The sequence below is a fragment of the Ammospiza nelsoni genome, chromosome 9 (assembly GCF_027579445.1).
Source record: "Ammospiza nelsoni isolate bAmmNel1 chromosome 9, bAmmNel1.pri, whole genome shotgun sequence".
NCBI lineage: Eukaryota > Metazoa > Chordata > Aves > Passeriformes > Passerellidae > Ammospiza > Ammospiza nelsoni.
The window spans coordinates 5,615,568-5,678,184 of record NC_080641.1 but is presented as its reverse complement, the minus strand read 5'-3'; the positions used below and the strand labels follow the sequence as shown (position 1 = coordinate 5,678,184).

At 40.7% G+C, this 62,617-nt stretch overlaps 2 protein-coding genes across 7 annotated transcripts; both read left to right on the top strand.

Annotated features, from left to right (window-relative positions):
• Positions 1-9,884: 9,884 nt before the first annotated feature.
• Positions 9,885-19,408, top strand: RGS18 (regulator of G protein signaling 18). Of its 3 annotated transcripts, none has more exons than XM_059478692.1 (5): positions 9,885-10,191; positions 10,871-10,972; positions 13,979-14,043; positions 15,062-15,228; positions 17,461-19,408. In XM_059478692.1, exons 1-5 carry the CDS (start codon positions 10,073-10,075, stop codon positions 17,713-17,715), a joined length of 708 nt encoding a protein of 235 aa, XP_059334675.1. In that variant the 5' UTR covers positions 9,885-10,072; the 3' UTR covers positions 17,716-19,408. The 3 variants fall into 3 exon arrangements, with proteins under 3 accessions (XP_059334675.1, XP_059334677.1, XP_059334676.1); XM_059478693.1 differs by having other exon boundaries at positions 9,886-10,191; positions 13,982-14,043; XM_059478694.1 differs by lacking the exon at positions 10,871-10,972 and having other exon boundaries at positions 13,982-14,043.
• Positions 19,409-23,483: 4,075 nt separating this feature from the next.
• On the top strand, positions 23,484-31,448 carry RGS21 (regulator of G protein signaling 21). Of its 4 annotated transcripts, XM_059478254.1 has the most exons (6): positions 23,553-23,709; positions 24,457-24,561; positions 27,011-27,102; positions 28,499-28,575; positions 29,843-30,009; positions 31,004-31,448. In XM_059478254.1, the coding sequence occupies exons 3-6, from the start codon at positions 27,092-27,094 to the stop codon at positions 31,205-31,207; spliced, it is 459 nt and encodes a 152-aa protein (XP_059334237.1). In that variant the 5' UTR covers positions 23,553-23,709; positions 24,457-24,561; positions 27,011-27,091; the 3' UTR covers positions 31,208-31,448. The 4 variants fall into 4 exon arrangements, with proteins under 4 accessions (XP_059334235.1, XP_059334237.1, XP_059334238.1 ...); XM_059478255.1 differs by lacking the exon at positions 24,457-24,561 and having other exon boundaries at positions 23,584-23,709; positions 28,514-28,575; XM_059478253.1 differs by lacking the exon at positions 24,457-24,561 and having other exon boundaries at positions 23,584-23,709.
• Positions 31,449-62,617: the final 31,169 nt, after the last annotated feature.

Below are 62,617 nucleotides of genomic sequence, written 5' to 3'. Positions count from 1 at the left end.
TACTTTCTCCTGGCTGTGGGGGACACCCCTCCAGACCCCCACCCCCGAGGGGTGGGGTGAGCACTGGGTAGACACTGGGACGGACTTTGACTGCCCACTGCTGGTGTGCACAGCACAGCCCTGCCTGCGGCAACACAGCTGATCTGGCAGAGGATTTATTGTTTGATTCTGCCGTAACTTCAGCTAAATGGCCTCCCTGATTTCTCTTCAACAGCTGCTCCCTGGAACACAAGCCTCTGCCCATTACTCAGGCACAGCAGCAGCATCTGTAGCACCTGGCTCAGCCAGAGCCAGGGAAGCTGCAGCCCCTGGAATATGCTCCCCAGAGCAAACTGGTGGAGAGCCCAAGGTACAGCTCCTCAGTTCCTATGCTGAGTTGAAACAAAGATCAAGGGGGTTTGGGTTGGTCTACAATTTTCTTGTTTACTGGGGCAATTTGTTGGCTTGTCTGTTTTCAGGAAGACTCTCAAGTCTTATTGACAGAGTAACTGAGGTCTGGAAGGGAGTCAGAACCCATCTGGTCCAACACTCACAAAAAGCAAAGAGAGATAGGACATCCTATATCCTTTCTGTAGATCAGGTGGCACCTGGTCCCACCAAAAGGAAACTTCAATCAGGAATGTTAGGAAGGATCCACAGGCAGATCAAGTTCAATCAAGAAGGCTTCCTCCCTGTATATATGAGCAAAACAGATGTACCAGCACCACACCCAGCCTTGTCCAATTAGCCATGCTATCATCCTGGCTAATTAGCCTTCTCAGAGCTTTGCAGGGCCAAAGGAACCTTGCTTATTCTTTCAGTATCAGTTCAGATCACACTGGAGACTTCACCTTATATTTTGTCTCAGTGTTTATGACTAAGGCCAGAGTCAGAAGCTGTGTGTGTCCATCACCCACACCTCTGTTGCCAAAACTCACACCTGGTAATGCAGGGGGAGGAAAAACTCAGGAGAAAAATTCCAATAGTATCGTATGGAAGGCAAAGGGACGCCACAGGTGCTACCAAGGCTGCCAGAAGGGCAGCAAGGAGGCAAGGAGGCAGCAGTCAGCTGTGCCTGCTGTAGAGTAGATAAACACCACTGAGCATCACTTTGGTGCAGACTGGTTTTCACCACACACCTTGTGGGATTTGAAGGCTCATGGCCCTACACACATCTTGGCCTTCCCTCTTGGACCCTGGATCCCTCTCTTTGGAAAGCTCCAGTGCACATTTCTCATGTGCCAACACACACCCTACACAGTGTCCATACAAAGCCACTGAATCACTCAGACCAGGAATGAGAGATAGGAAATTTCCATGCTGTCCAAGAAACTGATTTTGGCTGGACTTACTCAGCCTCCTGTCACTGCTGTGGCATTCACGTGTAGTTACACACTGAGAGATGGACACTGGTCACTGGACCACAATTTTTTCTGTATGACTAACATGGTTTGCTAGCAAATTCTGTCCAAGAATTCTAGCCCTGCACAGGCCAGACTGTGTCAAGAAATGCCGCAGGATAATCTCACACGTAGCATTTTTTATCTTAGGGGGCACCAGGCAATCTACTGAAGCAGGCTGTATTCAAGCAAAGGGAGAGCATCCTCTCCCACCCAGGAAGATGGTGATTAACAGCTACAGTTTCCCTGGCACAACCTGGACACAGTCAGACCCAAAGCAATGACTTTTTCCTTGGCTTTGCTGGGTTTTACTTTAACAGCTAAGATGCTAACATTTGATCAAATCACACTTGGCTAGAGCAAGACCTGTCATGAGCTTTACTGCCTTCAAGTGATGATAAGCAGAAAGTGCAGATAAATAAGGCACCTGAAGAGGAGCACGTTTTGCAGCAGCCAGAGTGAGACTTCAGAGAGGCTCACTTGTGCAAGGAGGCTTTTCCTCACATGTCCCAGGCACAAGCCCGGGGTTTTGCTTTGAAGTATCTGCTCTGACTCTGCCCCTAGGGCTTGGTGGGGTTCCCTGTTTTCAGCTCTGCTCAGATAACCATCACACCAGTTAAATGAGTACAGCATGGCAAGCACTGGGGGCAAAGCAGTGCCAAATGATCCTTCAGAAGCCAGACAAGGACCCCAGGTCACAGCCCACCTGGTTTTTTACAGCTAAGATGATGTGGGTTCCCACATGCACTCAGCTGCCAGATGCAGCTACAGGGGCAAACATAAAGAGAACAGTTGTGTCTCTGGCCATGTCTGCAGAGCCCTGCCACAAAAGTAACAGAAAGAAACAGGGCCTGTGCCATCAACACAAATGGAGATTTGTCATTGATGGGTCTGTCATTGGAAGAGGGTGACCAGGACAGCAGTGCATGATCACTCAGCTCTGGATACTGGAGATCCATCAGAAGCGAGAAGGTGATAAGAGCATCTGCAGGTCCTTCTCAGTAGGAACAGAAGGATTCTCTGATACAGATGATCTTTAAACTGAGAGTTGATGGTCTGACCTTGCACAGTCATGAGGGCCAACTCTTCTGCCCCCCAGGCAGCCGACAAGGATCTTCACATCATGGCACATGTCTGGGATGAGTTGGTGTGAACCAGGCAGCAAAACTGCAAGTACAAGGGAAGTCTGAAAGGAGGTTGGAGCCAGGTGGGGTCCAGCCTCTCCTCCCAGGCTACTTGTGATCTGACCAAAGTTTTAAGCTTTGCCAGGGGAGGTTTAGGTTGTATATTAGGAAGAATGTTTTTCACAGGAAAGATGATTAGACACTGGAATGGGCTGCCTTGGGAGGTGGTGGAGTCACCACCCCTGGAGGGTTTAAGGACTGGACATGGCCCTCAGTGCCCATGGTCTGGGTGACAACGTGTGGTTGGGTCAGAGCTTGGACTCGCTGATCTCAGAAGTCTTTTCCAACCAAACTGATTCTGTGATTCTGTGTGACTCAGCAAGATCTGCTGGAGGTGTGGGATGGACATATGGGGGTACCAAAGGTGCTCTTTCTGCTGGCTGCAGGTCTGACCCTGCTCATGGAGAGCTGGGAACCTCGGGGAAAACCAGAGGCAAACTGTAGCTAAACTACCTCTAGAGAAGAAATAGAATGAAAGGGAGGAGGGTAGGAGGGCTGGGAGGAGCTGTACCCAGGGCGACATCGGGAGCTGTAGTCCTGTACCCTCCATGGCTGCGCCTCAGCCTGTGCCCTGTGCTGGAAATCAGGCTCTGTGTTTCCTGGAAAACCCCAAACAACTGACTCCTTTCACCAGGGAAGCACCTGGGAAGAAAATTTCCAAAAGATCAGACTACTGCACTGATTATTTCTTAGTCCTTAAGAAAGGCTGCTCTGTTCATTGCTGAGGAGCCAAGCCCCCCTCCCCAGCATGAGCTGGGGGGCATGGAAGGTACCAGCAGCAAAGGGACACAGCACACAGCTCTTTTGGGTTTGACTGGAGAACGTGTGGGATGTTGATTCCTAGGCAGAGGTGTTCATGTCCCCTTTTTGCGAGGGAGAAAGGACATGTCAGAACTTTTCCTACAGAGGGAGCACCGGGACAGCCGTGGCTACTGTCAGCCACCAGCTGAGGTGCCTTATTTTGGCGCTGGAAGGTCTGGGTGCCCATATACCCATCCTCTGGGCAACATGTGTCTATACTACAACGTGTAACATCGGTCAGGATGAGATGGAATTTGATAATCAGAAAGCAAACACTTTAAACTTGGAGATCATTCTGGGTTGAAAAAAAAAAAAATACTTAGCCTCAGTGAAAATCTCTAAATTAGGATTTGAAAGGCGCTTGTGGATCAAGTAAAGCAAAGGGTCTCCTGATCTGCAGACCTTCCCTAGGAATTGCAAAAAATGGCTGTGGTCACTGCAAACTGGAATGGAAATCGTTTCATACATGCCACAAGGACATATTTCAGATCAATGGTCTGTCCTCAGGCAATCTAGGCTGATCAGCAATAGACGAAGTGCAACATTTGTATTAGATTTGGTGACCACAGCAATATCAAACTTCTTAAAGATTCATGTTTATCAAGTTGACAACAGAAGCTGATAAATGATCACCTGTTTTCACTCAACAGAGAGACTAGAATACCTCCCTTCCTAGTGTGCATACTGAAACTGCAAATATCATGCTTCCTCTGTTTTGAGGAAGCACTTTTGGCAAGCTTTGCAAAACTTATTTTTGTGATTCCAATTATTCTAGCTGTGGCAGAAAAACACAGAGGAGAAAGACAGGAGCAGCAGATTGGGCCTGATGAGAATCTGGTGTGAAAACCAGAGGTCACCAAGGACAACTCATGCAAAAGTTAAGAAGTGTATCATCAAACCCACAATAATCATGCAGTATGCCATGACTCAGGCTAAAAGCCTGAAAAATTCGAGGAATGGATAGTGCCCAAATGGCAAGGTCTTTTGTCATGGTAATAACAGCACAGGGTGACAGTGAGGAATTCATAAAATCCATCCTGCTGCCTAGCAGAATGAAGGATGGGTTCAATTGTTTCTGCTGCTGCTGCTCACATCTGCTGGGTCCCAAATGTCTCAGATCACACAGTCTCCAACACAACACTGCAATCGAATCAGATAAGATTTCTTGCATGACTGGAATTAAACACTCACACAAGTAAAGTCAAGGACTTTACTAGAGCAAAGCCTTGTCTCTGCTATGCCTGAAGTTTCCCTGAAGGCTCTGTAGGATTCACAGCCCTCAGCCTCTCACTGTGTTAGGTAACCAGTAAGTTTTCTTGAGGGTTCCTGCAAATCTGAAAAAACTGGATAGCAGTTTTGGGAAAGCTGGTACCCTGATGCCTGGTGACAGAAGGCTTTTGTTAGAAATTCTGGTATTAGCAAAGAAGAAGAGAGACTATGACTGACTGGTAAAGGCTGACAAGGAGCATCCCTGCCTCAAAGCCAAACTCCTCATTAGATTTCTAAGTTTAGGAGGAGGAAAAAAAAACTACAACTGCAAAACGTCCATAATCTAGGAAATAAAACTATTCCAGCTTCCATTTTAGAATACAACTTTTTTCAATCATCAAAAATTAGTTGAACCTTCCTGGAAAATTTCTCAGTCATTCTGAAGATTGCACTGAAATGTGATGTAACATTATTATTTTTACCTAATTTTCGTGATGAATGTCTTTGGGTAATTACTGAAGATAAAGATCAGACTGACATGTAGCTTTTATATCTTCAGATGCTTTTGACAGACTTTGAAGATAATATATTTACATATTCATATGGAAATTTAGCTATATATTTTTTGGGTACCAATTTTTTTTACTGTTCTGATGGGAAATCCACCATACCACTTTGTAAGCCCTTGGACTATTCACCTCAGCTAAATTCAGGATGCAAGAACAAAATGTTATCAGGAAGAAGTAGCAATAAAATATAATAACATATAAGCTGAAAAAAAATATTGCAGAATCACTGTGGAGGTTTGACAATGCCTGCCCTGGTAGCTCAGCCTGGGCTGCAGCATCCTGAGATGTTCCTGATAGTCTGACTGGAAGAGCAGAGATGCCTGGCATTAAGCATGTTGGCTCTGCTTAAACCACCCAGTGGTTCAGTGATATCAGACTCAGTCCTGATGCAACACAGATTTTATTCCCTTGTGCTCTGTAGGGAGTTTGATATTATGGTTATTACGGTTAATAGTCAGTGGATTAGGAGTCACAGCCCTCTTGTGCATGACCAAGCAACAGTCCCACATCTTTCCCAGAAGGACCAGAAAACTCTCAGCCCAAAACTTGCTGCTGTTTGCTCCATTGCCATGGGTCGATAATATCTGTCTTAAAAAACCAAACAAACAAACAAAAAATCCTTTAAGATCAGGCTGTCATGTGAGGAGTCATTCTGGCTTTCTGTAAGACAGAAATAAATCCAGTAGTGCAGAACTCCAGTAGGAAGGATATTTTGTGCAGGATTTAGAGAACATTCCCGCCTTCAGCATTTCCGGTGAACAGCACAATGGAAAAACCACATTTTAAAAGAGGCCTGTGAGTGTGGAAGGTGAGCCTTTCCGGAAGCTGGTCATTAACACGCCATTGTCTAATGAGCACTGATGTCAGAGCTGGCTGCGAACACCGCAGGGCTCAGCCGAGGAAACGACTGCCTGAAGATTAATGGTGACAGTGATGTATGTCACTTGTAAACAGCACTAATCAGAGATGCCGGCCGGGAACCGCGGGCCAGGCAGGAAATGAATACAGCTGAGGACTTTGCAGACTCACTTTCGTATTCTGACCTTTCAAAAGACCAAATAAATTAATTCAGTTTAGCACGGATGTAAACACTTTCCCCGGCAGAAAGTTCTGATGAAGCTACAAAGACTCCCAAGCCCGCGCCACTCTTCAGTTTTCATCACGGATGGCTTAAAAAATCCTTCAGCAATGCCTGGCTAGCAGACCCCAACAGCAAAGTGTTATGTTCCTGTTGTCAGTGCTTCATATCTGAAACAACGCAATTTTGTTTCCTTCCTTTTAAACAGCAGCAACAAGGGAGAAAAACACATTTTTCAACGTGACCCGTGTGCAGGCTTCTCAATGATTCTCCTTATCTAACTGAAGAACCCCACACGACAACCCCCACCCCTGGGACACATCTTTTAAGGGCACCACTAAACAAATTCCCTGAATTAGCAGACAGCAAGATCCTCTAGTTGACATTTCCAATAGAACTCCTTTCCTTCTGGATTTGCTTCATGGGGAAGAGATAAAAAAACCAACCATTGGTTGGATCATATTATTATTAAATTTTACGTCCAATTATTGTTTCCGATAAGGAATAAACAACATAAATATTGAGGAGTGATAAATTGGTCAGAAGTGACTGAAGAGCAGAATTATTAATTAAAACCAAATTAGTTCAAAACACATAATTTTAGTTTTCAAGTCTTCAAATGTCTTTACATGAAAAATAAATATGGGAATTCATGTTTTCAGCCCATACTCTTCAGTGACGTTTCTTTCCATGCTTATTTCTTCCTGTAAGAAAAAGCAGTAAAAACACTATTGGTTTGGATATTTTGTTTTTCTTCTCACAAATTTTGCTTCCCTTCAGCAGAAACATAACCCAACAAAAGCCATACTGGTAGGATTAGATTTGAAAAAAAACAGTGCTGGAGCTCGGCTGTGGAGGAGCCTGGGCAGAGCCAGAACATGAGAATGGAAATGGAGGAGGCAAAGTTTGCTTTTACCTGGGAAGTAAGGAAAACAGCTTTGGAGAGAGATGCTCTGGGACTACTGACAAAGGAGGATTTCTCATTGTGCTCCAGCTCTTTGTGCTGAGCTGAACTGCTCACTTGGGGCTGCACTTCTATTCAGCTGGACTGAAAGCCTGAATCTCTCAGAGACTCCCCGTAAAAAGGAAACATTACATTCTAAGTGTACAATACAATGCCCTTGTTGTTAACACTGTCAGTCAATATTTCTTTCACAGTGGGCAGCTACTGTGTCTATACAAATCAAGCATGACCTGATCATCAGCTGTGACAAGACCTTATCAAACACCAACAGAAGCCAGCACAGACACTTTTCAGCCAAAGAACAGGAAGGCCCAAAGGATCAGCACATGACCTCATCATCCTGCACTTTATGCTCTATTCAATTTTACTTTTGTGTCACATGAAGATTGCTATGAAAATACATTTAGTATTCATCCAGCAATTGAAAAAAGTATTTCTGCAAGTAACAGAACATTAACTCAATATTGTTCTCATATTTTAGAATCTTGATTTGAGGGTTTAAAAATCAGAGCCTCCTTCCCAACAGATTTGTGAATATATTTCAGTGGTTAGAGAAACAGCTGGGAAACAGGACATTTAGTTCTCATCACAATTTTTTTAGAGCTTTCTAGATCTCTAGTCATGTCATCAACATAATATTGTAGGTCTGCTTTATCTGGTTTTAAAATAACTTATTTGTTTTCCTGTATCGTCATCCTGCAGCACCCAAAATGGGCCAGAAGCATTTACAGAGTCATTAATACTGTTACTATAACCACTGTAGCTTACAATTCAAAACAGGGATGCTCATTAGCACCAGCAGCAGTGCTGACAAAACACAGACTGACTTGGATGTCATTTGGCTACTTCATGGCCTAGATTTAGTATAAGCTTTCTATTAATGGGGAGGGGGAAGTGTGGGTGAGTGGGGGAAAATTGTTTGTGATTATTCCCCCTTCTCCACACTCCAGATTTCTAAGTGAATTCTCAGGAGCTGCACAGCACACTGCTGCAGTCAGGACTGACACAATTGCTTGCACTGTAGTATAGGAATAATTCAATCTGAGTTGGACAGGCCCTTCAGACCATGGCTGGTGGGTGCTGAAAGAGGGGACACAGCTGCTCATCCCCATCTAGAAGCTGCCTGGCACAGCGGCCCCTTATAATTCACTTCTAAATTATATTCCATCTCCAAATCTTCCTTAAATCAGCTTAGATAGGATGTGGAGGCTAAATTACAAATATTTTCCAGGAGCTGAAATCAGCAGGTAAAAAAATTATGTCAGATGGGCACGGACAATATTTTATACATGTAACAGGTAAAAAAAGCTCATGTGACCACCACTATTGCAGAAAAGTGAAATAAAATAATGCAGTCTATCTTTATTTACTTATCTTTTAAAGGCAGAATAAATTATGAAACACAGTTGCGGTTAAAGCCAGTTTAAAATATGCATGATATAAGCCTTGTCTGAAATTGAAAATTAGGTTTAAACTGTAACCCTGCTTCCTAAAGTCCCTTGGGTTACAAAAGGCAGTTGTGCACTGTTCCCCATTCAGTCTGATTTTAAAATTTGTATCACACATGTGGCACAAGAGAGTTTTTCAGTTAACTCTTAAAAAAAAATCACGATAGATTACATCTTATTCTTCTTTTAATGTTTCACAAATTTGGATTCCTAGCAGAGTTGGGATTTTTTCATTTCTTTTGAATATTAGTGTCTTCCATTCCCATTCTCCTTAGCTCCACATGAAAAAGGCCACAGTGGGACTCTCACCAGAAGTACCCATGGAAGTAAAACACAACAAAATTACGGGGGGTAATGAGGTCATGTCTTCTCCTCGAAGCTCAGTGTCCTACCTGAGAAATCAAAATGAGACATTGCCATTAAAAACATGAGAACTATTAAATTCTTAATCAATTAACTGCAGTAATTTTAACCCTTTCCAGTTTTTCATTCAGCTAACACTGAAGATGTTTCTTTATTAGATGTATTGTTCTTATGACACCTCCAAGAGAAACTGAATTTAAACCCAAGAAAATTAACTGACATCAGACTTGTATGTGAAGAGATAACTTGCGCTGATGAACCTCAGAGATTAATCTATTTTTACTTTATGCAAACTGAAATGAGAAGTTTTGGGTTATTTAGTAACACAAAAAAAATTCAAAATGCAGAGGTTTTTTTTTCTGAGCTAAAGATTTTCTATCCTGGGTGGGAGATTGCAAGTAAACACAAATCCACAGACAGAGAAGTGAAAGAGGGAGCATTTCGTGGATGAACTAGAAATTAGCAGTGGGTGGTTGTAATTTCTGAAGAATGGTGCAAAAATTAAAATATCTGCTTGCAAAATGATTGATCAGCCAAAGCTTGGAGGAGACACTGAGAAACTCTGAGTTTGAAGTCAGGGTGCTGTGGATGGAGCTGTGTGCAGCACACAGCGCTGATGCTGCGGAGGGCAGCTTAAGGGCAGATGGGGTGCTTCTGGGGGCTGAAGAGAAGGCTGGATGTTATTTCATGTGACATTACTGTCATTAAGGTTAATTTTAGGAGCCTAGGGCATGTACAGGTGTTTGGGGCCAGGGGCTGGTGTCGCCCTACCCCGAACAGGAGCTGAGCTGCGCGGAGCAGCTGCTGCTCTGGGCTGCGGTTTGTAGCATGAGCCCTGCAGAGCTGCAGTGTCATTTCCCCAAGGGACGAGGGCACAGCCAGAGCTGCCCTCGGAGCCCGGAGTGGGCACAGCTGCAGAGGCCAGTACAGAGCCACCTCCTGCCACCAGCTCCTCTGGACACAGGGCTGGGGCTGGCCAGGGCAGTCCAGGCTGCTGCAGCATGTGAGAGCCCGAGCCAGCACGCAGCGGGGCCGAGGGAGCAAAGGGAACCTAGCTGGAAGCTTCTCTAGAGGAAGATGGAGAACCCACTTCTTTTATTCCCCCAACTCAACATTTCTGCTTCAAAGGATAAACCCTATTACAAAGTCATGAAACCAGAAATTAAGGAAGAGCCAAACAAGGCAAGCAAGCCTGGGTAAGTGTTCAGGTCATGCCAGCCTTCTGTGTGTTCTATTTACATGGAGGATTCTTCTAGCATAGTTTGTGGGGGTGAATTTAGGGCACAGCTAATTTCATTTTTGACATATATGTGAGAACTCATGAACTGCAATCCTAGAAATTGTATGTGTAAAATATTAACTCTTTAAGAATAGTTATCTCAAAGAACTCTCGGGGTTTTTTTGGGGGGGACAAGAAACATTCCAAATTAATGATCTAAAAATACTAAGAAAGAGAGATTGCAAGAAGTTCTGAGAAATGCTTCTCTAAAGCCTGAATATGATCCGGGAAAGCTTTTTTCAAAAATTTCAAATGACAGGAAGCAATACTTCCTTTTTTCTTTGTGAAACATTAAAAGTAGAAGACGCTGAGCCAACTGTTTACATTGTCTAATGGGAAGTTTGGCCCCTCATCGTTAAAATAAATTAAAAGCATGCTGAAAATTAAAGGATTTCCATTTTTCTTTGCCAGTGCAAAATATGTGCTAAGCTATGAATAAAAAACCATTAATGTGAATAATATACCTAGGAGAAGTAACACCAACATTACTATAAGTGAAAATAGGGAGCTCTATAATGCAGAAGCAGAGAATGCTTGAGAGGGAAAAACCAATTTTCTACGATGTTTCTTGAAAAGCCACTCCAATTCTGTCGTAGAGCTAAGCAGAAGAGAAATAGGCTGAGCCTGCTCCTGCAGAAACCTGAATTCCATGAAAGTGATCACCTTGGCAAACCTGGAAACTTGACAAAAGCAGCAAGGTAAACATTGTAAAAGACTGGGTTGGTTGGTGATTCCCTCCAAGAAGCACCTGTGTGACTTGGGATGTTTCCTGTACCCATGTGTGTGCATTCAGACTGGGCAGAGTAACACTTTGAAAATTTCTCTGTGTAACCCAAGCATGCAAACACTACAGAATTACCTGGTATGCATCGAGGTAATCAGCAGTGTTTTCACACCACTTGGCCCCCATACATTTGCAGAGAGGTTTAAACCTTGTGCCAGCAGCCTTGGTACGAGTCCACTGACTGTACAGAGCAATAATCCACTCAGAAATGCAGCTGGCAGGAAAATCATACAGCTCCTGGCAAAGCAGGTTTTCCAAATACTTCTGTGATGCACAAATGCCATAGCTGTGTTAAACAGTGAATGCAGAGTTCCTCAGTAACTGCAGTAATTGATTGAACACTTGTCTCCAAAATTTCTACACTTTGGTAGTATTGTCCCTAGTATTTACCATAACGATGCAGGGTACAGTCTTGGGTTTACTGACTTCCATAAGAGTTTAATTCCTCACTTCAGTGGGGTACCAAGACATTGCTATACTAAGAATTGCATTTGTAGGTCCTGACTGAGAAGAAATATGTAGAATGCTACAACACTGTGGCCGAAAGAATGTATCGGTCCTTTCTTTCCACCACAAATCATTCCAGAACACTTCAGTGCTTACCACAGCCTTTTCTCTTATTCCAGCAGTTCCCACTTTCTTGACAAGCTTTCTTCACAAGCTGCCTGCTTTGACCAGAGCTGCTTCTACAAGCCATTAATGTGCTAATTGATGAGCACGTGGTAGAGGTCACCTAAGGACCCAAACTCTGCTTCCAGGACCTGGGGAAAAGTGGCTGGGGAGGGGGTATCTAAACAATCCCACCGGTGCATCTGAGTCACCCGGCCGTGTTTATTGCTCACGTTTTGAGATGTCCTGGTTGCAGACGTGTCAAACCATTCTAAGATTGCATCTGTAAAGAGAAAATAGAGCCAGACAGTGCTGTGTGGCTCACATACCCCAGGTATTTAATGCAAAGTACAGCCATTCACTGCATTCTTACAATCTGCCAGACGGCACTTTCAGAGCAGTAACAATTCTCTGAAGAATTTCCCCCTTTTAACATCATTTCCTCATTCAGCCAGCTGTCTTTTACCATGTTACTCTCCGCTGGTGCCTGACTAACAGAGATTTGACTGTTCTTGTATGAAAGAGAAACTTGTAGATTTTTGCTGGTCTTATATTTGGATTAAAGTGACAATTATATTTGTCAAAAATGGGAAAAAACCAACCAAACAAATTTACTCTTTTTCAAATAAAAAAGTGAGATAATAGTTTGAAATTTATTAAGTGATTTACTTAGCTTTTATAATTTCCATTTTTCACACAGAATTACTAAAATAAATAGAAAGAAATTTAAATAAAACACTGCAGATGGAAATTGAGGTGATAGTAGAAAAGTTAATTTGTTCATTTAGAAGTTTGGTTTTAGTTTAAATGTCTATTCATTTGTTTAAATTAGTTTCTTCTCATATTTAGAAAGCAGCAAAGTTGAACAAATCTTGGTTTCTGCTTATTATTGCACAAGCTCACTGCTGCACTCAGGTGTTGGGGGTCTGTGAGGCTCCCAGGTTGTTGCAGATGCTGAAGGAAAACCAGAAGCTCAGGGGAGGAGTTTCCAAACCCACAAAGATCCTCTCCAGTATTTCATGCCTTTGTGAACTGAGTATGTGGTCTAAAGACATAAGGCTCTATCTTTTACTATGGCCAAAATAATTTCTGTAGGGACAGGAACCTGCAGCTGGCAAAGTTCATGGGACTTTCTGAAATTCTCATACCTAATAAACGCTGTAAGGGAGTAAGGTCTCATTTCCCTGACTCCAGAATTCCCCTGCTTTCCTGAATTTCTCCTCATGAACTCTTTTCTTCTCCCTAGTTAAAATTTACATTCCTGCAAGAAATTACTTCAGCTACGAAACATGTGATACCTATTAAAATTTTAAAAACCAAAACAAAACGCCTCCTTTCACGTTGTGCAAACCCAGAGTCATTATTGGCTTAAATTCCTTGCCAAAGAGATTGGAATTTCCTTTCATCTAAACTACACGTGCCTCCTCCCTGCCAAGGGAGCCCAAACTGTGTAAATCAGGAAACAGAACCGCAAGCCTTGATGAGGAAGTGGGATCATGTTTCAGAAACGTTTGGTCCATAAGTTGATTTGATCAACTAATCCCAGACCAGTCACTTACTGATACTTTCAGTGTCCTGTGATTTGTCCTGGAATGAAAATGGTTCCAAACATGCACATCCACAAAGCAACTGATAAAATTTGCTTCTTTTCCCCCTTTCTTTGCTGTTTCCTAGGGCAGATTTTTCAAAATTGACATGAAACACGTGCAACTTGACATACTTAATGAAGAACATGAGGAGTTTTATAAATGAGGCACAGTGTCTCAGAATAGCATGGCATTTGAAGTGTTTGTGGTAAACAAACCAGACTACACGTGGTATTGCCCTGTAAAACTGACACCTAAACCATATTGCTACAGTTTTTTCTTCAAGCTACAGAATTCTGTATATTTCATTAAAAAAGCAGACTGTCGTAACAGCCTCAGAGTGAGCATATTCAAAACTACATCTCTGCATGACTATCTCAAGTTTAAATAGCTGACAAGACCTGCTTCCCTTATGATTCACCATGCTACATGGTCTCAATTGCCTTAAAGATTAGTAGGACAACACAAATACCACAGTGAAAAGCCTCTGCTCTGATGTTTTTAGAAAAAGAGAAAAGAAATATACTCTGCAGGAAAAAATGTCAAGAGTGAGTTAAAGGAAATGTTCCTGATGCCCCTTAGAGAATGATCTCCCTTAGTGAGGTGATCTAATCAAAGGCTCTGTGGAACAGCCCTGAGCCACAATGGTGACAGATAATGTGTGTTACACAGCTTCCTAAATGCACAGTATGAACAATTATTCTAACTCCTTTCTGTTTCTTAAGCAGTGTGTCACCTGAAGAAGCAGTGAAATGGGGAGAGTCTTTCGACAAACTACTTTCTGAGAAAGGTCAGTAGTTTTTTGTCTCTCCATGCAGACTGTTAGGATGGAAAATTGATGGTAAAGGATGGAAAATCATAAAATCCAGTTATGCCCTTGAATAGACATGCCAGTTACCTAAACTAGGTATGATGGGTCATTTATGGCAGCATGTGTTTCCTGCTCTTCTTGTCTTCTTCAGCTATAGCTTGCTGTCAACTTGTGAAAATAGTTTAAAATAATTTTTGTGTTTGGTGTTTTATTGAACAAAGTAATACAGCAGACAGCAGACTCCCTTCAGTAAACAGGAACATTTAACCATAATATTGCTCAAATATTCCTAACTGCATATGCTCCATATACTTGAGACTTTGTCACTCCTGACAGTTTATTTCTAAGCCAGTGATTAGATCCAAGCTGGCCTTCATTGAGAGGCCCTGCTGCTCGCATAATTATCAAATGCACATATGTTCCTCCCTTCACTTTGGAGAGCCACATGTTTCAGCTACAGTGCTGGACACTGTGGGCTTTTCAAATCTGTTCCTTGAACAGTTCACATCCACACAATTGCATTACTTCCACAGATGAAGCACGCTTGGCAAAGAAAATATCCTCAGCATAACAACAGCAGGATAAAGCCAATTACAGAGATGCTGAAAGCCATCCATTTTAAATTGCTGCTGAAGAGTAGTTTACTTATGAGCAAAGATTCAAATAGAGTTTTGATCAAACTGAATTGATATTCAGCTGGAATAAAGTCCACCACTTCCACATACTCCCATATGTTTTGCTTAATGTTTTTTCTAAATTTATGAGATTTTGGTAGCATTTTTTACTGATGCTGAGAATTCTGTAAGGAGAGTTACAGGATCACAATGGAGAAACTGCACTTATTTACAGCCTTTATGTATTCTAGGATACTTATCTCTAATGTGGTATTGTTCCAAGGGAGCAAAACATATTTTACTACATTGCACAGACTCTTTGAAAGAGTAACTGTCTGATAAGGATAGATTTTTTTAATGCAATTCAACTTTCCCTTTTGTAGCTGGGCTGGATGCCTTCACAAAGTTTCTGAAAACTGAGTTCAGTGAGGAGAACATCGAATTCTGGATAGCCTGTGAGGATTACAAGAAAAGCAAAAGCGCACATGATCTTCTGACAAAAGCCAAGACCATTTTTGAAACATTCATACAGAAAGATGCTCCAAAAGAGGTAAAGACCTTTCTCATTATACATAGTGTTTGATTGACACAACTGCATCTGGTGAAACTTTCTTTTGAGAAGTGCATGCCCAGAAGCAGCTTCAAGAGCTAATCCTGCAGTCCCCTGATATAAGAAGACTTTCATAAAAGTCAAAACGCTGGAAGGAGCACGGACGTGTCTTGATTGACTCCCTCTCCCTTTTCCACCCCTCCACCTCCAATTGCATATCCCTGGTGTGTTACTGTCAGCACAAAATGATGTTGATATGACAATCCTCACCAATGCTAAGGCCTTTTCTTAATATCCTAAGAATGAAAAAAGTTTTCATATTTCCAACTTATTCATTTTACTGAAGTTTATGAAGGGTTCATAAATGAACAAAAGAAATAATTTTTTGCCTGCCCTAAAAAGGAGATGAACAGGTTGGGAGATCATCAAATTTCAGTGAAATCACAAGCAGCCTCTTGAAGAGGTCTTTTTGACTTACATTTTCCTTTAATTCTATCCCATTTGAGTAGATCAGTAGCTGTATTTTTTTATTTGCCAGAATAGGAGAAGTTAAACACTTACTTCTGCTTCCTTGTAATGAGGGTGAAAAAGGTGTAATTCTCATTTTAGTGAAAAGATTGCAAAGCGGTGCAGTTTCCATCTGCAATTCCCATAGATTGCATTAGGATTCTGATCTGCTTTTCCTAGGAAATGCCTACTTTTAAGGACTTATGTCCCTTTCCATTCCTTTCCCTGCTGTGTGCCTTTGGGGAGAAGCAGCCCTGGACAGGTAACAAGTGCTGACACTGTCAATGCTTGAGACTGATTGAAGCAAAGAGATGAGCAGGAGAAAGCTGAGGAGAGGACAAGGCAGGGAAGTCATAGTAACTTAACAATTTCTTTCTCTGCCATTCTTGAGTTTGGTGCAGGCAGGGTGGAAGCTGTGGTTCATCTTGGACACTTGGCTTTGGTGTGACTTCCTCCCTTGGGCTCAGCTGAGACCACATAGCTCTGCAGCTTGCACATCTCCTCTGATTCCTTGTCCAGCAGAACTCTTTTAAACAATTTCTAAGCCTACAGTTTGATGGGATCATAAAATTTTGGATGAGTGGACCCTTCTCTGATCACTAATTGCCCTTCGGCTCTTAGATCTACACTATTGAAGTCACTTTTTGATTGGGTCAACAAATTTTAAAATATATCCTACCTTATTTTTCAAAATAATGTGCTTGAACTAGTGCCTGTCACTTCATTAAAATTCTTATACTATTAAACATTTCCCAGGGTGAATACAGCAGCACATGGGGTAAATAGTAATTTTGATACACTTCATCAATCTAAGGCCTCCAGAGACCCATTTAAATGAAAAAAAAATTAGAATTTTTTCACCTTCCTACTACAGAAAGTACACAGAAACCAGAATTTTTAACTATTCAGTAATGTCATCTTATTAGAACCAGTTCTACTTTAATCCTACATGAGAGCAGGGGAGATCTGTAATAGTCTGGTATTGCAAAGCTGGGAACTTTTGACTATACAGTGTTCACTGTTAGAAAGTTACTTTTAGTCAAATATCAGAGTTTTTCTTCTGTTTCCCCAGTTTTCCATGGTACCAATGATACAATGGGATTTGTGGAGACTTTCTGAGAGCCACCACTGAAGGCAAACACGCTAATTCTGTGGTGTTAATATCCTGTTGTATGGGGGATTCAAGGTCCTCCTCATGCCTTGAGAGGCTACTAGAACAGAGGCTGGGCAGAGTTAAAGGAATAAAACAGAGATTTATTAAAGGCCTTCACAGGATACACCTTGGGCAGTACAAGAGCCTGGCCGTGGCTACACCCAATATGGACGACAAGTCACAAGTTTTCACACTTTTATGTTTTGGTCCTTTTCTGTCTTGGGGTTAATTTTCCAATTCCAGCTCCAGGTGATGCAGTCCCATCCTCCCAGTTTGCTCTCCTCCATTCCCTGTCGTTTGCACTTTTTGGGCCTGAAGATGCAGTGGTGCCCTTGGTTCTGGGGCTGGAAAAGGATAGTTTTGTCTAAGCTGTGGAGAGAACTTGCTAACACTTTATAAGAAGTTCAGAGTTATAAACTAATGCAGTACAGAATCTGGAAAATATGAAGGCTCAAACTTAAGGCTTCACTCTTATCAGAAAAGTCTTTTCCTGGTGTACTGTATCAGTGCTGTAGATAATAACACTGGATATACAAGAATGTACATTAAATACCCTTTTCCTCGTCCTCCAGGTGAATCTGGACTTTCACACCAAGGAAGTCACAAGCCAGAGCATGGGGCAGCCCCTGCGCAGCACCTTCGACGCGGCGCAGAGCACGGTGTACCGGCTGATGGAGCAGGACAGCTACCCGCGCTTCCTGCGCTCCGCCGCCTACCGGGGCCTGCTGCAGGGCCGGCCCGCGGCCCGCGCCCCGCTCCGCCGCCGCTCCCGCTCCTTCACCGTCAACGACTTCCAGGGCGTGCGGCCGGACCTCACCGTGTGGTGACAGCGCAGCTCAGCCCTCCTCACCCCGTGTGGTGACAGCCCAGCTCAGCCCTCCTCACCCCGTGTGGTGACAGCCCAGCTCAGCCCTCCTCACCCCGTGTGGTGACTGCCCAGCTCAGCCCTCCTCACACCGTGTGTTCCCGTGTGGTGACAGCCCAGCTCAGCCCTCCTCACCCCGTGTGGTGACAGCGCAGCTCAGCCCTCCTCACCCACTGTGTCCCTGTGTGGTGACAGCCCGGCTCAGCCCTCCTCACCCCCTGTGTCCCCATGTGTCCCTGTCCCAGCTCAACCCTCCTCACCCCGTGTGGTGACAGCCCGGCTCAGCCCTCCTCACCCCCTGTGTCCCTGTGTGGTGACAGCCCAGCTCAGCCCTCCTCACCCCTGTGTCCCCATGTGTCCCTGTCCCAGCTCGGCCCTCCTCACCCCCAGCTCCTGCAGCAACCCGGGTGTGTTTTAAACACCAAACCCTCAGCGGGTGTAACTAAGTGGTGAAGCAAAAGAAAATTCATTTATAGCAGGTCAAAGGTCTGGAGCAGAATCTCACTTTCACAGAAAAGTGGGTGATGTATTGGCAAGTCATAACATGTGGAGTTTTCATATAGGAATTTTTTTTTTAAACTCACAGCAAAGACTGTGATCAGATTTGGGGGAAAATTTTGATTTTCCTGCTTAAAAATGTCTCATATAGTGCCATTTGATATTACCAAACACGTATCCTGGGCCTGTACCTTTATGCCAGAGTTTCATCACAGTTAAAATATCTGTATCCAGTCTTTGCACACATTTATGTTTTTTTGCAATATTTCCTACACTAAGCACAGAGAATTTGTGGTATTTTCTGATACTGTAAAACACACAGGAACATTATTAGGTATAATGCCAATTTACATTTATTTTAACTAAAGACACTGCATAATTAAATCTATAATTAAAATGTGGCCATTGCCTATTTTAAGAGGAACGTAAAAATACCTATTTAATTTTTTAAGTTACATTTTTCTTATTCCACATGTCTGTTGTCTACTTTTAAGTTATGATGTATATATTAGCTTTGGCATCAAATGCATGTATTCTAATTTTTTGCAACTAAATGAGCAGCAGCAAGGGGACAAGAATGCTATTTTAACACAATGTGTATTCTTAAATACCAGCTGATGTCTATGTATATAAATATAAAATATTTCTACTTTTATTTATAAACAGTCATGGTATACCAACTTTGTTACTACAGCTCTTGGACTCAGGCAGGACAACTTTCAGTTCCATTGGACATTAATACCCTCTCTATAGGTTATAGAAGAGGGAGGAGAAATCTTTTTTATTTCTTTACTATCAAAGACAGACATATTTATTTATAGTCAGCACACACATTCATTCTGTCCTTTTCTTTCACAGTTGATGCAGACATACCTTGAAGCTTGGGGCAGTTCTTAAAATCTTAAACATTGGTTCAGTTTAGGAAGGGGCTGCAGGATTTATCTGTAACTATGACTTGTATATTACATTGTTTCTTGTGGAATTTAAGCTTTCTCCCTTTCCCTCCCCTTTCTGTAAATGGTGAAGGAGAAGAGATGCAGTTCCTGAGGATGGGACTTTGTGTTCATTATTAATTTGGGGTGTATAAGAGCTTCTGGATCTGTAGGTTTCCCTGTCTGCTTTATTAACTTCCAATAAATCAGATCTACTTAAAGAGTTGCCAGGATTTGATTTATCATCAGTACATTGATGAGGAAGATGTGAAGACTTCACCTAGGTTCAACTCTAGCTGTAATCACTGCCACAATAAACAAAATGTTACTGTGCACAGAGATCCAAACTCATGTGGAAATGCTGCTGAGCCACAGTGACCCAGGAGCCATCGCCAAGCTCTTACCTTTACCTGGGGAACAGAGAGGAAACACATTTGTAATGATTATCTGTGCTGGTTTATTCATCACCCTCCCCTGATCTCAAAACACCAGGCATAGGCTCTTTCTGACAGTGAAAGCAGTCTGGACCTGGCTGAAGGGGTTTTTTCACTAAAGAATAGTCAGGCATTGGAACGAGCTGCCCAGGGAGGCGGTGGGGTCACAGTCTCTGGAAGAATTCAAGAGGCCTCTGGCTGTGGTGCTTGGGGCTACAGCTTAGGGCTGACTGTGGCTGGGGAAGGTTAATGTTTGGATTAGATCTCCAAGGTCTCTTCCAGCCTTGGGGATTCTGTGATGAGGGAGTGTCAGGATCCATCCTAGTGAACGGATGACCTGATGGTTCGTAGGGGTGATCTCAAAGTGCAAAAGAACCGACAGGGTACAAGGGGATTTGCAGTGATAATCAAAACAAATGCAGTTTTATTGAAATAACCACAGCAAAAATGCGACAGAGGGATTAAGGGAGAGAGAAAGAGAGAGAGAGAGAGAGAGAGGGGATATAGCTACCAAAGCAGAGACGAAGTCCTTTGGTCCAGTCCAGTCGAGGGTCCGCCTGTTACGCTGGGGAGATCTCAAAATCTCTAGCTAACTCAGAGGTTTATATTACTGAAAACTGTGAGGGGGAGGGGAAACATATACAATAAGGAATAGATGTAACAGGTAGTCCATGTTCTCAGGAGTAAACAAGAGCCATTGTTTTCTTGGTCCAGTGGTCACAACCTGCAGGCAAACATCTCGCTTTGGTCAGCTTGCCTCCCCAAACACCTCCCCCGGGCTGGGGGTTTCAGTCCTAGTCCTTGGAAGGAGCAGAGGGGCCTTTTCTCATGGGGGTTTCATGTCTCAGTCCTTGATGGAGAGGCTCCTTACATCTCAGTCTGTGGTTGTAAAACAGGTGAGGGTCTTCTGTGGGAGACCACCCAAAACTCAGGAGAAGTCCAGCCAGGCCAAGAGGTGGAAGAGCTTCCAAAGCCATTGTTGCAAAAAGGGCATGGTGCCCCCTTCTTAGCACACAGCGAACACACCTGTGAAAACAAATAGCTTAACACTGAGCTTTCAGGTCTCAGGGCCTTTGGCGTGTGACTTTCTCCTTCAGAGCCAGAGATTCTAGACAGGGGGGGTCTTCTCTTCAGTGGTCCTCCAATGACAATCGTGAGGCAGATGAGGGAAAATTGAGACAGACTCTCACAGGGAGTCTCTAGTATCACCAACAATGTCTGAATGCCTGTTCTCAGATATTTAAAATATCCGTGTTGGAGGAAGAGATTTGAGAACAGCCCCACCTGAGTGCTGGCACTGGCCTTGCTGCCACACAGACATAAAACCTACACACTTGCAGCTAAATTCTGCCCTAGTGTGATTATGTCCCTTCATATCAGTGGAGAATCCACATCTTGAATGGATTGCCATGAAGGAAACTAATGAAAAAAGTACACATATTTAATACTGTTCCAAAATCCAACCAAATTACAAATATAGTACCCTGAGTAAGACATTTTCATATTAGCAAAATCCCAGCTGCTAGTCAGAAGGGTCTGCAATGATAAATAGAAGTCAACAGGAGCCCTTTATTTCGTTTCACAGACACATGGAAAATTTTGCTTATCTCCAGGGAGGTCTTCCTCAAACCCATCAGTCTGCGGTACTGACAGTGCGAGGACCTCTTATGAGTTTTATAATGAAAACAAACAAATAAGATATTCCTGGTAGCTGTTTATGCATGTGTGTTTTCCAAAGATAATTATGAACCCTAGCTGAATTTACAGCAGACTAGTGCCATGGGAACTACTGTAAAAAGAAAGTCAAGATAAACTCAGAGAAAGGAAGGGAAAGGACACAAAGATAAACCAAAATGAAATAATTATCTGACAATGGGTTTTTTTCTAGAAGAGGCTCCTTTTCGTGGGGGAAAATGAGCACTCTATAATTTAGTGCTGTGCTGCAGTCCTGAAGATGAACTAGGTATGGATTTAGTACAAGTCTGTGATGCTGTTTCAGGATTGATCAGACTCAGGACTGGCCCTGCACAGATGTATTTACAGCACAAATCTCTGGGTAGTACCAGAGAACACAGTCAGGCTTCTGTAGTTTTGGCAGAATCCATGTCAGTATGTAAATCCTCTTGTTGAGCCGCCCTAATGCAAATAATACATATACTAAGCCTGTTGAGCAAGTACTACTATTGGAGATGGTTTTATATAGCAGCTTTTTATATTTATATGTGCCATTCAGGGTGCCATTCAGCAAGAGCTCCCAAAATATTCCTCCTGTCAACACGATAATTTACCCTACCTAAACACTACACTTTACTCCTTACATAGGTGAAGTCTCAAGACACAAAGCATGAGGGAAGCAATCTGCTGACTTGTGTGGCACCAAGGTTTTTCTCCTGTTTCAACACTTCAGTCTAATTAGATGCTTTAAATTGGCTGAAGGTGCAGCTCTTGTTTAATTTGAGGGAGGCAGAAATACACAGGACCAAATATCTTCTTCCAGTTGTGGATTTGTTACTGAACAAAAGACAACTTGACTGATTTTTCAACTGACAAAAACAAGAATGAAATCTAAGACAAAGAATCTCACAGAAGACAGATTTCCATTTCCCAGTGAAGCAGGCAATCAATAACACGGCTCTTACATGCTTTTACATGCTACAACTTTTAAGTGACTCACAAACAGCAGATCATTTTCCTCTCCTTTTGTCCCCAGCTGCTCAGCCTTCCTTAAATAGCTACTGCTTTGAATGCAGTTCCCTCTCCTTTCCACACATGCTGCCAAAGACATCAGCTGAGAAAAAAATTGCAGAAAATCATCTTCCTCTCATCAGTGATTCATATGCTCATGAACTTACACCTTGCTCAGTTGCTTATCCCAGATCCCACTCTGTTCTTTGCATTTTAGTCAAATGCCTCAATCAAATGCACTTTAAGCTCCTGTGTGGCTCTGTGCCAAAGAAAAAAATTATTTCCTCTATTCACCACCTGAGCTTGCTTCCATTTTTACTTTTCTCCTTGTTAATGTGTTGCTATCTTCCATTTGTTGTGCTCTTATCACTTAGGGCTGGTCTCATAAAGGCTCCTTCTGGTTTCATACCAAAGGAGTGAATTTCTCTCTTCTTTCCTAAATATAATCTGTTTGTGTAACCTCCTCCTAATTCTCCCTTATACTTTACAGGACATTATCTGGACTCCCAGATTTACAATCTAGCCTCTACCATTGCCTTCTCCATGAAGGGTAACTAAAATTAACTAGCAAGAAACACAATCCTACAGCAGTCATTTAAGAGTTTTCAAGTAGGACAGAAGATAAGGCTGAAGCCTAAAAAAAGGACAACTCTGAACTCTCATTTCTTCACCATAAAATTTGCTTGTAATGAAGACACTCTTGTTTCTTCACAGCTTAGTGGCCTCATTTTAAATTTCTGCAGCTAATGCTATTCCAGTTTTTCCTGGTTGTACATTTTCTTGAGAATTGTTTCCAGTTCTTTTCCAGTGGAGGTTTGTGGTTGTACAGCACTTGGAAATCATGAATATGAGGAGCCCAGAGCGCTGTAAAGTATTTTGACAGCTTGTTCTTGAAATCAAAACATTTCACCTGAAGGGCATAGTTTGCTTGGGTGGAAAATAACAGCTCATTTTCTTATGCAAAACAACTCTGTGACATACTGAAGGCACACAGAGTTATTCACATGGAAAAATATCAATTATTTTGTGAGTTGCCCATGCTGTGCAGTGCTGTGGGAAGGTGGGCATTTACATAGTATTCTGATTAAGGTGTATTTGCATCCCTGTGGGACAGGCATTTCCATGTTCTTAGGATGCCAGAAGTGCTTGGATCACGTTGGCTTCTCCCAACATAAGGGATGCACCCAAGTCCCCGTGGGCTTCGACTGCTTGGGGCAGCAGAACATTAATTTTTTTTTTTTTCTGCTGAGGTTACCTTGTACAAGCCAGCACTATCCGAGCAAATCTCTGCATGGAATGGAATGGAATTAACAGAGGCCAAGTGCTGAGGAGCATTAACACACTGAACTGCTGGGAAACATCAGCACATCCATTGGAGAGTGTGAGCTTTTCTCACTTTGTGCTCAGGTGAGTACAAGGCAGCCCTTTCAGGAACATATGTAAATGGAAATGGATTACTTAGGTTAATAAAGCAATGGTTTGAATATGTAACATTGATTTAGACTGTCTATTGTGATTAGTCAGATGAACAAAAATGACAGGTCTTATGGCCTGCAACAGCCAATAGCTTTTCATAAAGGAAGATAATTCAGCAAAACTAAAGACAGTTAAAGAACAAAAGGTGAGCATCAGTAAAAGTCAAGCTGTGAGCCTAAAAGTTCTAAGGATTTAAATATTTAATAGATGTGGGGTCCTTAGCAAGTAATATTGGCAAAGTTGGGAACATTAAATCAGATCCACATTCCCTTTTCTAGAGTTTCAGCTCTCCCATGTCATCAAAGGCAGAGGACTCAGAAATCCATAGCCCAGTCCTCAGAGTTACCAGAAGGTTAAGCGACAGGCTGACAGATAAAGAGAAAAATATCCTGCAATTAGCCAAGCAAGTAAGGGTCCGAGTGACTCTGGAGGTCCAGTCCCAGCTAGGACTGAACTGTAGCTGTAACTGTGTGTGTCAGCTGGGTCCAGCAGTGTCAGCTGAGTCTAGATTCACAAAAGGTATAGCACTAATTCCATGTGCAATTTCCAGCCCATCTCTACTACGTATTTCGTCTTGTTTGCTTGATGCTGTTTATTATGAATAGCCAACACATTTGCACAAGCAGCTGATGCATTTATATTAATACTAAGATCACTTTTTCTCCTATGACATTTCAGTGAAATATTAGAGTTTCCTTCCAGACACTAAGTTCCAAGCAGAGGAAGTACAGAGAAATACAACCAGCTGGTTTCTATGGGAAGAAGTGGCTGTGCCTAACTTTGGTTAGTGAACTTATTTTCATTGCCTCAGTACAAATATCATAACAATTCTATTAACCTGTTGCATACCTAAAATATTTTCAGCTTGCATAGACTGAGCAGTCACTGACTGCTCAGAATGTTGTACAGTGATGAGAGTTCCTCACAGCTTCTTTGTGGTTTTGTGGATTTGAGCAGTACCCCATTAGATGCAAAAGCAATCTGACTGCATCCATCCATTTATTGTGTGTGTAAAATATTCCTGAGTTTTAGCATGGTTCTGTGGCTGCTAAGACTGACTTCAAAAATATCCATCAGTCCTGAAAAATCTTGAAGAGATGTTCATCTGCTTCATTCAGATAACAGGCTATCAGGTAGAAATTTTAAAAATGCATGTGTGGCACTATCTGGAATTTTGTTTTGAAATAAATGTAAATTATCTGATGATTTTAATTAAAAATAGGCATAGGTCCTCAACCTTCCCTCTCATAGTTTCACAGGAGTTAATGGAATAATGATATAACAATGTTAATACCGCTTTTAAAAAAGCAAAAATAAATCAATTTATCGTCACAGTCCTGAGGTGGGTAAATAGAAGAACCACTGGGATTAGACACAGGTAAATGCTGAGAAATTAACAGAGCCAGCCATAAATTATGAATTGCCTAATTTAGTATCACCTCTGTCCTCACAACTGGACTGGACTGATTCTTCTGGCATGACACTGTTAAAAAATTCAAATTGTAGCTGTTTATGCTCTGCCTGGCCAGAAGCTCCACAGATAAATATCAGCTGGATTTTGTATGATGTTTATTTCCTTTTGCCAAAGCTAAAACCAGGGACTGAATCAGGCACAAAGGACTTGATGTCAGTGCAGATGCTGAAAGTTTTCTCCCCTGTTGTAAGATGCTGAAGTTAGTCTCATGAGCACAATGTATGAAAGGCTTTTGGTCCTCTCTGGCACACAAGATATTCTCTAAATAACAAAAAATGACCAATTAATATTTCTGTTCTTCTGCTATAATGTTTAGAAGCAAGCAGATGCAAAGCTAAGGGATTACAGAAAGTATTAGTATTTTGCTGCCAAGAATATTTTTAGTAATATGTGGGACTAAAGGGCATCTTAGGTCATAATTTCTAGTGTTCTATTAATGAAGACAAGAATTGAAAATGATCTTATAATTATATGAAGCTTTATCTTCAAAGTACAGAAGAGTAGAAAGGGAGACTGCAAAAAACAACAGTTTGTGAAGCCTTATTCTGGTTTTCAGTCTGAATTTGTTCACTAGCTGCTTCTATACATTTTTTATTTTGTCAATATAACCATTGTGCTAAAATAAATTTTTTTTCTCACCAGGCTACCTCTCTGTAGAGGGCAATCATAGCTCCTCTCTTCTTTCATCTTAAGAGACAAACTGGTCTTTCATTCTTCTCCTGCAAGACAGTTCAATTCTCCTGCTTGTCCCACCTCTCCATATCTGTTTCCACCTGATTTCGTCTTCCTGGAGCACAATTGACCAGATTCACTGGTTTTTGTCCCCTGTGAAGTTTGTAATATAGATTGGCCTGAAACTTCTTTTACAGATCTATAAAGGATAAGGATAAGGAATAACCTCTTAACATTGCTAAGGGTGAAACATGGCATGTGGTGCTTGTGTTTTTCTTTCTGCTCTTAGAAGATGAACATGGCTAAAATAAGAAAGATGTTCTCACGCAGGCAGGAGTCAGCTTTGCTCATGATTGTACCACAGAGGAAAATCAAATGAGACTTAAACTCCTAAGGCTGCTCTGGTGTAAAATATGTTTTAGGTGTTAAAAATATTTTAATTGAGAAGACAAAAATCCCTAAGTCTGCAAGTTGGGAGAGCTGGGATCCCAGTTCCTGAACCACTGGAAGTTTATGCTAAGTGGAGACATTGAGAACCAGGAATCTGGGTAATCTGAGTAAAGGATTTAGCCTCAGGACAAGATTTGGAGGGAGGCAAGAAATCAATCAGTAAGCCTGCTTGTTCAGGAGAGTGAAGGACAGCAAGGGTTATACAGAGGGAGCCAAGAGCTGGGGATGAAAGAATAATTATCAAGAGCAAGAGACAAATTACACAGATCAGCAGCCGGCTACAATCCCTTCTCAGCCAGTTCCAGGGAGCAATAAGGTCCCCTCTGGAGCTTTTCTCCAGGCTAAACACCCCAGGTCCCTCAGCTGCTCCTCATCAGACCTGTGCTCCAGCCCTTCAACACCTGCTGCCCCTGCTGCCCTTCTCTGGGCTTGCTCCACTGCCCTTGACCCTGGGCAGGAATGTGCTGCCATTGCCCCCATTCCTTTTGTATTATGGCCACTATCAGGTGAGAGTGGTGCTGCCTAAAAATAGGCTGCATTTCTGAAAGAAATAGTTTTAAAGAAAACGTTGAGAAGGTTTGTCAGGGTGCATTGTCCTGTTTGGTTATTCACATGCTAACTGTGTTGTTCCTGCAGTACCTTCAGCTTGAAGATCAGTCAGAAAACGAAACTCTGCCTTCCCTGAGACAGTCAGACAGACAAACAGTGGAACGAAAAATGCCAGTGAAGTGAGTTGCTGTTTATGGCTATTTTAACAGCAGGAGATTTATGTGATGGGATGACCAAGTTTGAATAATCTGTACAGCTTTATTTTCCTTCACCCTTTGAAGGGGATATGACTATTCTGATTCCTTGTGGTCAATTCTGCTTGCCATTTCCATTCAAGTAAATCCCACACAGTCAGTGAGATCATTCTGACTGGTGAGTAAATATTAAAACAACTAATATTACCCATAAGAACAAGAAGCAAAACTGTTTGGTTTATCCTGGTCTTTCATTTTGCTTTTTTGCTTGACAAGAAAGCTAGTAAACATTTAATAAAAATCCTGAAAATTTATCATAAATTTGATAAAAGTTTCTTATTGTTGCTAAAACAAATTCTCTGCTGATTAATGCCATCATCACATGATGTCTCACAAAATACAACATAATGCTATGTTTGGTTTTCATTTGTGTTTTCACAGACTTTCTATATTTGCACTTCCCTCATGTATGTCTTTATATATACTTATAAATATGCACTTTTTTTGCTTGCTTAAATATATTTTTTGCACTCTGGATACAAGTAAGTGGAGAGCTACAAAAAAGCTTGCTTGTTTAAGGTGTCACTGTCACCATCCCTTGTAATAATTATAACTACAGCCACATAATATCCTGACACTATTATATGATCTTTTTATAAATTTGCAATTAGAAAATACCATTACTGATGATGCTGAGAAGTGGCTGTGGAACACAGCTCTCCAACCAATCTCTATAATTCAGAGAGCAGGGGTTTGATAGCTGAGCTCTCAGAGCCCCCTTAGGAACATCAAATGTTTTTTACAGAACTTGAGAGTGCTTGTCATTGTTTTTAATGCTAAGTTGTTTTTTTTTTTTGATTGGTTGGGGTTTTTTGGTAGGGTTTGTTTGTTTTAAGAAAACTGGCAATATTTTATACAGAAGAAAGTGTTTACCCTCATGTCTAGCAGAAGCCTACAGCAAGTTGCAGGGGAAGAGTCAAAGCTGTGAATTTACTCAATTATTTATGCCCCCTAGAAGCACATATGAGGCCCATGTTTCCTATTAGTGTTAGCTTGGTAATATTTTTAGATAATTCCTGTCATTATAAGCAAAAAATGCCATATAAATGAATTCCTAATCCTTTTGAACTCGAGAAGAAATTCAGTGCACTCTCTAGAACATTCCTTCCTCTCCTGTGCTTTGTTAGAGCTCCACCAGCTGCAAGCATTACGAGTATTTCCAGGGTGAATAGTCAAGTTATCAGTGCCAGTATCCCTGTTTTGCTGTGTGTAGGGTAGGAGGAGTGGCTGAGCCCCTCTCCCCAGCAGCCAGCCACACCATAGGCTCTCAGCCACCCCAGGCTGCACAGGGCAGAGACCACAATGCTATTTTCAAGGGCAGATGTTGTTTCCACAGGTCAAACGCTGGGGAAACCATGGCATGGTCTGAGTCTGTGGATACAGTACTATCTAATAAAGGTAAGAAGGGATGGAAAAACATATGTGTTTTTAAAACATTTGTAATCCCATTTACCCAACATTCCTGCCAGGTTTTCACTCTGCTCTCCATTCAGCTCCCCACATGCACTGAACTGACCAGAGCTGCTGATGCAGGTGGGGGACCTGCTGTCCTGAGAGGTTTGTCCAATCTGCAGACACAACATACCTTCTGTCCAGTGCTCAAGGGCAGGCAGAAATGCTATGAAATAGTTTTTATTAAAGTGACTGCTAAATTCCCCTTGCAGAGGTTTCATTTTTAATAATTTTTTTTCACAAAAACCCACAAACGTTTCCTTAGATATTCCTGAGAAATATGTGCATTGTGCAGTGACTTCCAGTCAAACAAAAAATGACATACCTAAAGTCACTTCTCCTAGAAATGCCATTTCTACAGACCTGACACCACAAACCACATGCAACTTGGAAATTTCCTTGCCCCTGCCCCATTTCCTCGCAATAATATTGTGGCCTGGACCTTGGGACGCCTCCACCCTGTTCCTGGATAGCATTAACTTGACTAATACAACTAAATTTGGGTACTGTCAGCTTTCTTTACTCAGAGGTTCTGATTTGGATTAATTTTAAAAACATTTATTCCAAACAAACCTTTATTTGTTTCATTTTTTCCCCTTCAAAGTGAAAAAAAGAAAAAAAAAAAAAAAAAAGAAAAAAAGAGGAACAAAGAAGTAACAAAAGTAACAAGGAGTCCATCTTTTATCCAGGTCTTAATCTTTCCTTGCAAGGAGATGGAAGCCCCATTTGGGCAGGGAACCTCAGCTGTGGGGGAAGCATACTACCACAGTGTGACCTACATTTCTATTTGCTTCTCAGCCGAGGAGTCAGCCTCAAATCTCTGATTTCCAAGCCACTACAAAGCCTTTTGAAACCAAAAACCTCTAGGATCCCCTTTTAACAAATGTACCAGTGCTAAAGAGATCAAACCACAACAGGCAGCTGTTGGGAGCAATCCTTGGTTGGCAGCTCACTGAAAAACTCTCTTAGTAGTCCCCTTATCAGCACTGTAATTTAATCTCCTATTTATTTCCCCTGCAGCGGCTTCTCAAACCTGATTGCTGGCTGACATGTAAAAGAGTGGCAGATACATAGGTTACACTATACACATTCTGTAAAAATAAATATATATATATATATATATATGTACACACACACACATGAGTATGCACACACATAAATTGCACTGGCCTTTCAGTTTTCCTCCATCCACTATCTGATGCATTTCCCCCAGAGGGCCTGGCAGCTTTTCGGACATTTTTGAAGTCTGAGTTCAGTGAGGAGAATGTGGAGTTCTGGCTAGCCTGTGAAGACTTCAAGAAAACCAAATCCTCCTCTAAGATTGCATTGAAAGCCCAGAAGATTTATTCTGACTTTATACAAGCTGATGCTCCAAAGGAGGTAAAGAGGTTTTTGTGTGTGTGCTTTGGGTACTGAGGATAGGGATGAAGTAGAAAGTTCAGATCCAGACCTCAAAGAATGACCAAAACCACAATTCATCCTGATTGTAACTCCCATTTTAATGTCCATTATTTACCAGGTAAACACCTTGTGCAACGCTGTGAAGCAAAGATGTTATGGTTTACACTTCACATTCTTTACATTCTTCACACTGGGAATAAGTTTACCTCATCTTCTGAAATTTCTGCCAGAAGTTTTAAGGACGTTTTTGCTTAATATAATTTGTTTTCTCTAATAATTTTTTGTAATGCAGTAAGCACCATCTCTTCTGTATTCAATGTACCAGAACATTAGTAGGTTTATGATTGCATTTTTTCTTTTGTGTAGGTACTTTTGACATGAAGAGAATGCAAAAATTTCCATCACAGAATTCAATTTTATAATTATTTCAAAAAGGCTTACTGTGAAAGATTTGCTTATTAATCATTATTCACTTTCTGCACCTTAAACATTTACACTGATGTTTTTGCATTTGCTAGAAAGAGTGCTTTAAACATTCCCATGTATTACATATGATTGAAATGTAATCATATCCATCAATAATAAGATGATTGATTGATATTATTGTTAAAAACAAAAAATCCTTTAAAAATACATAGGGCCAAAGTCTAAAATGATGCTGAGTACCTTCATTTTTAATTTTCTCTTTGGTAATCAGTACTTCATACTGATTACCTGATACTGATTTACTTGGCAGAAAGATGAGAAGGAAAAGCAAGTTTTTCCCTTATTTTTTTCAGTGATGCCATCTTTTTAAGAGTCAAATAAAATGAAGAATTCAGTCTGCTAGAAAAGGAAGGGATGAGCTTCCTGTTTATTTGCATCAGTCAGGTTATTTGGGAGGAAATTCAAATGCAGCTTGTGTCCTGGACACAAACAGACCTCAGCTTTCTGAGCAAACTGACACTGCTTTCATGCTTCTTTCTTCCTACAGATTAATATTGACTTCCATACCAAAAATGACATCTCCCAGAACATCTCTGAGCCCACCCTCTGCTGCTTTGATGCTGCTCAGAGCTCAATCTACTGTCTCATGGCAAAGGACTCTTTTCCCAGGTTTCTGAGGTCAGAAGTGTACAAGGAACTGGTGAAGAAGCACCAGGACAGAAATCAGAAGAGATGGCTCCCGTTTCTGTGAGGAAAAACACTGGGCCTTTAGGAATTTATAATGTCTCCCATTGCAATTCAGTACAGATAATTATTCATTATTAAAGGGATTGCAGAAGCCACTTTCAAGAATCACCTGTGCCAACTTGTTTTTAAGTACAAATTGCACATGATGCTTTCTAATAACAGTAGAGAAATATTCAAGAAGCAGGATGGAATATGCTAGACACTTGAGCTACCTTCCTAATAAAAAACTTTGCCATTGTTGTTTTTTTCCTGTGTTTGCTTCATTTTTGAAAGCAATATGAGATTTTTAAGCATAATGTTTTGCTTTCCTTGTTTGCTGTTGATTCCTCTTTAGAAGTACAGCCTCCAAAATAAATCCCTTTCAGTAGACTTGAATACATTTACTCCTTCATTTGTCACCTTTTCTGAAGCTTGCAAAATATTTATATCCTCTTTTAAACTTGTTTTATGCTAATTCAAAATAGGAGATGTAGAAATGTTATCGTTGATAACACACTATGATAATATTTAATAAATAGGCAGCTGCTTTATAACAAATGTTCTTGGCATTCAGAGCAAATTAACGTTACACAATACAGCTGTCTTCAAGAAGAAGGTCATCAAGTTTCTTTGTGTTAATTTAATTTTTTACTGAAATGTCTATTTTATTAATTGCATAGGCATCTGGGAAAAAAACTACAACTGAGCAAATCTTCCTTTGTGCGTTTTCAATTAATTAATTTTCTTTGCTTTTTCAAACATATTGGTGGTACCGTCCCCCCACATACGATGAAATAATTTCATTAATTGCTACCAATGAAATTCATTTACTAATTTCATTTCAATAAAATACAGATAAACAGAAAAGTAGGCATAAGAAACAGTTTTAGGTTGTAAAGTAAACATGTAAATCAGGATTTAGTAATGGAGTTATCTTTCAAACCAGCAAGGTATGATTGGAACCTGCAATCTTCAGGTGTTTACAGATGTACACACTGATCAAATTCACTGCTCGGAGGATTTATTACACATATTTAGATGAAAGGAGGAGGGTTGTGTCATGGTATTGAAGAAAAAATATTTTAAAGAAATAATCTTTGCAATGGAAAAAAATTTCTAAATACAAGAGACAGCAATAAGAGTTTTCAAGAAGAAAAAAAATCTTTAATTTTAATTAGATGCTTTTGAGTGCTATAAATCTCCAGGAATCTTGCCCTGCTTGGAGCTCTGCTCATACCTTCTACACACCACCACATCCTTGTCCTAGGTTGACTATATGATGCTTTTATCCCCCATCATCTTGTTCTGTTTATGCTGAATAATAAGTTTTGCACCTTTAAGACTCGTTGCAGAGAGTGAAGAGGGAGAGAAGAAGCAGCAGTTTGTTTCAGACACTGCACTCACTCCTCCACACTCCTGCTCCTGGGCTGTGCAGTCTGCAGATGAACAGACAGCGGGACAGAGCTCTTCTTTTGCTTTAGTTAGTTTTAGCTAGCTGAGGCAAAGAAGTTCCCTGCACTGTGTTTTTATTTATTTTTTCCCTTTTCTTTGGCCCTGTTCAAACATGCTCTGGCCTGAACACCAGCAGAGCTCTGGCAGCTGCCCCTGTGGCCACCGGGCCAGACCTGGCCTGTGGCATTTCCAGCACCAGAGGGACTGATCAGAGACTGAGTGAGCCGAGCTACAGCCCGGGGAGGGACTTTCTCAATTTGTCATCTCTTTTGGAGCAACAAGGGGTTTTATTGTTTACTGTTGTTCAGGTTTTATTGTTTAATAAACAGTATTTTCCACTTTTCTACAAAGAAGTATTTTTCCTGAACCAGCTGGGAGAGAGGCCAATTAAATCTGCTTTTCTAGAGAAATCCCTTTGGAAGTTCTCTCCCAAATTTGCCCTGAACCAGAACAGTCCTGTATGCAAAATAACCCACTTTATCAAACTACATTAAGGAACCAAGTCATTTAGACCGTAAAGGGTATTAAGTAGCCTGAAGGCCTGAATAGACTTCTCAAGTTAAGAACTAAGGTTAAAATCCTGACACATCTTAAGCAGACAGGGTGAAAAATATCTATTCTTTGATACCCAACTTCTAGTCTATCACTTAGTTTTAATTTTTGCTGTCTGCATTTCCTTTTCTCTTCTTTTCTTTCTTCCCCAGTGCTGGTGGTTAGTAGAGACACGAATAGGAAGGCTGAGGTTAAGCTGCAAGGAGGATGTGGGCTCCTCTGGCCGTGCCACAGCTGCCTCTGATCTCACAGTGACATTTCTGGGGACAATCGCCCCTCCTGCCTGCAGCCAGGAGGGCCCAAATTATGGCATTTACTCAAAAGTGTAGCAAGTCATCTTCTCTTCCTACAACTCCCATTTGCGTTTTCAGAACAGAAAATTCCCACAGAAAGGAAGAGGTGGGATCACACCACTTTTCATAGTAGGTCAAGCAAGTAAAAGCCCAAAATTTCTGTGCTCCCAATCTTTTGGAACCTGAGGATAAAAAAGTGCTTGAAAACAAGTGGGTGGTAATGAAATCTCACAATTCCCTCTGTGCCCCTATAAATCCCCCCACTTCTGGCTCTACCCCAGCAGAGATAGAAAGTGCCAGAATGGTGGCTGCTAGGGAGCTCCAGCTCCTGGCCATTTGAAAACACAGCTTAAGGAGAAGTTACAAGCAAATATAAAACAGTCAAGCATCTTCAAAATGACCATTATTCTGATAACTGCATGAAAACAGTATCACAAAACATGATGTCCACGTTATGTCTGGCTGATCCTCTGTTATCGACAGCACCATTATTGTCAAAAGAGGTGACAATTCTTGACATTTTCACATATGACATGAATTTTAATAATTACACTGTGAAGAACCATTAATGATTTTAACAAATTTTCCATTAATTTATAATGTTTTTATGAGAAATGTAAAGGAATGGCACTTCTAGGGGGTATATCCCTGACTCAAGGGTGAATTAACAGTACTAATCCTTTCATAACCTCTTAATGAAAACTTTGGTACTTCTAATTCACAAAGTTAATTAAACTTTTGCTGTTGATCAAGCCTCACAACATTTTTATTAATCTGTTTCAGATGCTAAACATGAGATGAAACTTGGAGAATTTAAAGAAATTATCACTATAAATTCATATATCTTTAAAGGCAATTTGATTGCCATTCACATGTAATTTTTCAAACTCTCAGAGAACTATCTGCCCATATCATATGCAATTACATAGAAGCATCTACAGCATATTGAAATGGTTTGGATTTTAGCAATCCAATTTATGAAAACTTCTGTAATGCAATTTATCATTTAAGCATTATAAAAGGTCTATTTCAGAAAGTGTTTGAAAACACCCACCTGTGAAAGATGGGAGGCAGTAATCTTTATTTCTCTTTATTTCCTAGGTTTAAAACTGCTGCTTCATACTCCTACATCACCAAAAAAAGGTCACAGCTTAGCATTCAAGCTCTGATAATTTGACTTAAGAAAGGCCAAGGACAGAAGTGTGATTTAGAGGATTTAGATTGAACTTTGCCAAAAAGACTCAATCTTGGTCAGCACAAAAAGGCGGGTTTACCAAAAAATCCTACCAAATATAAATGAGAGTAAAAAAGCAAAGTGAGTACCACACATTTTAAAAAATAAATCCCAATTTCTTCGCACAGTGCCAATCCTAAAGCTCCAACAGCATCTAGACTCAGAGATCCCACCATATTCATCATGCTTACAGCATGAAAGGACTGTTCCAGGTTTAATTTTAAAGGCATATAGTCTATGTTTTCATTCTATTAATATATTTTATATATATAAAATATGCATAGAAAAATAATAGGCATGTACATCAAGATAAAAAATGCAGATTTGCCCTCAACAGAGGATGGATATCAGGATTGTTCTGAAGTTCAGGACCACAAACTAAAGGCAGACAGGTATATTTTCAGTTGCAGACAGGATTATATAACATCCTTTGGTATGTCTTGTCAAAGGTTTGTTAAATTCAACACATTTCTGTACATTTTGGAGATGAAAACTCAGTATTTCGTCTTTTGCCAGAAAATTCTCTACTAACATTGTAATGCAAAAATGTACTTGAACAGACACACATAATTACAGGCTTTGCACAGGAACCTCTTAGGCATTTGTTTGTTCAGATCTTGACCCAAACAAAAAAGATCAGGAGGTGGAATTCCCGAAGCAGTGTCTCCTGCTTAAGCAAGACAACCATCACTCTAGGAACCTAAGCTCCTAGCCTTTGAGGAGGATTTTCAGTGAGCCATTTTCAGTAGGCTTCTGCTCCTGAGGCGTTTGGATTGATGCCAGAGCCCAGGGCCCTGTCCCCATGGCTCATCCTATTCCTCCCTGAGCTCTCCACTGGGAAAACAGTGCCCTTCTCACATTGCCCGTACTTTCTGTATACAAAGCTCTCTCTTGGTGAGATGTCTGCAGCTGATTCTTGACCCAGTCCAGCTCTTCTGAAGGATCCATCTTTTGAAATGAACCTCAGTCACAGAAAGAGCAGAGACAGCTTGAGCAATGTCTGCAATTTATCCAAACACGAATGACACCAGTGTGGTCAAAGCATTCCAGTGAGCAGCAGTCACAAAATGTTCCATTTGACAACTTCCCTACATGTGCATGCCAAAGTGGGCAAGTGACTTCCTGTTTTTTATCTTCTCTCTGCACCACACACCTTTAGAGATGCTCCAGCTTGTGAGAAATCGTGTGAATGATGCCCATGAGCCAGGGGAAGGGCCCCTGCTCACCTCTGTGGGGGTTAGATCAGACACAAGACAAGAAAATCCAACCTGAACTAGGCATATAAAAGTTCCAGGAATTTTGAAGACTACATGCCAAAATTAACCATTTTTGATTAAAAAACTCCCTGGATTTTGGGGAGAGCAGGTGCTACATCTAGACTTTACTGCTATGTCTTAGAAAGGGAAACCTACCATTTGTAATATGACTCCTGCAAAGGCAATACAGGGGAATTAACTTAATGAAATCACTTTAATATCTTTATTTCTGGAGGATAATTACACTCTGCAGTGCTGGTGGAATTTTAAAGCACATTATGTATCTGAAATTGAAGCATGTTTTCTGCCTTTTGGTTTACTGAAAAGCGAGGCAGGGAGAAAACCATAAAGAGAGGCATTGTCACAGTTGTTGACACCAATTAAAGGTCTCATGTAACTCAAGAAGCAGCCTGTGCTCGTTAAAACAAAATGAAATGGAGTAATGAAAAAGAGATCCTCATGCATATTCACCTTCATTCAGTAAATAGTGTGCTGCCTAAGAGCGGTAATTGTTTGATATGGTAATTTTGAATTTTATTTGAAATACTTATCTAGTAACAGAAAGTGTTTTGGCTAACTGACAAGTGGCACTAAAATTATCACTGAAAGTTCTACTTTAAGTATTCTTAAGCTGTTCATTTTGAGAAAAAAACACCTCCCAGCAAAGTTTCTTTTCCATTTTTTTCCCAGCTTTTCAACTTCTACAATATTAGGCCCTGGAAATTAGACTCAATATATTATTATATATTTCAAAGAAGGCCCTGGATGCCTTGATCTTTAGTAAGAAAAATGAGTCAATACTAGATCAAATGCTTCCCTACTTTATTTTTTTATACTGTTGCTATGGTTTCTAGCTGCAATGTCATAATTTCTCTGTACTAAAAGAGACATTGCCTTTTAATTTTTTTTTCCTGTATTGCATGGGTTAGGTTATTTGCATATAAAATGAGTAGAGCTGGATTTGTCTCTCAATCCATATCTGTTTCCATTTAGATTTGCATGGAGGTTATTTTTACTTCTATGAATAGTTTCCCTACTATGCATAACAGTCCTGGAAAGACAAACAAAAGCAAGTACTCAGTAAAAACCGTAGGGAAAACATTTTTTTCCTAATACAGTTGTTACAACTTACAGGCTCATAAACCAGGGAAGAAGAGGAGCAGGGCAATCCATAAATAAATTGTTTCTTCAATAATTTCAAATATGCTGTGCTTCTAAATGTCATGTTTTCATGGAGAGAATAGAAGAAATAATGAAGTTAAATGATTTAGTATTTTGGACAAAAAAATGTTGAAGAAACCCCTCCATGACTCCAACTGCATGGGGAATACAGCAAGACAGGATACAGGGAGATTTCCCAGCCTAGTCTCCCACACTGGTTAATCACCCAAAGGCTGAGCTGCAGTCGATTCACCTTTCAATTCTTAACCAAATTCCAGGAGCAAAAAGACTTTTATTAAAATGCATTATGTTTTATCCTGCCAAATATAGAATACCTGCACTGCATTAACTACAGGCTACAGAGGCCTTGGTCTTTAAGCCCCCACCACTCATAAACAATGTTATTAACAGTTATTCTCGTCTGCTTGTAGATATTTCTGCCATCGACCTTGGGAAACACCCAGGGTTCCAGGGGCAATTACTTCTAGATTGATTATCTAAAGTAGAAAGAACACGAAGAAGTGGAAATATCACAAATTCAAGAAAGCTCATTCTTCACATCACAGAACAGGGGAAGCTCCTTTGAAAGGCTGAACTAGTTTGTTATGTAAAACATATTCAAGAGAAAAGGTGCATAGGCAAATGCAGGCTGAATGGGCGGACAAGAGAGAGCCTAAGAAATGCTCTTGACACTGTAAAGTGACATCACATGAATGAGGAGATGTCAGCCCATGGCATTTTACCCGGTAGTAGGACACTGCTGCTCATAACACCAGCATTTTCCTAAGTTCTGCATTTTGTTTTCCTGGTCTCTTACCCAGGCTCCTCACCATGAAGGGACTGATCTCACTACAAGCCGGTTTTGAATTTAGACAGTGCTACCAATTTATCTTGAAGTGTCATCAGCAACTGTATGATGGGAATAGCTTCAAATTGATTAGAATTTAATTTCCAGAACTAATGGACTGGATTTTGATCTCTGTGCAGTCATTTTGCCTGTTGTCATAGGATAAAATGGCCCCAGCAAAAAGCTCTTGTACTTCTTGAATTTCTTGCCAGAGCTGAGATTTTTAGGGGAATAAAATGAAAATTGCAGCTTGATAAATGGCATAAAAGGGTTTTTTTTTTTGTGACATGGTATCTTTTCATGTCAAATGGCAAGTACAACATATTCCAAACTAGACAGACTCATTAATGCTGACACCTTTTACAGCCCCAAATGTTTTTCACTGTTGATAGTGACTCAGTATTGGAAATTATATCTTCTGAGACAGGAATTACCAGAACAAACTGTACTTGGATCATACTTCATAATTCTGATATTTATCCCTTTTTACAGCTTTTCTCACCCTTTATGAGGATCCCTCTGCAGTGACAATGCTTCTTTTGTCACAAAGACATTGGTTTTCATTGCAATATTGCATTTTGGCATAAATTTTAAATAGAGAATAATTTGATGTTTTTAAAATATCCTTGATGGTTGAAATTGCCTGTTAATGGTAATCCTCCAAGCTTGTTCCCATATTTTTATTAGGACTAACACTGGGTTTTGTTTGCCATGCATGGTGAGGTAATAAATCTGTATACTGGACCAAAACTAGAAGTAGAGGAATGGTAAAGGAAGGTACAAATGGAAGATCCTGGTTCTTAAAAAAAGGTCATAAAAATCTCCCCAGGTTTCTGTGAAGCAAATTAATAAAAACACATGCCCACCACCATTATTACTTTATAACCTAAAAATGCATTTTACAGGGCAACGGTACGTATGGGTTTAATAATTACAAAAATAAACCCTTTTGCTTCTTTCTAAAGGGAGCAATGTGGTTTGTTTCCTTTTAGAATGGGTGGAAATATTAATTAACTCACACTTTGCTATTCTCTGTATAAGGAGGGTTTTATACATAGGAATTGTCTGATGAACTTTAATTTCCAAAGGGCGGTTTCTAACCAAAGTGTTTACAGAGCAAAAGTGTTCACAAAGTGTTACAAAACATTGCAGTCTGTGCTACAAAATTGTCTGGTTTTATTGTACAAGAAAATTGTATCTCATGTTTTATTTTTGTAATGCATTTTAATATTATTTTGTGTTACTACTCATTTTTTAAAAAAATCGTGTATTTAAAATCAACTGAGGGATTGATTTTTTGTTGGCAGACCGTATGAACAAAAGAGAAATGACAACAGGAATTACAGGCCACTAGAGATCTCTTAAATTCTTCAATTATATAAAAGCGAGGGAAATTCATATGCAAATTGAATTTGCTGGCGTTAAAAAGGGAGATGGGTACAATGTAATTGCAGAGAAACTGCACAGTGGCAGCAGGATAATGACAGAGACATATAAGTGCTTTATAATGCTTTATAAATATTAAGCCAATACAACTGAGGAAAGAGCTTGGAATGCAGCCCCTTGGGCAGAGTGATAGCTCACAGAGCTGGAGTGCAGCCCCTTGGGCAGGTGTCAGCTCACAGCAATGTTCTTGAAAGACATTTTGTGCCTTGGTGTAGGAACTTGTTTATTCACGTGTTTGTATTAACTCCCACCAAAGCCATCAATCTGAGCCCATAGATAACATTTATGTAATGCCCCTTTAGGTTTCAATGAGAGCACAGACTCCAGAAATCCAATTACAGGGACATGGCCTTGCATTAAGAACAACCCACTGAGCTTCTCTTCAAGGATTGAAAGCAGTTCAGATGGATCTGCACATACAGACCCACAGAGTCCCAGAATTAAATACACATCTAGAATGCTGCAGTTTGGAACTATTTAGGGCTCATTTCTTTTTCAAAATCCTATCAGCATGCAACAGACAGAGAACTGTTGCTATCTAAAATTTCCATACCATTGGCATTTTTAAATCGGAGGCACCTCAGTTATCTGAGAGATGCAGGAAGTCAGTGACTGGGTAATTAGGGCTACAGAGGTTTGATTTATGAAGAAACATTAAAGAGAAGAGCATAAATATGGTGTGTCAGTCAAGGAGATGTGAAGCATGGATTTTAAAGTAGCTTAAAACCAAACTACAGGATGTGTGTTGTCACATGGAAGGTGATTCAAGGGACTGGAGGAATGGGCTCACAGCTACACAATACATTCTGAAGCTTTGTAAAGATTGTCAGTGTTGGTTCTAAGGGAAAGGACAGAATTCCCATGAGTCTGGATACTCAGTTATGGACCAGAGGAGTAATCTTCACTGGCACAGCTGCTGGACTTCCACCACGAAAGAATTCCCTTTTGCCTGTACTCCAGTGGACACTGACCCCACCTGACAGGGACACCAAGCTGGTGTTTTATTCCCAGACAGCGGAATTATTTAGGTTTCTCGTTCCCTTGGCACTTAAACATCCTGGGCATTTTCAGGAATATGTCTTTGCTCAATCCAGGCACAGCTGTCCTTAACTGAAAAACCGGAGAACCTCAGAGTGGCTAACATGTGGGAGAAGGAAGGGGAAAAATCAGGACAGACATCATAATTTACTTATTTAGGCAGATATCATTGTTAGGAAAACATTAATCTGCTTAAATTTCAACACCTAAACAATCCATCTTGCATAATTATGGCAGGAGAGCACGCTGCAAACATTGCTGCCCAGTTAAATTGGTGCTATCAGACAGACCCAATTGCTGTTGCCTCTGCAGTGCCAAGTTCTGCAGACAACCCCTCTGCAGCACTAAAGGGATATTATCTTCAAAGAAAAGGCATCTTTTTGCATCCTCATCTCTTCTACATTGTACCTCTACTAAGCAAATAGCTGTTTTAAGACAAAAATGTCAAAATCTTATTAAATACTGTGGTACCACCTTGTGGCAGCTTTACAGATAGCTCTGTTGGCATTAAAACTGAATGACTTTTTAAAATTAAATTAGAACGTTAGCATTTGGTCTCATTAGAGTTTTGAGCTGTGTTCTGAACCATCTGCATCCTTCTATTAATTGGAACACCTGACATTTGAAGAAAAATTTAAATGCATTCCAGTGAACACTGGATATCAATTTTCCAACACTATGTAAAAACATTTATAGAGACACAGAAGCTGCTTTCTGAGGCACCACGGTGGGAGAAGACACCAGGCTTGTCTGTCAGGTAGGACTGGCAGCTCAGGAAGCTGCTGAGAGACTGCAGGTATCAGCAAGACAAGAGGCAACCAACAGAGGAGCCCACGTTGCCCCTGCATTCTCACAGATTTGCAAGGAGAAGGAAGCCAGTATGAGGTACAGAGGGAGGACACAAACAAGACAGCAGCTTCTGCCCTCATGATGAAAATTAGAGGATGGCATGGAAAGCTCTGGAAGGTGAACAGATGTGTAATGGAGCTTCCATGGTAAATATGATCTTTTGGAAAGCAAAACACAGAAATCCAGATACTGCTAAGCTAACTGGAGGCACCAGACTGAAAAAGCATTTGTTTTAGCTGGCCTGGCTGAGCCAGCAGCTAATTAGCTCATCTGTACTCTCCTGCTTTTGCATCCTTTTAGAGACTCCAAAGTGTGACAAACAATAGTTTTCAGGACCTTTTGGGTTGCCCCTCCCACAGCCATCTTTTGCCTTCTTTTACACAGCACTGCAGGAAATTATATTTCTTCCCTTAAACAAGATGAACCATCTGTTTACACTTTGTGCTTTGGTTGAAGGCTGTCTCAGGGTATTGAAGCTTAGGGACAAATTAATCTCTTACAGCTTTGACTGATTTGAAAACACAGAGCAGGAAGGACAACTTCTTGTGCTTGAAAACAGGAATTCACAGGAAAGTGAATTAACAGGAAAGTTGTTTATTATGTGTACAGGGAAGCTCTGTGTCTTTTCAAATTAATGCTTTAAATATGAAACAGATTGCCACATCCCAGCTTAAACTCAGGTGTGCTTCTGTTTCATTCACACCAGTAAGCACAAGTTTAGTGTAAAAAACCCCTAAAACTGGCACAGAAACCAGGCATGAATGACCAAATTTGAAGCAAAGGTTTTTGTCTCTGTGAGAGCTGGTTCTCCAGCATCCTGCTTTTCCATTCCCAGCTGAAGTTCCAAGGGAGAAGCACTGGGATTGTGCATTGCAGCTATTGATTAAGGTTAGCGATGAAATATGAAAATACCAAATGGTTGAGGGTTTGGTACAGCATGAGACTAAAATACAAAGTAAGAGAAGAAGTGAACAAAAGCTCTTACATCCTCTCAAGAACATTCTCCGTGTAGGTACCTTCCTGTCACACTTTCTAATCTCTCCAACCCCGTGCCTGTGTTACCCCTCTGCCTCAGATTTAAAGAGATCACAAAAGAGTGCCAAGGTGGTCACTAGAGGAGTAAACCTCCTTTCTCCTGAAGCACCCAGATGGATGCTGGCTCCTGCCAGACTAATCAGATGTGTACTTTTGGACTATTTCTCTCACTTTTAGAAGCTGCCCTTTGAAGGCTCACACCACTGTGTTCCCAGTGTCCCAGGCTGTTACAGCAGTAAAACATTTTTCCGCTAAGGAGGCACTCACGTACCTGGGACTCGTGGTTTTCAAACTCTCCTGCGTACTCTATAAGGCAATGTTGATTGTGACCTGTCAAATAATCTCCCAAAATATCCATCATTTATGGGAGCTATAAGCCTGTGCCTTGATGCTACATTAAATAACTCGTAACTCATGGCAAGAGAGGCAGCAGAAAGGGAAGATGTATCGAGCAAATTAAAGGAAACTTTCTTAAACAGTTTCCTTAACCTCTACACACTAAGCACCCATTTATCACTCTGTGCTTGCAGCAGACCACGTCACACGTCCTCTCCTCAGGAAAGAAGGCCAATTCAGAAAGTGTTTAAACATGTGCTCACCTCCCAGCTGCTGAGCAGAAAGTCAGTCCTCACTGAAAAAGCCTGAGGAAGAACATTTTGAGAAAATACTGCATTTTTGGGTTGTTTTTTTCCCATGCTACAGACTGGGCTGAATGCTGTCTCAGTAGGCTGAATAAGGAAGCTGTAAAACACTGTGCACAAACCGTCTGCAAAGTGGGCGGTAGAAAGGTGGCAGGGACGCAGAAATATTTAATCAGATATTGCTGTAATAGAGAATATTTTTGGCTCTCAACTTATTTGTACCTCATTTGTCAGCAAGAGCCTGATAAGTTCAGATCCTGGAATACAAATGAACAGTCTGAAAAAATTTCTGTTCCTGAATGTCAAGGCCAGGATTTTTCAACAAAAGCTTTTTGATGGGAAAATGATGAGTGAAACCCCAGATTCCCTAAAAAAAAAAAAATATTTAAAAATGTATGTTACAAAAGGACTATCTTGAGATTTTTTCAGGTTAAGGTTGGAGAGGAAAGAACAAGAATAAAAATAATTTTCATCATGACTGCAATATTTCCTCCCTCTTTTGGAAATAACCAGAGATAACAAACTAAGCTGGGATGTGTGGAGGTGCAACAGAGCCCAGGACAGCTATCTCAAGTCTCCCTCACTCCAGCTACTGCTTATCTTGTGACTAAGGGGCACCTGTCTGCGTGGTGTGGGTTCCTCTGTGAACACACTTTCATTTCTGGCTTGGGTTTTTCTTTTTACACCAAACCCTTTGTCCCCCAACTTCCCATTGCCCCCTCTTGCTTTTTTCCTTGATTTGGAGAACTTTGGTTTTTGAGGTCCTGGTGATGCGATCCCACGCCTGGCTCTGCCCACAGAGGCTGAATGTTACTCAGCCTGGGGGTGGACTTGTGACCTCGTGCTTTTTTTGGTTTGTCTGCCTTGGGGGAGGGTGATGGAGATAGCACTCTGGCCCACACTTGAGCCTCTCCATCTATATATAGATGTATACTTGTGATATTTACACAACTGTAGGGTTTAAGGGCCATGTCACAAAACCAGAAAGAAAGTGGTGACTTGCATGGAAAGTTTCTGCCAACGTGCCTAGCTGTTCTGCAGGCCTGAGTCACCCTGGAGTGTACTCCTCCTCACCACTCCTCCCTGCCCATCCTGGCCCAGGCAGGGACACAATCCACTTTGCTGCTCAAAGACATCTCCTTCCCAGTCTAGGAGAAAATATCTAACTACAGCATTTGCAACACCCTTTTTAACAAGCGGATGTGAGAGCCCAGAGGTCAGGGCAGCCTCTTTTCTCTATGGAAATTGGTGCCTTCTATTCTTAGCATGACAAAGTCTCACCCTGCTTCCACCCACCACCTCACCCTTACATAAGGTTCCATTCCTTGCACCCACAACCCTTCTCCTTCACACCTTCTCTCCCTGCTGCCTGCAGACCTCTGGTAAGGCAATGGCAGCAGGGGAGTCAGAGACACCAGGGCCTCATTGACCTAAGTCACTCAAGCACAGGCACAAAAATAAAACCAACACCAAATTTGCCAAGGTTTAAAGGGACACAACAAACACTGGGCTCAGACAAGCCTAAAGGTTTTTTCAAAAACTTAAAGGTTTGTTTTAGTTGCCAGCAGAGGACAGCAAGGCTTTATACATGCAGAGAGACTGATTTGCTTCTCTGCTCTGGGAGAAGTGACTGGTCAGTGTTCAGATATACCCTTAGGCAAAGGCTTCCAAAGAGAACGAATCAAGAGTGTACATAAAAGTGCTGCAGAAGCAAAAACCTCCTGAGAAACAATGGAGCCATCCACTTGGCACAGCTATTACATCATCCGGATACTGAAAGCCTCAGTTCTTAATCCTGTTTGCCTTCAGTGCCAGGCTCAAATTCAGCCAGAACTGTGGGATAACAACAATAAACACCTGGAGTACAGATCACAAGGCCCAATCTTGGATTAGAAACACAACAACCTATTTTACATCACCAAAAGTATCGAGGAGGAGACTTAATTTTTATTTACTAAAGCTAATTTAGTGCTATTTTACATTCTGAATGCGTTCCTACTTGCCCTTAGTTGCTATTTCAGAAGGGCAGAAACTGCAAGTTCAATGTCACAGCTGACAACCCTGTACCTTCAAAATTTTAGGGCACTTGGCAGTGACAGTATGAACTTATTTAGGCAGCTGCCTCACACTCTCTGGCTCTTGAAATGAGGAAGAAATTTTGAAATGCACGCTGTAATTTTTGATCATAGCTCTCCTTTACCATGACTTCATATTCCACAAGACTTCATGACACTTTATCACCAAGGAATGACAACATTTACATAGTCCCCCATCACAAATTAACAAAAACCTCTATTGTGTCTTTAAAAATCAGGACAAGAGATTTCTTCTTTAAAAGACATGGGGAGATCAAGGGCTCTTCTTTTCTACCTTGGCAAATAAGGAGCATCCTTTTGGAAACATTCTCAATAAGACATTTTAACTTTGTTAAAAATATTTTCCAAAAACATGAACTACTCTGTAAAAATCTCAAAATATGGAAAAATGAATGAGAACATCCCCAAATGCAATACAGCATATGTATGTGCACTCCAAATGTGATTATGGAATTCATTTTTGTACTTTGATTATTCATGCAGAGAAGCATTCACATCCTTGCATATCAAGTGGGACATAAATACCATCCTTAGTTTTGATCTCCATGTGTTAAAACCATCACTTCCAAATTTAAAAGGCTTACAAAAAGAACCAGAATTGGGGCCCAGTAATCTCCTTACCAATAAAGAAACAAAGAAATTAAATCAATTTAATTTGTCATGGAACAGATCAACGAATGATGTGATCATAGCCTATAACAGAAATACAAAAAGCAAGACCAGTTCAAACTAGAATGAGACACTGTTTAATGACAAGACCATGTTAAGACACAGTAGACTGGTACTAAGCTTTAAATCCAAATTGGATAGCATTCTAAAGAAAGTTTTACTTGCACACAGTTGTAAAGCTTTTATTTTGCAGCATGTCAAACTAGGTCATCAAGGTCTTTTAGGGGTTTAAAAACCTTTGAATCTGCTGTATGAATTTATTTTGTAGGTATTTTTTAGCCCTTTAATCTTCTCAACACTTCTGTTGAGAATCTGACATCTAGTCTCACTGTACTATAAATGCCATGGATCTCAGCTTCTCACATGGACTTCAGCACTAGCAGGAGCAGTTGCTAGTTTATTGCTATTCACAAGGTACATTAAGTTGCAGCATTGTGCCTATCATCTGTTTTTCCCTGAGTACCTCTTTCTTCATGCAAGCTGAATGTACCAAAATTAATCAAATAGTGCTCAAAAAGATAGAACACAGAACACCCTGGCTGTTGGACATTCATTCTATGATATGTACTGGTTGCTATTAACAGCCAGAAACAGTCTTAAGCTTCTGGCAGCTGTGTTGTTTCATTGTCAGCAGGATTTGTAAGACCATGAAAATCATGCCAATGATTCATAGCCTTGCTTAGGGAGCATTTCTTGGGAGCATTTTTGCAGCTCCCAGTGAAGTCAGTTGAAGGTCTGAGGGCTGAACAACTACAGACACCGAACCAGGGGATTTTATTTCTGAGAGACTTCATCTTATCTTGCCCTTATTATCAGGAGTGTGAAATTAAACTACAGCATTAATAGAAAAGTTCAGAAAGATGACCAGGTTATGATGCATTTAAAATGGAAGGGAACACATATGGATGCATATAAATTTTACAAGTTCACTTACAATTGGAGTCATAGCTCTCCGAACCAGGACAGTCTGTCCCCGTTGTGTCTAATTTAAAAACTCCAAGTCATAAATATCAAAAATGACTAGAATTTCCTTTAAACTTTTACATAGTCTTGTCCAAGGCAAAATTTAATAAATCTGATTGTGTCTACGCATATTTATAAGACTAAAACCTGTGTCAGTTTAGTGTGCTGAGCACCTTTTCTCTTTTCTCAGCCACTGGTATTACCAGAGGCAGGTGTTTCACAGGTACTTCTGCAAGTCTGCCCATAGCAAATGCTTTTTCCCTTCCCTGGGGTTTGGTGCATGGTGAACATTACAGAAAGGGGAAGCAGAGAAATTCCAAGGCCTCTGTGACTTGGTGAATATGTATTTTTTAAACCTTTCCATACTTCTGTGGGGAGGGAGATGCAAGAAACTTAGGAGGGAAGCATTAGCTTTCAAAGTCCAAGAACTGATACTGCAGTGTTTTGGTCTAATTATCTTTTTCTTGGAATTACTGATTTGTGTGAACACTCAAAATGTATTAACCAGTCTAAAATATTTCCTTTTATAGTCTTGTATAAATATTCTCCAAAAGATGTCACTTTTCCCAGAAAAAAGTGTAGGTGGAAGTAGATAGGGCTCTGTAGCTGGAAGCCTTTGTGGGGCAGTGGCAAATATATGCTTCATTTTTTGATAAGAGTAAAATCCCCTTAATCCTTTGTCTACAGATTTTCTTTGTTTTTTCATTAACTATTTTTATTAAAATGCTTCACTTTCCAAAACATTTGTTCCCACAATGAGTGGTATTAGGGGGACTTCATGATTTTTTCTAGCAAATATCAGTCAGGTAAAAAAACCAAACCAAATAAACCTAACCCTCCTCACCCTCTCCACATTCCAAACAGACATAACTCACATCGCACTGCACAACTAAATGTCACACACACTGGAATCAAAGAAGTTTAAATTATAAATTGATCAGTCCTACTTTCTTTGATAAATTGTCTTTTGTGTTCATGAATCATAATTACATGATTGAGCTTGGGCTCATAGTCATAATACCATAATTGATGCATTTTAAAGAAACATCATTTAAATACAATAAAGATCTTTCCTTCAGTGTCAGGCTTAACATCTACTTCATCCTCAGATTCGAACACTAGAATAAGTGAGGTAGAAATTTAGTAGACCAGATCTTTAAGATATCTTAGAACCTTTTTTCTCAGGATTAACTGCTGTAATATTTGTTAAAGTCAGTCATTAAAAATTGAATTACACATACTGAAAATACACACTCTTATTGGTTTAGTATCTAGCATGAACTACAGTCCACCACACTATTAATAAACCTAAGAATATTTTCCCCCTTTGGAAAATGACTTACAACGTAATTGAAGAAAAGATTACATCTTTTGGTCTTATGAAGGTCTACTGGTGTGGACATATGCTGTCACTTTATTCATGTAAAGGGGAAGGGTTTATAAATATCGATTTAATAAATAAATGGATTTATTTGATGCATTCAGCTGGACCAATAAATAGTTTGGGTGAGCAAACCCTGGTTTGGCCATAGAGGGGACGGCGGTGGCTCTGTCTGGCAGCAGCATGTGCTTCCGTGGGACGCGTGCCTCCGACGCACCGCCTCAGACTTCTGCTGTCCCGTTTCCTTTTTCCCGCCCCCTGCAATGGGGCTGGGCGGAAGCTGTCTGCTTTCGTTTCAAAAGGCTGACTAATCAGCCAGGGACTCTCTTACTCATTGCACTCGATGCTTGTAACCTCGTGGTGAGATTTATAGAAAAGCCCTGCAGGCAGAAGAGCTCCAGGAGCTCTCTGATGTTCTGCTTTACTGATGGGACATGGCAACAGCACGGAGGAAGCACAGGCCCCCCACATTCACCTCTTGAGTAAGGCAGGAGAGGGTGTAAATTAAGGAAAGCAGCTATAGTCATGTTTTAAGTTAGAAAAGGAAACAAGGAAGGAAAGAAAAATAGTACTTTTGTGTTTATAACTATCTAAGGAGCAATAAAGCAAAGGGAGAAAACACACTTGAAAAGGTATTCCCCAAAATCAAGGTACAGGAGTGGATAGTGAGCTGCGATGCAGGGTCTCAGTCTGAGGCTGCCTAAAGTCTTTGAAACATCCAGCCAAACCCAGGCCAAGTACCTTTGGCAACCTCACAAAACTTATTAATTCACTTCAGATCCACATTAAGTTGAATTAATAGCCTTTTAAGCTCAGCATTCCTGTTCCAGGCTAGACATCTATATCCTGAACAAAACCAGCTCAGAGCCTGGGGGTTGTTTGAAATGCAGACATCTAAATATACTGATAGTAAAACTCAAAACTGGTCTTTGCTTACATTAAACTATGCCAAGGTTCATTTCACATTTTCTCCTTAACAAGTTTTTTGTTGAATCTGCATTGTTCTACCACCTGCAGCACAGCTGCTAAACCACACACAAATCCTTTTCCTGCAAGTACAGGTGTAAGCACTTTCTAGCTTTTCATTCCTGTATACAAATGATGCCAGGTTCTGCCTTCCTTGCAGTGGTGTACAGGATCTAGGGCTGTGCCTCCATTCCCAGACACAAGGTGGGAAGACAAGCTCCCCCATGGCTCACAGGAGAAACATTCCATGCTTGTAAAAGAAGCTTTTCGGTGTCTAAGGTGTATGGAAACAGGGCCAGGATGGAAAGTTGTTACCCGCTAAATGAGAGAAAAAATTGGTTCCTTTTTATGCCACCAATAAAAATTGATAATTGTTGAAGAGCTTAAAAACCCCCTCCCCTGTAAGTGAATAAAGTGGCAACCCATGCTTACACCCTGCTACTCTAAATTTCATTTTTCCTCAATATAACATCACTATTCTATTTTTCAAACCTCTACTAACAATGACAACGTTGGCTGGTCGTTGTTTATTTTTTTTTTCTTCCTCTCTGCTGTTACTTGAGAGACTGAATTATTTTTGTGAATTCTCAGAAAAGGACTACTGGAAGACTACTATTGAGTTCACACAATCCCTTAATATCTTCTACAGCCTCTGGAAAGCTTATTTAATAAACTCAGTAGGGAGGACAGAAATTAAATGGAACAAGAAGCAACATCTCCTTCCCTCATTTTGGTGTCAAAAAAAGATGAAAGACTCCATTCCGTGGCGCACACAGTGGTGTATTGACACCTGACACCCCCCATGTAGCACAGGATCTTCACTCAGCCCTTGAGGAGAGCGCAGGGCTGCCCCAGGTGCTGGGTCACACTTGCCAGTGCTGCCCAGACTTTCCAGACACCCTGCCCCAGTGACTGATGAGAATCCAGCAAGAGCAACTTTTGCTCTAACTCACACAGGAAATCCATGGTAGCCACAGGAATTAGACCCAGCTTACTCAAGTTTCAGCCCAGAACTATGTGACCTCTGGTACTGCTGCAATGAAACTTGTTTAACAGATCACCCCTTTCTGGTGGTGAGAAACTTCATTTATTTTACACGTATGCTCTAACACCGAAAGCCCTACACTCTATCTTCTAATCACTTCAACACCACTTCTCAGCTATTTTTGTACCCAACAGTTGATCTATTCCATCATGTTCTGTTCTGTGTCATGTCCTGTTCTCACTGCTGTGTCAGTAAATAATGTTGATGTGTGACCAGCACACTGATTCAGCCCCTCTGAAGCTCTAGGTTTCCTGTCTGCAAATGTAATTCTGCAGCATCACACATGCAGTGTGCTCTCTGGCAGGGAAACTGGGGCTAGCAGATAGCAGGAAACCCTAGCTTACAAATAAAACCAGACAAAATGAATTTGAATTCAAAATACACAATTTCCCAATCCTTTAATTATTTTGAAGGAGCAAGCTGGTCTGCTTTCTTTTCTCATGACTGCACAAGGCTGCTTTGTCACCAATTAGAAATGTCTTTAATGTGCTTTGATATTCAGGCAGGTTCACAAGGCAGTTTGTGTAACAATCTCCACTTTTGGATACTTGTTCTTCACAAAACTTCAAACAGATTACAATTTGAAAACGCATGGGTTCACCTTTTGCCCGCCCAAGGTACAAAGAATTTAGCACCATCTGCCATTTTTAGTTTGTTTTCCTTTTTTTTTTTAACTTGTATCAGTGGCACCAGGCGTGTCCTGTGTTACACTCAACAGTTGTCCCAAGAATATACTAAGCACATTTTACATTGCAAATGTAGAGTGGTATACAAGTTGGGACTTAAGATCAATATCCTCCAGAACAGAGCGTCCAAACTTCTTGGCTGTAATTTTGTTAGTGTTGGTATTTTTAAAATTTTTTGAGTAAAACGTCATCAAAATTAAAAGAAATAAAAATCTCTATTATGCAGAATATACCTCTATATAAATAGCCAACAACTAATAAGAACTCTGTGTTAAAAAAATGATACCATTGGCAAACAGGCTGGATAGCATGTTAAAATAAGAGTGCTTGCATGGTATTACTCCAAATTGTTCCTGTTTAAGAGAAAAACCACTATTAGACAGGTTCCACATTGATTATGGAATTACTGAGCTGGAGTTTTGATAAGGAACCAGAAAATTTATCTCAAATTATGTTGAGAGAGTTTTCTCATTAATACAGGTACAACTCAAGTATTGTTTTTAAATTAGAGCTTTTTAATTAAACACACTGGAAAACTCCAAGTCTGTCTAGTAAGAATGATAAATACACTTCCTAATGCTACTGCAGCAGTTTCACAGATTTCTTAGAGATCCTTTTATCTGGCTTTCAAATAAGATCAGTTTTTTTCACTGTCAGGGTAAGCTCACAACAGTCACTTATTCGTACTTACAGAGCATCCTACAGTTCTGTGAATGCTGCATAAAACTTCCTCATCTGCCTCTGCAATATATTCTGCAATAAACAAATACTCAGCAGAGACCCTACCAAAGGCAGGCAGACTCATTTATGTAGAAGGAAGTAAAGAAGGGGAATGGGCCACTGCTAGACAGGCACTGTGTGTATGTGACAGATTTTCAAGTTTATTCCAAAGAATCCTGGCATTGGGTTTGTCCTAAACCTCAGGTATGCCCTCCCTACCACATCTTGTCAGCCATTGTAGCAATGAAATCAGCTACCTATGTAAAAGGCTGATAAACATTGCCCAGACAGAGGAAAACCACTCATTCTGAAGTGGTTTCCTTTTGCCAACCCCTGGGGAGAGCAACTTGGATGCTCTGGTGGCCACAGCTGCTCCAGGTGTTTCTGAGAGCATCACGCACGAGGGGAGTGCCTTAAAGCTCTGGCAAGAACTCTGAACAAACAGTTTTCCACAGGCTGGGGTTCCTGTGCCACTCCTGGAGCCAGGCCGCGGGAACGAGGTCTCACTGCCCTGTTCAGGAGACTGAGGAGTTTAAAACTGAGAGGTCTTTTATACATTATAAAACCTCACTTCACACATCCTTGGAAAGTTTTCCATTTGGGACAGTACTGAGCTTTCATTGCTATTTTCACAGAACATGGAACTTCAAGCTGAACTCTACTATCAAAGTTAGGGAGAAAAATCAATGTGAGAGCTTTTTTTATTACTGCCTTGTGAAAGTACAGGGTTGGGACTCATTCCACAGCACAGCAGCAGATTGTATGGGAAAAGTGCCCTCTCAGTCTTTCAATCCTTTGCTTTTTTCTTTTTTATAATTTCCATTGTTTCAGTCCCTCTCAGCCCTACCTCCCCCACTGCCCTTCTTAACACTGCCATTATCCTGACATTTAGAGAGAGGCTGAGCTGAATAGTCTTGACCATTGAAGAGATGTTTCATAGAAAGAAGAGAATGAAAGGCCCAAGTTGATGTTCTAAGGGGACAAGAATCCAGATAAACTACAAGTCCAAGGTGATACATAAAAATATACAGGTTTTAGGCCATTATGCTTTTTCTTCACATCAGCCCTCACTTTTTCCCTTGCAAATGCAAGCAGCATATACAGTACTGGGAAATCAGGCAAGAAACCCCTACTTCTTTGTGAGTCTGAGGCATAGCACAAGTTAGGCAAAAAGGAAACAGGTGTCAGTACGAGTCACTGAAAGCAAGAAAGCAAAATTCACAGAAATTACATTTGTAGAAATAGCAGAATGGTCTGAAAACATGTTTGGTCTTGACCTGAGCCTGTCAATGGGCAGGTCAGGTAAACAGCATCCTCATTCCATCGTAAGCCATAAGCTTCATAAAATATGTAATCCATGTGTTGTGGTGTTGTGAGGCCTTGGGCCAGTTTTAGGCTCTTGGGTTCAGGGATCATAATTTTCCAGTTGTTTTGCTCTGTGACTGGAACCACATGGAGCCTTGGGCTATGCAGTTCCACAGTTCCCTAATATTTGGAATGCTCCATGGCAACCCACAGAGAGACTAAACCAGATGACAAGTGAAAGTGGTCCTGGTTATTCAATGAACGTAAGAGGAGTCAAAAGGAGGTTGGCTTATAAAATACAAATCTTGCTACAATAGCAGACAAAGCAAGTTATAAAAAGAGAATATGCAAACAGCATTCTGAGTTTCAAATGACGCAAGTTGGTGTTGTCAGGTCTCTCTTTTATTAGCAGCTGACTTTAGAGGGTTATTTGCATGAGCCATAAGAACACAGAATAATGTTTTAAATGCTCATCAAGGTTCATTGTAGCTTTCTGTTTAGTGTGTTATGCCCATACTCTCATAGAGGGCCGAAGTTAGAATGGCCCCATTATGCAGAATGTAATTTTATACATTTCAGCCCAGTAGTCATTAAACATCCTTATTTTGTCATTTTCCAAGCAGCAATATTTATTTATGTGAGGGGGAAGCTGCCACATGCAAGATTCTAAGCAAAATGTAACCAAACAAAAACATTACCATATGAAAATTTTTCCTATTGGAAATAAGCTAATAATTCATAACTGATTATTACATGAGAAATAAGTGGCAGGGCATGCCAATTCACTAGAAAAAGACAAAGAAGGCAAAGCCCATTTTGTATTGATAGGAGAGATCTGATAATTAATTTTCCACTATTTATCTGTGTCCTGGGGCAAGTGAAGTCTTATTCAGCTCAGAATGGAGCTTTCTTATTTCTTACCATTGTCTTTACTTATTTTGGTCATAGATCCCAACCAGTATATTAAGAAAAGTCTAGAACACATCTTTCCCACACAAAGTTTAACAGAGCAAAAAAAAAAAAAAAAAACAAACCACAATGTAAATTTGAGTTGCGTCTGTTTGAATAACAGCAGTGAGAGGAAAGAAATAGCAACTCGAAAGAGCTTCTAAGCTGAGGGAAGTGTCTCTTACCATCACAATGAGGGGGAAATTTGGCAGCAATCAGTCCAGCTCCCTGACTTCAATTCAAACTGCATCATTACCCAACTTAATTTTTTATTAGGAATAAATAGCTGAGGAGTGTTGTTCTTCAGTTTAAAAAAATATCAACCAAATACAGTGAGCATTAGGACTTCAAAAGCAGCAACACACATGTGAAAATGAGAATGTGACACCAGAAAACCTAAGTTACCTTCCCTTTCCTTCCCTTGCTGTGGCTATTCTTACATTATGTGAGTCATGGTAAACTAAAGTATGCAATAAAACTCTAAACAATTCTAAGAAAATTACACCTGTGTTTCTATACAGCACAATAGTAATTTTATTGCATTTTATTTTTTAACATCAACAGGTTTTGTCTTTCTGTCCATCACTGAACACAGGGTGTTGCAAGTCAGTGCTTGAGCGTAAAACATGACATGATTTAAGTGAAAACCAAGAATAAACTGCGTTTGAGAGGAAACTTTGTGACTTGGAAGTTACAAAGTGGCTTTTAATATGGATAAAACACACGTAAATATCTACAGATACTTCCTAACATGTATTTATTCATCAGATCTGGTGCAAGCATTCTGGTGTTATATATCACATGTGGAAAGAGAAAAACCATTCTGATATTATGTTTAAAGGGTTGTTGGAGATAATGTCAAGTTCTATATACACATATCAATACCCACACATGTTTTTACAAGTACCTACACTCTTAAAAAAAGAAAAATATTTTTAGAGGTCTTTTCTTGCTTCCTTTTAGGAGTTGCTTGGGCAGTGCCAGCCAGCAGAACAGGTATCTCTCTAAATGTTTGTTAGCCTGTGGTTTCCTTGCCCCACAGCTGAGGTTAGAAGAACATGTACATCAGTGTCTCATGGCTCTTTCAGAGCAACTCAGAACTATTATTGTCATGAAACTCAGTGGGTTCTGTTTCCTGCTGCTCATATAAAACCTTCCCTCCAGATTTGGTTATCTTGCTTTGCACACTGAAATTATTTTTTGTGTTCATCTTCAAATTAATTTCAAAATTAAAGGGAAGTGGTCGCATCTATCAAAGCTCACCTGGTTTACTGACATGTACAGAACACAGTTGGTGGGGAATTCCAAACCAGGCAGCCCACACTGCAGGAATGGCAGTTTTAATTGTCTGTGGAGGAGGTCAGGGCTGAAAAAAGGAGTTTTCACCACAGGTGGGGAACTGGTGGGACATGGGAGTTTGGTTTTTCATAATGACGCATACTAGGAAAATCCAGTCTGAGTATGTGACAACTCTCTTTTGCACAAAGGTTATATTCAGTGCTTTTGTCAGCCAAGGTCTGTGGGCTTCCACACAGATAATTAACAAGGAACTGAGCATAGTTCTGAATTACAAGGGCCCATGTCCTGCAATTTAGATGTAAATTAGAGCACAGTCATTTCTCACATACTTTATGGAGAAGACAGATATGCAGGGACACAAAGAAGTGCATATATTTATTTTGGCAAAACTGTGGGCACGTACATAAACTCTGTTCCTAACCCTGCCAGAAGAAGGTGTGAAGGATCAGGCTGTTCTCAATAAAACTCAGACACTAAAGGCTTTGTTAAGCATGCACTCATTCTTGAACACAGGTGCCAAGCACAGGCACTAGTGACATGGGTGAATACATTCAGGAACATTTGTCTTGTCACTCATTTGTTTGTTTGACAAACACAAACAAACATTTGTTTCTTACTAATAACTGTCTTTAACTAAACGGTGTATGATCCAGGAGGAGTTCTGTTCTCAAAGAACTACAGTAGACTTTCATTTTAGTAACAAGTCTTTGCCCCCATTCTTCCCAGGAACGGTAAGCTAGCTGCTGGAATGTCCCCAAATGCACACAGGTGCCATCAGCTCACCAGTAGCACAGCCAGTCCAGCGCAGGCATTGCATAGAATCCTAAAGGGGTTTGGGTTGGAAGGGGCCAGAAAGGGCACCTGGTCCAGCTCCCTGCCACAAGCTGGGACACCCTCAGCTGGAGCAGGTACCTCAGAGCCCTGCTCAGCCTGAGCCTGAGCGTTCCCAGACATCCCAGTGTTCCAGGGGCGTCATGTGCAAGTCATATGGAAGGGAGGGAGGCTCACCAGTAGGATGGACAGGGTAGGATGGACAGGGTCTGTCCCTGTGACATAACAGAAAACTGCAAATAAAATAAATGTAAGGAAATCCAAGTCTTTCTGTTGCAAATATTTCAGTTCCATAGAACTGAAATTAAGCAGGTGAGATTCAAAGTAAATGACAGGAAATACAGCTAAACTCTCTTCCTTTCCTGGTTCATCACAAGAAGAGCTAGTTCTCAGAGATCATAATGGAAAACATGTAGCTTTTAAATCTTTATAGATTTAAATTGAGACCTCATACCCATCTTCAGTTTTCCCATTTCTTGAAGAACTTTCTGCTACTTCACCTATATACCAGGCAAGTATTTTCAGAGGGAGACAGAAGAAATGGTGATTTGAATGTTGCACTTCCAATGTGTAGTTCTCATCCAAAAAAGTCAATCTGGAAACCTGTATTACTTCCTACAATTACCATTCTTTCCCAAGTAGTTCTCTTCTAACAGAATTAGATTTCTATATGCTAGCCATTATTCATTAGTTATACATAGAATCTCAGGATAAATCATGTTGGGAACAAAATGAGGAGGTTTCTGGTCCAACCCCCCCTGCTTTAAGCAGGATCAGTTATGAGCTTAGATCATATTGCTCATAGCTTTATCCAGTCTGGTCTGGAAAATCTTCAAGGATGGAGACAACTCAGAACTGCAGGCTGTCTGCTCCACTGCCCTGAAGAGGGAAGATTATTTTCTGTATATCCATGATCTGGACAATGTTTCAAATTCCCTTCTATTTAGCACATCCATTCTTCCACTCCCTAGTTGCTGTTTTTTGGTTGGCGTTTGAGTAGGATTTTTTTTGTTTGGGGTATTTTTTTATTTTGGGGGTTTCTTCGATGTTGTTGTTGGGTGAGGTTTTTTTGGTTTTTGTTTTATTGGGATTTCTTTTTTGGGGTGGGTTTTTTAAATTTGTGTGGTTTTGTGGTGCTTTTCTTTTGTTTATCTGTTTGCTTGAGGGTTTTTTGTTGTTGTTTGGTGGGATTTTTTTGTTGTTGTTGTTTGGGTTTTTTTTTTTTACATCTGAGCACCATCATGAGTTCCTTGCTTTGCCAAGATAGTCCCCTGATACATCTGCTGGTTCTCCTGAGTATCAGGACAGATCCTCCTTGTGTCTTGAATGGTTTCCATAAAAAAGGCAATCTTTGGATGAACCCAGCCTTGTGATGTTTTTTTTTTTTTGGGTTTTTTTTTTTTTTTTTTTTTTTTTTTGTTAAAGAGAGCCATATCTGGGCTGGCACTGAAGTGAAAATTCAACCAGGAAATTCATAACACCAAGTATAAAACAGACACTGTGCAATTCTTCAGAGACTTCTTTATCAGCATAACTCCACTAAAAGCTTCAAGTAATATTTCTACTGTTCAAAAGTTCTTAAAAACATTTCTTAAATTCATACCTTGAGTTTCAGCTTGCTGTGTTCAATCAAATGTTTGTTATTATAATACTGAACGATATGGAATTTTACCATCTCAGAGAGAATTTTTCTGATTTTTCTCCATTAAGATTCAGATGAAACTGAAGCCTTCAAGCTCTGAAAGCCAAGCTTGTACTGTACTCACATGTCACATTTCCATGCTGACAGTGGAAACTCAGCAAACTGCTTCACACCCCAGTGCCACAGGCCCTGCTCTCAGTCTTTTTGCTTAATAAGACATGAGAAACAAGTGCTGGTTCAGTGCAGTGTGGGACTCATGAAAACATGAGGAGATAATGAGAAATGTGTGCATTTCCCAGATGGTGAGCGATGAACACTTCCTGCCCTACCCAACAGCAGATACAGGAAGCATCACCCTCAGCACCCAGAAGTCGCTGTACTGCAGATTTTTCTTTTTTTTTTTCCTTTCTTCATCCAGATGTCAGCCAGTCTGGCTGAGAACCAAAAGTCCCCTGATTTCACAGAAATTCAACAGTTAATTTATTTCAGATAGAAAACCCCAGAAAGAAAAGGATCAGGTTTCTGATAAACGGTGTAAGCTTGCTACAGTGTAATTAAAAAATGGTCATAAAAAAGAGGGAATTACTGGATATGCTTGTCAGTGAAATGTGCTTTAGTATGGTGAGGAAATACACATCTAATTCTTTGCACTGACTGTCATTTAAACACAACCCTTAATGCCAACAACATTTATCATAAATATTCATATCATTTTTCTGTAAAGTCAAGTCATGAAAGTTTGCAAAGATGCCATAGAAAAAATAATAACCGTAAGAAAAATTTTATTCAACAAAGTTTCAAATCAAAGGCTTCCAGTAGGTAATGGTGACTTGCAACAGCCATGTGAAGCAGTCAGAGAGGTTGGGGACACAACTAAAGTCACAAAAACTGAGAATACAGCACCCATGGAGACATTTAGAGGTTGAGACAGACAATGGAAAGACCTGTTGTCATCTCTTTACAGATCCAGTAGGCCTACAAGAATGGATGCAGGGACTGGATTGTATTTTAGTCCCCGTGTGATTCATAAAAACAGGGAAAACATCATTGTGTGCTCTCCACAATTACTTGGCTCCTGCCACATTTCTCCTTCACTGTCTTGGTACAGAAAAAAAACCCCAAACTCCACAAGGTTCCCTCAGACACTAGGGGAAACCCTACAAAAAAAAAAATCCCCTAAAAGCATTCTGCAGATACTTCAGAGACAGATGGGGGAATTTTGGGCTGAACTGGAATTTTGCAGGAATGTTCCTGCATTGCCATTTTATAGTGAGGAAGGGAAAAAGCTAAAAACAGATTTCAGCAAAGCTCTGGTCCCTTGTCCTTCACAGTCAGGTCTCTCATTGACCCTGTGCTACAAGACACTCTCAGGTGGTGGATCATTACTCAACGTTTAGCTTGTGGCATTCCTTGATGCAGGTTGGCATTAGGCTCCGCTTTTTTTTCAAATCCAGAACTCTTCCTGAATTTTGAGGAGTCTGATGCCATTCCGCCCTACTCATGCCTTACTGGCTGCAATATTAGAACTCATTGAATTAATCAGGAACAAAATCTAACATGGGGAACATCTTAATTTCAAAAAACCCCCCAAAAAATAGCCCTCAAAAAGATCCAATTCTCAATTAAATCAGTCCAACACCAAAAATGAGTCTGCTAAAACCAGAAGCAAGATTTTGATCTTGGTGGTTTCAAGATTTCTTTCCAAAAAACTTTTGCTTGTAGCAGAAATTAATTCTAAAAATAATTCATAATGGCTACCATGGCTACTCTGTTATGGACTGACTACATAATATGAGAGAAAATGTTAACATTTCAAAATAATATCACTGCAGCTCAAAAGCACCCACCGCCCTTTTTTATTTCCTCTCCCACAGAAACTAGTTTCTATTTCCCTTAAGTGCTAGAGAGATGGATTATCAGTGGCTGATTTCTTTAGGTCACATTAGAGACAGATGCATTTCAGAGAAATCACTTGTTTTCACAGCCAAGCCAGCGCTCAGCTGCGTGACGGGCAAGGGCAGTTCTGCAGTGGGGCAGCACTGCCTGACTGGGCACTCGAGCTCAGCACAGGTGGGGTCAGATTAACCCCTGGGAAGTTTATGCTCAGCAGCAAGAGTGCAGCAAAGCTGAAAATTGGCCACACATGGAAGACAACAACTTCCCTAAGCCAAAACAGAACAACTCAGAAACAAAGTGAGGCTGAAATGGAGAATGAGCAAGGGTAAGGCCAGACAAGAGTGACCAAAAAGAAACAAAAAAGAGGTCAGAAGCAGAAGCTAGAAATAATTTTGACCAGCAAATGGGACTTGGAGTTCACGGAACTTTTTGCCCTCTTTGCTTTAACCGAATCTGTCCAGTGTTGAACTTGGAAATTTTCTCACATTTTTTCACTTTATCTCTACCAAGTGGTCTCCAGAAAGAATAGAAAACGATGCACAGAAACAGGCCGAATATTAACAAATATTTGTAAGTATATCCTGTGCACATAAAATTGGAGTAATTACTCATCACAAATCTACAAGAAATCTGGAAAAGAGTAGAAACCAGCTGGTGACAGCCAGTTATGGTACTGTTCCTGCAAGAAGTTTTCTTGTGTCCTTTTACTGGACAGAATCAACTAAGACAATGCCAGCCTTAAGACAAAGAGGGTTTTGTATCAAATAATGATATTATTCTAATAAACTCTAAAACTGTAAGGCTTAAAATATTTTTGCAATTTCCTGTAATAATAGGAAAAGTGAATAGTTATTAAGTGAGGAAGTCTTTAAAGCAACAATTGGTTATCATCCATGAAACAGAGAAAAGTATATTTGTTGATTAAGTTTGTGGGAGATGAAAAAGGCAGGTCTGTTACCAACCATCCCATAATGAAACTGAAAGAAATCCAGAAAATTAGGAGTGAAGAAGTTACATGAAAAGCTTTCTGCTGTGTCAGAATATGACTATTCCTTATGGCATCATGTAAAATCCCACTAGGCATTTTTGTCTACAGGAAACAAGGACAGTGACCCAATATTCAATATGGATGAATGCATATGGGTTTGAAGCACTGTATTTTTAAAGTTCAAATAAGCAGCACTTTCGTCACTAGAAATGTCAAGTCAGAGTATTCAGGACAATAGAATAATGAAAACTGTAGGGAGTCAACATCTAATCCACCTGTGCAACCTAGTCCAACTCTCTCATAAAGCAGAACCACTTACCAAAGTCAGAGTTAGCAAAGAATTTTTCACTTAGGAAACTCCATGCAGGTCTCTCCCTGGTTTTTCTGTGGTCTGTAGAAGGAGAATGTTGCTGCAGCAATAAAACAAAAATTCTTGCCAGCCCTATGAATCTTAAAGTTCCTCTTTTCCCTCTCACTTCAGTTGTACATGTACCTCAGTCTCGTACACAGGTTTTCCCATTGTTGAGATTGGGAAATTTGCACTGGGCTTTACAAGTAAAACCTTAAAGATGAGTAGGTTTGCATAAAAGAGTGAACCAGAGTCAGTGAAACATTCCATTGAGAAAAAAAGAATGCCTGAAGATCCAAGTTACTCAGAGGAAGAAAGCATTTGTCCACAAAATAGGAAAAAAGGGACGGATAATCATAGTCCCATATTGATATGTCTGCTAATGGATAGAGTAGGCTTTGGTTTTGCAGAGTTTGAGCAGCATTTACAGGAAGGCAGGAGGCTTTACATAGGGGCTTTACATTGTCTTTACACTTTTAGGAACCTAAGCTAGGAGCTTATGTGCCAAATGTTCATCCTTTCTCCAAAGCAGACACTCACAACACCCAGTCTTCTTTCTTCATTTGTACATTTCTACATGTACCCTCCTGCATGAATCATTACACATGTTTACAAATAGATCTGGCTTAGGCTAAACCAGAGAGGCAGCACTGACTTTTTTTTTTTACTGAATTTGTCCAGGAATAAGGAGAGCAAGCAGCAATGCAGAGATTGGGGTTTTAGTGATGTAGCATACTGGAGAGGACTCCCCAGTGTGTTAAGAGCACTATTAATTTGGGGTATGAGAACAGCGGAACATAAGGACATCAGCCAATTCCAGGTGGTCTGCTTGGCAGGCACAACTTTTTCCTCATTCACAGCATAGTATTCAACCTATTCCTACTTCACTTTTGACTGTATTTGAGTCCAGTAGCAACAAGACTGCGAAGCAAAGGTCACCACCTCCCCTAGGGTCCAGTGGTGTGGTATCTCTGCAAGAAACAAGTCACCTAAGAGTTATCCCATACTACCACTGGCCTCCTCCAACAAATAAAGTACCTGGAAAGCAATTCAAGTATTGTGTGACCTGGAAAGCAATTCAAATGCTGTGGGACAGCAGCATTACCCTGATGCAAATTACAAGAATGCTGTTTTTTCTTTATTCAAGACAATATTTATTGCAAGAAGGTGAAGTGCAATGAGACTCAGTAGCACGAGAATTCCTTTCTACAGGAAGGTCTGACTCAGCACCTGTTGCATGCATTGATATGTTCAACAAATCCCAAAGTGAAAGACAATAATTGCATTTTAAATGGAGAAAAGACATTCCTCGTCTAGTAAATGAACTGTCAACAGCCCATCATTGATACCAGGTACAAAAAAGCAAGCCATCCTGTACCCTCACTCTCACAGAACTTCACTGGTGGATTACTTATAATGACCGGCTGCCATAAGTTCAAGACATTGCCCTACTTTTAGCCTGAGGCTACAGAGCTCTGGGAGATGAGATGGGTAATTATTTTCCCTGATGTTTTTTACCCTTTTGTTGCCCTCCTCTGAGAAGGGTTTGGATGCATCGTCCTTCTGACCTTGCCAGCAATGGAACATCCTTCCGAGGACAGCTCCTAAGTGAGGGAGCGTGATGAGACGCTGAGGGGGGCAAGAATGTCAAAACCGAGCAGGTTAGATATGAAAACAAACCCGGCACTGATAACATCTCTTCCTTCCTTCCTTTTGCGCCCTGTTCTGGGGGGTAAGAGCAGTCAGTAAACACCTCTACCCTGGCACAAAGGGCAGTGTTCACCTGGAGATAAATATTTCCTGCAGACACACTTGTGTCACTGCCAGCAGTCAGTGGATAGCTGCTG

Excerpts from the sequence above, each read along its gene's own strand:
- RGS18 (XM_059478692.1), top strand. The coding sequence starts at position 10,073 with ATGGAGAACCCACTTCTTTTATTCCCCCAACTCAACATTTCTGCTTCA. Across the intron at positions 10,192-10,870 it reads AACAAGGCAAGCAAGCCTGG|AGCTAAGCAGAAGAGAAATA; the intron begins GTAAGTGTTCAG and ends ATTCTGTCGTAG. Across the intron at positions 15,229-17,460 it reads AGAAAGATGCTCCAAAAGAG|GTGAATCTGGACTTTCACAC; the intron begins GTAAAGACCTTT and ends CTCGTCCTCCAG.
- RGS21 (XM_059478252.1), top strand. The coding sequence starts at position 23,594 with ATGGAATGGAATGGAATTAACAGAGGCCAAGTGCTGAGGAGCATTAAC. Across the intron at positions 23,710-28,513 it reads TTTTCTCACTTTGTGCTCAG|GTCAAACGCTGGGGAAACCA; the intron begins GTGAGTACAAGG and ends TTGTTTCCACAG. Across the intron at positions 28,576-29,842 it reads TACAGTACTATCTAATAAAG|AGGGCCTGGCAGCTTTTCGG; the intron begins GTAAGAAGGGAT and ends CATTTCCCCCAG.